The sequence below is a fragment of the Oncorhynchus tshawytscha genome, linkage group LG31 (genome assembly GCF_018296145.1).
Source record: "Oncorhynchus tshawytscha isolate Ot180627B linkage group LG31, Otsh_v2.0, whole genome shotgun sequence".
NCBI lineage: Eukaryota > Metazoa > Chordata > Actinopteri > Salmoniformes > Salmonidae > Oncorhynchus > Oncorhynchus tshawytscha.
The window spans coordinates 15,211,405-15,283,493 of record NC_056459.1 but is presented as its reverse complement, the minus strand read 5'-3'; the positions used below and the strand labels follow the sequence as shown (position 1 = coordinate 15,283,493).

The 72,089-nt window shown below is 43.0% G+C and overlaps 1 protein-coding gene across 1 annotated transcript; it reads right to left on the bottom strand.

Annotated features, from left to right (window-relative positions):
- Positions 1-21,127: 21,127 nt before the first annotated feature.
- LOC112229647 (delta-type opioid receptor-like) lies at positions 21,128-50,043 on the bottom strand. Its single transcript, XM_024395590.2, has 5 exons — positions 49,661-50,043; positions 25,890-26,122; positions 25,601-25,723; positions 25,011-25,305; positions 21,128-24,884 (listed from the first exon to the last, which is right to left on the bottom strand). The coding sequence occupies exons 1-5, from the start codon at positions 49,858-49,860 to the stop codon at positions 24,644-24,646; spliced, it is 1,092 nt and encodes a 363-aa protein (XP_024251358.1). The 5' UTR covers positions 49,861-50,043; the 3' UTR covers positions 21,128-24,643.
- Positions 50,044-72,089: the final 22,046 nt, after the last annotated feature.

The following is a 72,089-nucleotide window of genomic DNA, read 5'->3' as shown; positions in this document are numbered from 1 at the left end:
GTCTGTCTCGTGGATGAAACTGAATCCATACCCTTTCCTACTCTTGAGTCCCTGGCTGCTGTTGCATGAACAGTGTAAGAATATTAAGAAGATAAATACACAACTCAGAGGACTAAAGGTCAAGAGGGAATTAATGATCAATGGAAATAGTTGTTTTTCTGTAATGGGGAACTGAAGATTAATGGGTTAGGGACACGGGAGGAATTTCCGTCTAGGACTTATAGCTACATGTGGCAAGTTTTCATTGGTTCGAATTGTTTATACATTGAGCCTGAAACGGGATACTTGTTATTTGGCCATCGGCCCAATTTCACTGCAAGGAATTCTAATTGGTCAACCACAGGCTAGGGTTGGGGTATAAACTACATCTTGTCTCTTTGTTCAGGGGAGAAAACATTGAGGACAGGGAATAATAAACATCTACCATCTACTTCCCATCATAACAACTATGATTTGTTCTCTTTGAATAAATATCATTTTCTCCCCCTGATTTGCTTTGGGGTCTGTGTTATTGAAGAATAAGATCAACTGCTAACAACATTGAACAGTCTCTGTGGAAGAAGACAAATGCCAGATAAAATGGATAATTTTCTAACATCATCATGAATATTCAATGTCCATGTGGATCGATGCAGTAAGTAGAGCAACTGTGTTCTGTTAAGAAACTGTTGGAACTTTACCACAGACAACAGAAAATCCCTCTTGTTTCCTCAAGCTGTTTCCCATCTTGAAAAACTCAGGTCAAATATTCACTTTCTCCTTGTTAGTGACTTTTCTGTGAACACTTGTTCTAAGATCAGAGTTAGACACTACAGGGGGCTAATGAACCGTTTTCCATTAACCTCGATCCTCCACTTCAAATCAGCCTCCTCTAGCTTCACGCTAAATGCTTTTTATGATTTCCCCCCTTTATCCTATTTAAAAACAATGTTTACCATGAACCCCCCTGTGTCTGCTAACTGCTAGCCCCTGCTAACTAGCACTCCTTAGCCATTGTGTGTGTCCCCTATTCCCTCTGGGCCATGGTCAAAAGTAGTGCACTATATAGGGAATAGGGTGCCATTTGAGACACATCCATTGTTGACAGCTCCCTCAATCCCCTGGGTCCACCGGCTCTCCCTTCTGGTTTGTAAGTGGATCTTCAGAGGAGTGCTACCCTCCTCCTCCTCGCTCTAGCAGCCTCCACTGTGAATGTGGCTGTAATTAACAAAATGCTGCTTGGCAGTCTAAGGCTAATTAACTAGTAGAGCTTTGTTGAGTTCCTTATCCATTCCACTAGGAGTTTATAATGAAACAAATGAATAAATAAAACTTAAACATATTATTAAAACAACAGAATAGAATTTAGACCCATTCTCTGGAAATACTTATGCTTGATTTGTTTTCTCATATCATAGCTTTTCTTCTTTGTGGTTTAAAGGTAATTATATGCCCTCTTCATGTTGTCCATCATGACACTGCTTTGGTGACGTCAGTAGGCTTCTGATACCTGACCTGACCTTTGACACACATCAATAATCAATCCATTAACACCTTTTCATCAATAATTTAACAAGACCAATCTAATGTGTGTATCGGCATAGCTATGTGCTTTTAGTCCTCAAAACATGATTCAATCTTTATTTTGTCTCCTCGTGCTAAAAACGAAATTAGGAATGGATCATGCTAAAGCTATTTAAGGAGATATGCGGGTTAATTATTTAAGAGGGAATGTATCAGCGTCATGCAGAACCTGCCACTGCTGGTTTTGGAAGGACCTCTGAAAACCAAGGACTATGAAGATGGTTTGTTTATGATTATGTCTGGAGTCTATGAAATATATATCATTCAGATATGTTAACATATATTTAGCTCAATCATCCACAGTGATTATGTTATCAGAGCAGACAAAACTCTCAAGATGAGCCCTTTATATCTGAGTCATTTTCTACAGGTAATTGCAGCAGACAAATTGGACATTCAATGATAAAAGCATAATTGGTTATGACTTCATGCGTTATTACAATATGTTATTGTCTATTTATTTCCCCTCTTTTAACCCCTAGTTTAGAATGGGAACAGTGCGTCCCAGATGGTATCCTATTACCTATATAACGTACTACTTTTGACCAGAGCCTGGTCAAAAATTAGTGTAATATATCGGGAATAGTGTGCATTTTGTTACATAGCTTAAGATGCTTAAGATGACTTGAAGTTAAACGGTAGCAGGGAGAAGAGTCACCACTTATGAGCACTCAAGCAGTAAGAGAAAGAGGCCTTCATTGCCACCCGAAAAATTGACTGAAGAAAAAACGTTCAGGTTACTTTCTAAATGTAATCAGTTACAGTTACTAGAGAAGTCCATCAGGTCTTTGTATAGTAAAGTGTATTTACGATGCAGCAAGGTTATCAAAAATTATAATCAGTAATGTAACTTTTGGATTACCCAAACTCAGTAACGTAATCTGATTACTTTCAGTAACTTTGGATTACTTTCCCTTTAAGAGGCATTAATAGAAGACAAAAATGACCCATCAAATGCATTTGGTGTGTCATAATAGTGGTCTCTGACTTGTGGTCATACTTGCTCAGGTGGAACAAATTTAAACTTGTGCTTTTTGTCAATGCTGAATTGAATGTCATTGACAAAAACAGAAAGGTGTCAATGTATTTTTTCATAAACATCCTTTCTGAATTTAAAAGTAATCCAAGAAGTAATAATCTAGTTTTTCAAAAGTATCTGTAATCTGATTACAATATTTTTGCTAGTAATAAAACTGATCACAGTTACAGTTTTTTTGTAATCAGATTAAATCTATTTTTTACCCAGTACCCTTGGAATGTAAAAGAAGGCACCAAAGCTATTGTTAAGACGTTTCGAGGTTTATTGCTTCCTCTATCATGCAGAGAAGTCCATCAGGTCTTTGTATAGTAAAGTGTATTTACGATGCAGCAAGGTTATCAATAACTTCTGCTACTCAGAGAATGGCCATGCAGATGGCCATCAGCTCTTTGTATAGTAGAGTGTGTTTACGAAGCAGCCAGTGGGTTTGAATCGTGACTAGAACTGGTTTGGCCTTGCTTTTTGTCTGGGTTGGTGTTTGGGTTGGTGGGTGGCCATGAATAATTCTGTATGATACTTTGGGCTGTTCTTGTGTGAGCTTTGTGTTTTCAGTTTTGTGTTCTTTTACAGTCTATAACATGTTCACTTCTGAGCTCATCTTGCATAGCTAAATAACTCACATTGAAAGACATGAATAACCACATTCTACAAAGCATTGATTCGTAAAATGTGCTGTTGTGTAGACTTCTCTGTGAGTTGATGGGGAGACTTGGTGTGTAGACGGCTGTTGGGACACAGCGTGACATCCCTCACAGACTGTGGAGGCGGGGGACTGGCGGGACTGACATGAACAGGTGGAGGCATGGTGTGCATGTTTGTCTCGGTCACAGCGGAGTGCAAGCACACACAGTGTTATCTCAGCACCCATAAATCGATTGATGCTTTGGCTCGACCACACAATATGCCACTCGGCCTGTCAATCCTTATTATCAATCCTCTTCTATCACACAGTCTCTCTGGCAGGAGACGTCACCGGGGCTAGACAGCCCAACGCCAGACATCTGACAGGTTCAAGCTTATTAAGGGCCCAATGCAGCAATTTTTATATCAATATCAAATCATGTCTGGGGAAAAACTAAGTACTTCATTGCAATTGTTTTCCATTTAAATGGTCAAAAAGAAGCAAATATAGCTTTTTAGCAAGAAACTTTTTCTCAAGCAGGAACTTTGCTAAGACTGTCTGAGAGTGGTCTGAGTGGGGAGGGAGAGGGCACCTTAAAACTAATAGAGAGGTTTAGAACTCTCTTTGTTATTGGTTGATTTACCACCAAAACTCCACCCATGCAAAACCTTAGGTCCTGTGATTAGAAGGTCCTGTGAAGGTAATATTTTCAACAAGCGTCTATCAGGAAATAACACTGTTATATTTTGTTCACACTTTTAAACAGACTTTTGACTGCATTGGTCCATGAAAGTATAGAACTGGCTGACAAGAATACATCAGCCATGGGAGACCCAAATATTAAGACAGTTAATTCAACTAAGCTCCTAGGCCATTTATAAGTGATATTCTTTAAGAATCAGTGGGTACATTATAAACATTTTATAGAAACAATCATAAATGCCTTTAAATATCACATAGTGGGCCTCTAAAATATATAAATGACAGACAAGAATCCATTAGCCATATGAATCCTTATGTTACAGGAGAAGCCCTCTCTCTATAACTTCTGTTCAGTATAATGAGGACTGTGGGAAGACACATTTCTTTCTCATTCTTTATCTCCTCTGGCTAAATAACAATGTGTTAGCTGCTGTTGGCAGTTATTGCTGAGGCAGAATATTGACCGTCCAGAGGAGGGAGGAGGGGGAGAGAGCGAGCGAGAGACAGAGAGAGAGAGGCACCCTGGGTACCACTCGATTTTAAGTATGCTTGTCGATTTGCTCTGTCCTGAGGGCGATTTGGGCTGGGGAAAAAAAGTGGGGGGGTATTGAAATTAAGCCAGAGATAGAGTGAGAAATATGTGTTTATTAGGCAGAGAGCCAGGTCACTTTGCCATTTGCCCTTCCTTCTGTCAACTCCATTTTCTGTCATCTCTGCTACCACATGGCAAGCGGTACCGGAGCTCCAAGTCTAGGTACAAAAGGCTCCTTAACAGCCTCTACCCCCAAGCCATAAGACTGCTGAACAATTAATCAAATGGCCACCCAGACTATTTACATTGACCCCCCAAACAGTCTTTTAGCAGTTCCCACATATGCTGAGCACTTGTTGGATGCTTTTCCGTCACTCTGCGGACCAACTCATAGTAAACCATTTCAATTGGGTTGAGGTAGGGTGATTGTGGAGGCCAGATCATCTGATGCAGTACTCAATCACACTCCTTCTTGGTTAAATAGCTCTTACACAGCCTGGAGGTGTGTTGGGTCATTGTACTGTTGAAAAACTAATTATAGTCCCACTAAGTGCAAACCAGATGGGATGCGTGTCACTGCAGAATGATGTGGTAGCCATGCTGGTTAAGTGTGCCTTGAATTCTGAATAAATCACTGACACCAGCAAAGCACCCCCACACCATCACACCTCCACCTCCGTGCTTCATGTTGGGAACTACACGTGCAGAGATCATCCATTCACCTGTTCTGCGTCTCACAAAGACACGGCGATTGGAGCCAAAAATCTCAATGTCTCTTGGTCCAACAAATCTCTTCTTCTAGTTGGTGCCCTTTAGTAGTGGTTTCTTTGCAGAAATTTGACCATCGCCGATTCACACAGTCTCCTCTAAACAGTTGACGTTGAAATGTATCTGTTACTTGAACTCTGTGAAGGATTTATTTGGGCTGCAATTTCTGAGGCAGGTAGCTCTAATGAACTTATCCTCTGCAGTAGAGGTAACTCTGGGTCTTCCTTTCCTGTGGCGGTCCTCATGAGAGCTAGTTTCATCATAGAGCTTGATGGTTTTTGCGACAACAATTGAAGAAACATTTTTTGATTGACTGATCTTCTGATAGATTGACTGAAAGACTGTCGCTTCTCTTTGCTTATTTGAGCTGTTCTTGCCATAATATGGACTTAGTCTTTTACCAAATAGGGGTATATTCTGTATACCACCCCTACCTTGTCACAACACAACTGATTGGCTCAAAAGCATTAAGAAGGAAAGAAATTCCACAAATGAACTTTTATCAAGGCACACCTGTTAAAAATTTCTTAGGGCTGCAATCCCGTTAATGGGAACAATATGACAACAGCCAGTGAAAGTGCAGGGCGCCAAATTCAAAGCAACAGAAATCTCACAAATACAATTCCTCAAACATATACCGTTTTAAAGGTAATCTTGTTGTTAATCCCACCACAGTGTCCGATTTCAAATAGGCTTTACAGCGAAAGCACCACAATTGATTATGTTAGATCACCACCAAACTTCAGCCATTTTTCCAGCCAAAGAGAGGAGTCACAAAAAGCACAAATAGAGATAAAATTAATCACTTCATCAGATGACACTCATAGGACGTCATGTTACACAATACATGTATGTTTTGTTTGATAAAGTTCATATTTATATTAAAAAATCTCAGTATACATTGGCGCGTTACGTTCACTAGTTCCAAAAACATCCGGTGATATTGCAGAGAGCTACATCATTTTACAGAAATACTAATTATAAATGTCGATAAATATAATTGTTAGACAAGGAAATATAGATATACCTCTCCTTAATGCAACCACTGTGTCAGATTTCAAAAAAACTTTACGGAAAAAGCAAACCACGCAATAATCTGAGACGGCGCTCAGAAAATAAATAAAATGATCCGCCATGTTGGAGTCAACAGAAATCAGAAATCACATTATAAATATTCCCTTACCTTTGACGATCTTCATCAGAATGCACTCCCAGGAATCACAGTTCCACAATAAATGCTTGATTTGTTCGATAATGTCCATTATTTATGTCCAAGTAGCTACTTTTGTTAGCGCGTTTAGTACACAAATCCAAACGCTCATGCAGGTCCAGCCGAACGTCGGACGAAAACTTCAAAAAGTTATATTACAGGTCGAAGAAACTTGTCAAACTAAGTATAGAATCAATCTTTAGGATGTTGTTGTCATAAATCTTCAATAAAGTTCCAACCGGAGAATTCCTATGTCTGTAGAGAAGCCATGGAACGCAGGTCGCTATCTTGTGAAATGCGCATGACCAGGACTCAAAGAGCTCCCATCCGTCTTCACAACACAGTAGAAGCCTCATTCAAGTTTCTAAAGACGGTTGACATCTATTGGAAGCCCTAGGAAGTGCAACTTTATCCATATCCCACTGTGTGTTCAATAGGGGCTGGGTTGAAAATCGACCACCCTCAGATTTCCCACTTCCTGATTGGATTTCTTCTCAGGTTTTTGCCTGCCATGTGAGTTCTGTTATACTCACAGACATCATTCAAACAGTTTTAGAAACTTCAGAGTGTTTTCTATCCGATACTAATAATAATATGCATATATTAGCAACTGGGACTGAGGAGCAGGCCGTTTACTCTGGGCACCTCTGGGCACCTTTCATCCAAGCTACTCAATACTGCCCCTGCAGCCATAAGAAGTTAATGGAAAAGCATTCCAGGTGACTACCTCATGAAGCTGGTTGAGAGAATACCAAAAGTGTACAAAGCTGTCATCAATGCAAAGGGTGGCTACTTTGAAGAATCTCAAATATAACATCTATTTTGATTTGATTAACACTTTTTTGGTTACTACGTGATTCCATATGTGTTATTTCATAATGTTGATGTCTTCACTATTATTCTATAATGTAGAAAATAGTACAAATAAAGAAAAACCCTTGAATAAGTAGGTGTGTCCAAACTTTTGACTGGTACTGTAAGTACTCAGACCCTTTGCTATGAGACTCGAACTTGAGCTGAGGTACGTCCTTGAGATGTTTCTACAACTTGATTGGATTCCACCTGTGGTAAATTCAATTGATTGGACATGATTTGGAAAGGCACACACCTGTCTATATTAGGTCCCTCAGTTGACAGTGCATGTCAGAGCAAAAACCAAGCCACGAGGTCGAAGGAATTGTCCGTAGAGCTCCGAGATAGGATTGTGTCGAGGCACAAGGGTACTAAAAAATGTCTGCAGCATTGAAGGTCCCAAAGAACACAGTGGCCTCCATCATTCTTAAATGGAAGAAGTGGTCTGGAACCACCAAGACTCTTCATAGAGCTGGCCGCCCGGCCAAACTGGGCAATTGGGGGAGAAGGGCCTTGGTCAGGGTGGTGGCCAAGAACCCGATGGTCACTCTGAAAGAGCTCCAGAGTTCCTGGAACTCTGGAGCACCATCTCTGCAGCACTCCACCAATCAGGCCATTATGGTAGTGGCCAGACGGAAGCCACTTCTCAGTAAAAGGCACATGACAGCCCGCTTGGAGTTTGCCAAAAGGCACCTAAAGGACTCTCTGACCAAGAGAAACAAGATTCTCTGGTCTGATGAAACCAAGATTGAATGCCAAGCATCATGTCTGGAGGAAACCTGGCACCATCTCTACGGTGAAGCATGGTGGTTGCAGCATCATGCTGTGGGGATGTTCTATCAGTGGTAGGGACTGGGAGACTAGTCAGGATCTAGGGAAAGATGAACGGAGAAAAGTACAGAGAGGTCCTTGATGAAAGATGTTCCAGAGCGCTCAGGACCTCAGACTGGGGTAGAGGTTCACCTTCCAACAGGACAACAACCCTAAGCACACAGCCAAGACAACGCAGGAGTGGCTTCGGGTCAAGTCTCAATGTCCTTGAGTGGACCAGCCAGAGCCAAGACTTGAACATTTCTGGAGAGACCTGAAAATAGCTGTGCAGCGATGCTCCCCATCCAACCTGACAGCACTTGAGAGGATCTGCAGAGAAGAATGGGTGAAACTCCCCAAATACAGGTGTGCCAAGCTTGTAACATCATACCCAAGAAGACTCTGGGCTGTAATCGCTGCCAAAGCTTCTTCAACAAAGTACTGAGTAAAGTGTTTGAATACTTATGTAAATGTGATATTTCTTACATTTGCAAAAATGTCTAACAACCTGTTTTTGCTTTGTCATTATGGGGTATTGTGTGTAGATTGATGAGGGATAAAAAAAATCAATTGAATCCATTTTAGAATAAGGCTGTAACGTAACAAAATATAGAAAAAGTTAAGGGGCCGGAATACTTTCCGAATGCGCTGTACTTTCCCTAGAAACTAAAGGACCACAAGCAACACCTTTCAATTACCGAACCCAGGCTGTTAGCTAGGAGCAATCAAGGTCTCAGTTTCTTCAACTGTGCGTGTGTGTCCCTCAACTATATTGTCCGTTCTAAATTACAGCACCAGCCTTTTCCTTTATAGTGTTGAGTCAGTGAATGTAATGGGTCATAAAATGTGTCCTACACTGCATAAAACAGCCCGGTCCAGACTGAAAATCATGTTTAAGTGTCTTTGGCTGCATCCGAAATGGCACCCTATTACCTACTGCACTGCTTTTGAACAGACCCGTGGTCAAAAGTAGTGCACTATGTAGGGAATAGGATGCCATTTCGGATCTCCTGTTTTAAAGCCCCATCCGGAAGTGGATGTCAATGAGATGAGTTGATCACCTTCAGCTCCATCTGTGCTGGGAAGAGGAGGGACAGATGTCCCTGATGTGTTTGCACATAGCCTCATTATCTAGGTGACCCATCTGTTAATGCAAAGCGTTCTGCCATGGCAAAGTTATAGGACATCAACAGGCAATCTGTCCTTCAGTAAATGATAGCAACCATCAATCGCTGTTGCGGTATATCTTGATCGTTATTTCCAACTCTTTGCTGAGAGATGTTCGTGGTTGAGGCCAGAGAAGATTTGGGGATTGGAAAGTGGACAAATGATGTATACTCTTGTGTTCCTGGAATAGATGAAAGATGTTGTCTCCCTACAAGAGTTGAGAGCAAAAACAATTATAAGTGGTTGTTCAAGATGTCTTTTGAGTTACTCCAGGAAGTGGTCACCATGGCGTAGTCTGCATCCCTAGATGGTCCCTGGTCAAAAGTAGTGCTTTTTTATAGGGAAAAGTTGCCATTTTGAGACGCAACCACAGTATTTTCTGCACCTAAACACTCTAGAAGCAGCAACAGAATGTACTGCAATGTCCCGTAATCTATTGTAATGGCTGTTATACCCACACAGCTAGAATAAGATTATATTTGCATGTTTATCTGTTTATATTTCTGCTAGAAGGTAGTTATAGTGTTTGTAGGTACCAGTCATAATAATGGCTGGAATGGAGCGAATGGAATGGCATCAAACACAGGTATTAAATACATGTGTTTGATGTATTTGATACCATTCCACCTACTCCGCTCCAGCCATTACCAGGAGCCGATGTGGTACTCCACATCTAATCTGTTGACAGTTTCCAGGCATCTATTTGCCTAATGGGTTTTGGGGACAATAGTTTTGTCTGTTTGGTCAGATTGTCTAGCATTCTTTTCCATCTCTGTTTCTTCTGAATTCACTCTTGTATTCATTAGAAATGTCACAGAAAATGGATTAACGTTTCAAACCCATAGATGAAAATTCTGCACAAAACTATCATCCCATTTTTAAGATTTTAATTGAACCTGATGTGGGTATACAATACTGTTCCCTGTCTTCTTATCTCCTACCTGTACAATAGGACCTCTTGAAAATAGCCATCAATCGGTCGTAAGAGAAGGCTCAGCAGGACTGAAAGCCCGGACAGAGTGCTTTCAGTATGATCTATAATATAATATTCCTTAATAATACTCTCTCTCACTCCTACCACAGGTCATCCACGAGGCTTACGCACGAACGCACGCACGAACGCACGTACACACACGTACACACACATACACGCACGCACACACACACACACGCACACACACACGCACGCACACACACACACACACACACACACAGACACGTCAACATAATGCTCTAAGCCCGGAGGCTGGTGTTTTCAGTTCATTAGTTGCATTATTTGTTTGGACAGCCACCTTAACAAGTGCTGACAGCCATTAACAGTGAGGATGAGGAGAAGCAGCCGTGTCAATTCAGTCACATATGCAGTAGGGCAGAAGGTTAGTCGGGAAAAATATAAACAGGCTGCACCCCACTGAAATATCAAGTTCCAGGAACAGAAGAGACTTAACAGCCCATAAATCAAATGCTGCCCATAAATCAAATTGACATCAATGCAACATGACTAAGTGAAAATTCGACTGATGTTGAAGTTAGGATAAAAAGTTTGAATGAATACACCTTCATGTCGACCAAACTTCTCAGAATAACTGCTATATACACTGAGTGTACAAAACATTAAGAACAACTACTCATTCCATGATACAGACTGACCAGGTGACTCCAGCTGAAAGCTATGATCTCTTATTGATTAGTCTTCAAGTTTATTCTTCCCTGCTCACTTTACGTTCTGAGTTCCTGTTCAAAGTATTAAAACTCCCTGAGCTGGCAGCTAAACTCTAGTCAGGACTTTTGTTGTATTCGTGTTACATGTTCACCAAACTCCTTGGTGCTTGGTCTCTTTATTAAAAGTCCCTGCTTTGGTATAAACTCTTGATAGTGTCTTTGTATTCAGGATGAGCAGCATTGTCTCACCAGACTAGCTGCGAGAGAGAGAGAGAGAGAGAGAGAGACCCTTTAGTCTGTGTTTGAGTTATCATGTCCTTACTTCTGACAAATGGATGTTCTGCTTTGAAACTCCCAACATCCACTATCTAGTTTGGGTTCTACAGTGTTGAGCGTGGGCTTTGGCATTTCAACTCTTCTATTGACTGTCTCCCCATCATCATCATCGTCTCTGAGCTTTCATTTATGATATCAATGTTTTGAGGCTTTGTTGGATACTTAGACATATTGGCTTTGTGCTAAACTGTCACTACGTTGACAGCTGTCAATTAGAGAAAGCGATGCCCTCAGAGAAAGGAGTCTGAAAGTGGGTTGAGTAATACACTACACATGCATGGCTGCACTGAGATAAAATAGCCATAAAAGTGATTCAGGATAGCAAATAGGGACATTTTTATTTCATGTTTGGATGTTGGAGGCTGTTTTGTAGCTGTTGTTTTTTTTTGTCTACCTCTGAGTCACAATCCTTCAACCAAGATAGACATGGTCACAATCCTTGAAATGTATCTTAAAAAGACGGATGTGGGTCAAAAGGTTTAATAGAATAGTAATACAATGTCATAATAGAAACTGCATGAAAATGTTTGAACGTACCCAACCATGAAAAACTTTGAAATGTACCATGAAGAAGAGGATTGTGATGGAAAGGAACGAGGGGGACGGTCATTCAAACAGTTGAACACACACAGGGTGAACTTGACATGACACCAACATGAACCTGACAATCTAAAAAGTTACATTTGTCAAGACCATTGAGAAGAATTGAGATAGAAAGGAAAAAAACTAAGGTCTTGTTGTGTTTTCACAAATCATTTTACTGTAGCTGTAATGAATCAAAATCTGCATTACCATTTCTGTTGAATTTCTTTTGAATGACCTTAAAAGGGTATTGAAGGAGAGATTAGGATACCCACAGACTCATTCCTCATCTTGACAATCCCATTCCATGTTTCTGGTCCACACCAGTTAAACACAAACAACTCTGCAGGTCCTCCAACATCGAACTATTCACATTCATTGCAGGTGTGAGGACAAATAGGAATGTTATTGAACTTTGATTTATTCAGGGGAGTCCATTGAGACCAGGGTCTCATTTACAATGGTTCTCCGAGGACAACAATCCAATACAACACATTCAAAATGATCAATAAAAATAAAATCAACTACAAATGACAGAATCAACACTACAGCTTCAAACGATACAAATACAATACATTCATTCAACATTGTTTTATATATTAAGGGTATGTGAGACAAGGGAGATGTACCTGTCCATAGTTGTTTATTAGGAAAGGGAATTGTACTAATTATCTCATGTTATGAATCAAACAACAACTTTGTCTGTCTTTGTCTGTTGCAACTACTATTGCTGCTTAACCTTGTTGCATTTCCCCTCCCCCTCCGTCTTCCCTCTTCAAAAGGACCACAATGGAAATAAGCTTTATTGTGTTATCCTTGATGATTTTCTTAAATTGTATGTAGAGGCTTCTGCATTCCAATAAATGGTGTCATCATAGTAAAGAACTGGCAGGGAAGTTGACTGTACAATCTGCTTCCTGCTGTTTATGTCACGCCCGCTCCCGCTCTCCCTCTCTGGGCCACGAGGACGCCAGGCTGCCCTTCATTACGCACACCTGTCACATCAGCGCAATATTGGACTCACCTGGACTCCGTTACTTTATTGATTACCCCCTCTACATCTGTCTGCTCCTCACTTTGTTCCTTATGTCAGCGATGATGTCATTGTTTTTCCCCTGTCCAGACGCTGTTCCTGTTCTGTTTCATGCACATTGGTTATTAAATGTTCACTCTGTGTACCTGCTTCTCATCTCCAGTGTCGATCCTCACAGTTTAGGGAGAGGCATGATGTATTTCTATAAAAGAAGACAACTTTAAATCACAGCTTCCTAACAAGCTAATGTCAAATTATTGTCAATCCAAAAGCCCAGATATTTATAGATGGAAACCTGCTCAATGAAAGAACCATCCAAAGCATACAGTGGGGCAAGAAAGTATTTAGTCAGCCACCAATTGTGCAAGTTCTCCCACTTAAAAAGATGAGAGAGGCCTGTAATTTTCATCATAGGTACACTTCAACTATGACAGACAAAATGAGGGAAAAAAATCCAGATAATCACATTGTAGGATATTTTATGAATTTATTTGCAAATTATGGTGGAAAGCCATCTATAATATTTCGGAGTGTGACTGAATTAGAAAACAGTATACATTTAGTTTTTCCCTCATTAAGTACCAGTTTTAAAGCAACAAGGACTTTCTGCAAGGTGACAAAATCAGATTGCAGCTCCATCATAGCCTGGTCAACCATAGTATACATAACAGTGTCATCTACATACAGATCAATGTTACAGGTGGCTCATAGACCAATATTATTTATATAAATAGTAAAGAGGACATGTTCCAAAATCAATCCCCGCAGGACACCTTTAGTAATATTGAGTTAACTCAACTTGACACCGTAAGAAAGCACACATTGTGTCCCAAACCATAGTGTTGCTCATAGTATTCCCACTGGCAGATGGGGTGAGTGCTGTGTGTGTGTGTGTGTGTGTGTGTGTGTGTGTGTGTGTGTGTGTGTGTGTGTGTGTGTGTGTGTGTGTGTGTGTGTGTGTGTGTGCGTGCGTGCGTGCGTGCGTGCGTGCGTGCGTGCGTGCGTGCGTGCGTGCGTGCGTGCGTGCGTGCGTGCGTGCGTGCGTGCGTGCGTGCGTGCGTGCGTGCGTGCGTGCGTGCGTGCGTGCGTGCGTGCGTGCGTGAGTGTTTGTGCGTGTGTGTATGAATGTTTGTGCGTGTGTGTATGAATGTTTGTGCGTGTGTGCGCGTGTGCATGTGTGCGTGTGGAGATGCAGGGAGGCATTCATTGTCTCTCCATGCCCACTGGGCACCTCACACCGTCTCACCTGGCCTCCCCGTTCTATCAGTACCACCAGACACTCAGGTCTATGAATCCTAACCATGCACACGCACTTACACACACACACACACTGTCTGAGGCTGATAACAACACAGGCAGTCCGCTTGCCAGTTAAAACAGATTAAGACCAATATCTTCATCCCACATCCTCATGCAGACAGCTTTATGCCTAGCCTCAATGTGACACCCCATGCTTTTCTTTCTGGACAATTGTTATAGTCACATAGTGTACAATCAAAATTGCACCCTAATGCTTATATACTGATGTCGGATCTTAATTTGATCACTTTTTTGTTGCTGAGAATTTTCCTGCACCACAGATGAGCTTTGTGATTTACAAATTCACTGAAAAACCAAACTAACACACAGTTATATTAACAGTATTGTACTTTTCATGTAGCCTCCTTCTGACCAGCTAATAGCCTAACCACTGATCAAACAATATCATGGACTAAACGTTCAAATGCTGTTGATGCAGGATTATTTTGACCTGGTCAAAAGTAGTGCACTATATAGTGAATCAGCCAGGTCACCTGTAATACAAGTCAGTATTCGACATCCATCCATGTCTGAGGATGCCAGGTGATGACATGGAAACCAACCTATAGGGGCAATAGTGAGTGCTGTTTCCTTCAAATAGGTTTAGTTTTTGTAGGGCGTTGTGGACAAGGACGGCGGATGGTCGTAAGCATCTGCCTCTGATTCCAAAACTGCCAAAGAGAAGGAACCAGACGAAGGAAGGTTGCAAGTTCAAATCCAGTGATTAAAAGTTGTTTTGAGATTTTTTAAAAAACATTTCTGGAAAACTTTGAAATTTGCCGTGAGACTGTGAGAGCTAGTTGAGTGAATGGGGTGTCATTTCAGCCATAGCCTTATCCTTGACCTCACTGTGACTCCCCATGCTTCAGCATAATGATAACATCACTCGTTCCTCTCTGTCAACTCAGCTCCAGTCTGAAGATCAATATGATCATCCATTATTGTCATTGGAGAGTTTGTGATCTGAATATCATTCTCATCCAACCATTTTGCATAAGATCATGTTACTGAAGATATTCATTACTAGAACCAGTGTCAGTCACGGTAATCGGATGAGACTGGGGTTGCGTCTGAAATGGCATCCTATTCAGAGAGATCAGTCACACTAATCAGATTGGAACTTGGAGGAAAAATAATGTGTCCTTTACAAAACTCACTGGTTTTCCAGAAATCCTGGTTGGAAGATTCCGGATTTCCTTATTATTCCCTTCTAATTACAGGAATCTTCCAACTAGGATTTCTGGAAAACCTGGGAATTTTGACAAAGTTGCCTTCATTTTACAACCCCAGTTCTTGTTAAAAACCTGTAGCCTTTCCTACTGTATCTGACACTATATTTTCCCTAGTATGATCATTATACAGAGTTAAGATAGCCTTTAGGCAATGTTTTACAAGCATATTGAATTGGATGATTCATTTTACGTTGAGACAAACAACATCCTTTTGAGGGATGCTTTAGCATTCAGAGAGCCTACTACAGTTGTATCTGATAACAAAAGTCTGCGAGGGGAATGATAACCTTGGGAGTGCAGCTCTCGGGACGAACGATGCTTAATGGAGCATGCCAATTAGCCAATGATAGGCATTCTAGGCCTTCTTCCATCTAATAAAATATTATACGATCCAATATAATCTATTGCATGTTGTAAGATTCTATAGCCAGATTCTGTCCCCATTGGTCCTTTAGGCCATGAGAAATGGTGAGCTATAAAGCTATAAGGCTATGGAGTTGTTGAACCCCTTTGTATTCCTCATATGAATAATTCTCTTTCTCCTTGTTTTAGTCTTTCATCACGCCCACAACCCTAGTTCCCTTTCTCTCTCATCCTCTTCTTCTTTTTCAAGTATAAACTTAAAAGATTAAGATCAAAGTATAGTCTATATTTTATGGCGATAGCCTCTTGTTCACGACTTCTGTTCCACAACATTAATGCAACACTCTTCTGATCAAAGAGTGATGTACATCAGAGGCAACAGACCACGTAGTTTAACAGAACTAAGCATTCTTACTGAGAGGTTGTATGTGTTTCAGATTGACTGTTGCGTTCGGAAACTACAGACAAACTGATTGACAAATCCCCTTGCATCCTAAATAACTACTCATTATTTTTTGTAGCTCAGTCCTTTTTCTCTGTGATCAGCGACTGAGCAAAATTGATCATCTCAAACACGGCCATAGTCTGCTCTTGTTTAACCAGTGCCCTGATTAGTATGGATTCAATTCACTAGTTCGAAGTGAGAAACAACAATTCTGTATTGCCCTCTGAAAGGGGGCACATGAGGATCATGAACTACATTTTCGTATTATTGCTGAGAATTGCCGAAAATATGTACATCTGAACCAACATACAGAGCTACGGTGTCCTTAAATATGGCCTGCCCTCCATTGTAGTTAAGTTCATGTAAATATCTTTCCTCACTTTGTTTCAATCCAACACCTCACTAAGGGTAATTAATATGACGCTGGTAGAAAGAAAACTCCCATTAATTAAACAGAAACACTTCAGATGCTTCAGTGAAGCGAACACTATGTCTCTGTGGTTAGTGTGGTTGGTACCCTGGTTTCCATGGTGACTGCAGTGGATGATGTCGCTGGCTGGATCTGCAGAGAAGGCAAACAGAGTGGGAACTTTCATTTTCTGATAGTGAGCGGCTCGATGCGATGGGACTTGCACGCTAGAGCTCACTGACGGAGGCCTTGGGGCCATCTTTGTGACGCATTCATATTGAAGGGATCTGTTTAATTTCATGACTGACTTTTTTTATTTAAAGACTTCGGCAGAACTTTAAAATGGATTTCTGGTCATGGATGAATTGATGGGTTATTTTAAAGGGGCAATGATTTATGTGACATGGAAAATGCCAGTAGATAGTTTCTCAGATGTTGTTTTAGTTTTTGAAGTTGAAGAAAGCCTCCATTAAGCTTGCTTGCATTAAAAATGCCATGCTGTCATTTTCATTTATTTTTAAAAATCATTACTGTGTGTCCAAAAATCACTGTAGGTGTTTATTTTATGAACATTTTTACATTTAAAAAAAAAGGTTAATTTATTTCCCTGAGCCTCCCTTTGCCATTAAAATGTTCAGTCTGGTTGTGTGGGCGATTTGATACAAATGTAAATATATTTACATACACAACCCTGATTGGCGAATAGAATCGTCTAGACTAGGGGTGTCAAACTCATTCCATGGAGGGCCAAGTGTCTGCGGGTTTTGTTTTTTTCCTTTCAATTAAGACCTAGACCACCAGGTGAGGGGAGTTCCTAGTGACATTAATTCATCCATCAATTCATCCATGCATGTTGTAAGATTCTATAGCCAGATTCTGTCCCCATTGGTCCTTTAGGCCATGAGAAATGGTGAGCTATAAAGCTATAAGGCTATGGAGTTGTTGAACCCCTTTGTATTCCTCATATGAATAATTCTCTTTCTCCTTGTTTTAGTCTTTCATCACGCCCACAACCCTAGTTCCCTTTCTCTCTCATCCTCTTCTTCTTTTTCAAGTATAAACTTAAAAGATTAAGATCAAAGTATAGTCTATATTTTATGGCGATAGCCTCTTGTTCACGACTTCTGTTCCACAACATTAATGCAACACTCTTCTGATCAAAGAGTGATGTACATCAGAGGCAACAGACCACGTAGTTTAACAGAACTAAGCATTCTTACTGAGAGGTTGTATGTGTTTCAGATTGACTGTTGCGTTCGGAAACTACAGACAAACTGATTGACAAATCCCCTTGCATCCTAAATAACTACTCATTATTTTTTGTAGCTCAGTCCTTTTTCTCTGTGATCAGCGACTGAGCAAAATTGATCATCTCAAACACGGCCATAGTCTGCTCTTGTTTAACCAGTGCCCTGATTAGTATGGATTCAATTCACTAGTTCGAAGTGAGAAACAACAATTCTGTATTGCCCTCTGAAAGGGGGCACATGAGGATCATGAACTACATTTTCGTATTATTGCTGAGAATTGCCGAAAATATGTACATCTGAACCAACATACAGAGCTACGGTGTCCTTAAATATGGCCTGCCCTCCATTGTAGTTAAGTTCATGTAAATATCTTTCCTCACTTTGTTTCAATCCAACACCTCACTAAGGGTAATTAATATGACGCTGGTAGAAAGAAAACTCCCATTAATTAAACAGAAACACTTCAGATGCTTCAGTGAAGCGAACACTATGTCTCTGTGGTTAGTGTGGTTGGTACCCTGGTTTCCATGGTGACTGCAGTGGATGATGTCGCTGGCTGGATCTGCAGAGAAGGCAAACAGAGTGGGAACTTTCATTTTCTGATAGTGAGCGGCTCGATGCGATGGGACTTGCACGCTAGAGCTCACTGACGGAGGCCTTGGGGCCATCTTTGTGACGCATTCATATTGAAGGGATCTGTTTAATTTCATGACTGACTTTTTTATTTAAAGACTTCGGCAGAACTTTAAAATGGATTTCTGGTCATGGATGAATTGATGGGTTATTTTAAAGGGGCAATGATTTATGTGACATGGAAAATGCCAGTAGATAGTTTCTCAGATGTTGTTTTAGTTTTTGAAGTTGAAGAAAGCCTCCATTAAGCTTGCTTGCATTAAAAATGCCATGCTGTCATTTTCATTTATTTTTAAAAATCATTACTGTGTGTCCAAAAATCACTGTAGGTGTTTATTTTATGAACATTTTTACATTTAAAAAAAAAGGTTAATTTATTTCCCTGAGCCTCCCTTTGCCATTAAAATGTTCAGTCTGGTTGTGTGGGCGATTTGATACAAATGTAAATATATTTACATACACAACCCTGATTGGCGAATAGAATCGTCTAGACTAGGGGTGTCAAACTCATTCCATGGAGGGCCAAGTGTCTGCGGGTTTTGTTTTTTTCCTTTCAATTAAGACCTAGACCACCAGGTGAGGGGAGTTCCTAGTGACATTAATTCATCCATCAAATCGAGGGTAGAGTGAAAACCTGCAGACACACGGCCCTCCGTGGAATGAATTTGATTACGCGGTCTAGACTAGAGAGCCTACCCCGCTTACCCCTTCAAAGTAGGAGGATACATATGCAAATAAAATATGACCGGTCAGAATAATCAGATCAGATTGTGATGTCATGCTGTGGGTCACAAAATTCATCCCATCTGAACAGGCTGAAATTCCAGGTTTTTCTCCAAAAAAACTGTTACACTAAAAGGGCATTATCAGAATGTTCCTAATTTCAGAGTGTTATTGTGACATCATAGTATGGAAATATCATTTGAAAAACAGGAAATCATGTTTTTGACTACACTAGACGTATTGGTTCAAAATTGATTCTATAGGGAAGGTCACATTTTTTTGATTATCCAAGTAAAGTGCTGCTACTTTGTTTTTCTGTTTTCTGTTTTTGAATGTTTTAATGTACTGTGAAGACAATAACTAATAGTTTAGCTATCCATCCACAGTTCCTCAACTAGACATAGAACACACCTAACCCCTAGCCCAGCTATCGTTAGCCACAAATGCTAACGCAACAAGACACATGATAATGTAAGACCGCTAAAACGTATGATACTATACGACCGATATTCCACCACCAGACCATTTGTAACATATCATACAAATTGGAGGACGTAACATATCATATGAAATGGAGAACGTACATATCATATGAAATGGAGAACGTACATATCATATGAAATGGAGAACGTACATATCATATGAAATGGAGAACGTACATATCATATGAAATGGAGAACGTACATATCATATGAAATGGAGGACGTAACATATTATACGAAATGGAGAACGTACATATCATATGAAATGGAGAACGTACATATCATATGAAATGGAGAACGTACATATCATATGAAATGGAGAACGTACATATCATATGAAATGGAGAACGTACATATCATATGAAATGGAGAACGTACATATCATATGAAATGGAGAACATACATGTCATACAAAATGGAGGACGTAACATATTATACGAAATGGAGGGCCACAAAAACACCACAACATTATGTGAATGGGTGTGAGACAGTGTTGGTTCTACAAATCATTCCATGGTTTTTACAAATTGGGAAACATCATTTGCCACCGTGTTCATTTTATTGATTTTTGTTGTTGTTTTAATCAACAATCCGAGAAGCTTCTGGTAAAACATCTTGGCTTGCTGTTAATTCATCAATGCCTTTTACAATAGATACTCATCTAGCTAGCGTAAGTTATAAACTATAAACTATAAGGGTCACTGCATGAGCACTGTAAAGTTAATCATGATGGGTTCAAGTGTGACTTGCACAAATACCTTACAGTCTCTGGCAATACATTGAATATAAGCAAACATACAGCTTTTTGTATACATTTTACAGAAATGTTCCAGTATTCAATAGTCTTTAAAGGAGTTACTTATAAATGTATATTAATTCATAAAAATGACAAAATTCCCTAACTGCAATATCCAAAGCAGGGCAGAAGAACAGTGCTAGAAAAAACAGAGGTAAAGCTATATTTGGATTAAATAGTGAATCTGTAGGCTAAAAAAATACTGTTGATATCCTGCTGATAGTCTACAGCTAGTTTGTTGAACGTCTGCACATTGACTATTTATATAAAGCTTTACCAAAATACACTGGGTGTACAAAACATTAAGGACACCTGCACTTTCCATGACATATTGTAGACTGACCAGGTGACACCAGTTGAAAGCTATGATCCCTTATTGATATCACTTGTTAAATCCAATTCAATCAATGTCAATGAATGGAGGAGACAGGTTAAAGAAGGATTTTCAAGCCTTCAGACAATTAAGACACGCATGGTGTATGTGTGCCATTAGGATGGTGAATGTGCAAGACAAAATATTTAAGTGCCTTTGAATGGGGAATGGTAGTAAGTGCCAGGCACACATGGTTTGTGTCAAGAACTGCAATGCTGCTGGGTTTTCCATCCTTAACAGTTTCCTGTGTGTATCAATAACGGTCCACCACCCAAAGAACATCAAGCCAAATTGACACAACTGTGGGAAGCAGTGGAGTCAATACAGGCCAGCACGGGCCTTGGGGTCAACAAGGGAGGGGAGGGGTGGGGTGGGTGGGGGGGGTTTGCAACTCAATATTAGGAAGGTGTCCTTAATGTTTTGTACACGGTGTATAAGTATAAAAACCATGAATGATAGATTGTTAAATAATGAAATTAGATTTTCAACACAAAGTGTGACTCACATGACAAGAGAAAGGAAAGTTACAATTGTATTGCAGTATTGTAGCTATTGACAGCGGTTCCGAGAAATACTATGTGGGAGTTAGCCTTGATCAATATAAAATCCATCGTTCTATAACAGACACTCAGAGGCAAAAAGGTTATAGTAGGCTATTAGCAACTGTTTCTCTAGTAAAAAATGGGTGGCTAAGTGGTCATTTTCTATTTTGTGACATTTGCACGCATTTGTCAGTTTGATGTACTGTACTGTACCTTTCACCATTATGGTCCTACTGTGTATTAAAGGGTGGTAAAACCATATTTAGATGTACAATTCATTTACAGAAGTGAGCATTGTTACACTGGAGTACAGTACTTAAATATCTCTACCCTGTCGATTTGAGCTTGTTTGCAAAGCTAATGCATGTAATCAATATCACATCTGTTATACATAATAATGTGTAGGCTGTTCCACATTTCAATAGACTTTCTCTCTTTGTAGAAGCCATGTAAATACATAGTTTTAGATCCACATAATAATATAAAGTGTGTCTGTCAGGAATACTGACAAAAGCAAAGAGAACATAAAGCAGAAACGGATTCGGCTGTAAATAATTCAGCAGTCTGTGTTATTAGACCTGAAGCATTTTCACTCACTGCCAGGACATATACTGAAGATACGGGATGAAAATAATCTCATTCTATAAATGGGACTTAATCTGTTTCTCTCTTATTTTCTTTTTTAAATGTAAGACTAGCCTCAGCAGTTATGCAGTACAGTAGCTAATAAAGCATACAGCTATTTGATCAAATATCACTGTGAAAATGGAGCGATAGTCATCATCAAAACAGCATACAGAATCACATACACAAACGGAAGCCAGTTAGTTTCACCTGTCACTGAAAAAGTTAGCCAACTACGTAAATAATATGTCGGAGTGCTGAGAATATCTATATCTACAAAGTCACGTTAAGTGATTTTAGTTTGGAACTGATTTTGGTTCCCTTACCTTCAGCAAACTACAATGTTGTGGTACATGTTGCATCCTTCTGACTTCAGTATTTCCACAGACATGCACATTCATCTTATTAGAAATATGCCAAAATGTTGACATCTAACCATTAATAGTTAGACTATGTCATCTAAACTGACATCGACATAAACAGTAATTAATTATATTCTCTTTTCATCTGTAGTCTGTGCTAGCTAGTATCATTATGCAAAACCATTCACAAACCTCTCGTCCACATTTTTGGGCTTGTCATCGTGGTTCATGACATAGCATCATGCCCAAGGTCAGTAAAAAATATAGCTACTTCTGAAATGGTACCCTATTCCCTACATAGTGCACTACTTGGTCAAATGTAATGCACTATATAGGGAATAGGGTGCCATGTGGGTTGCAGTCTATGGAACGATTTACAGGCTTGATCTTTCATCAGCATTGATGTTTTGCAAGGTTACCGGGAGAATTTATACCCTATAATAAAGTCATAAATTATAGCCTACAGCCTATGAAATATGAAGGGTCATTTTAATCTTAATCACTATAATTAGTTGATGCCCTCAAGGTAAAATTGAGCGCTGTCATCATCTTTCTTAGGAATCTTATCATGACTTAATGCCATAGTTAAGTCTCTCTAATCTGCCATCGATTTAATTTGTCAGATGACACAATGTTTTTCTCCAATTACACAGTAAAACAGATAGTAAAAGTCCTTTCCAAATCTCACTTGGTTCAGCTATGTACATGCTCAGTGATTCTCAAGAGGTTTGTTGTCTTGGTCTCACAAGCCGCCATACTCTTCAGGCTTGTCAGTTTTAAAGTTGTTTTGCTGTTGTTTCATTTTTACATTCATCAGAGTAGTAATGCATTCACGCAGAGTATAGATCTAGATTAGGCTGTTCTGCTCCTCCACCCTCAGTGTTCTATGATTGTTTAGTTATTCCTTTCAGTGGTCCCTTCTACCTCTCTGCTCCGATCTATGAAAGTCTATTAGGTTTGTAGCCGAGGTGTCTGGGAGGAAATTCTATGGTACAGCAGTGGAGCACAGGCAGGCACAAAGCTCTGTGGTAGATTTCCATTGTTTGCAGATTCATGTAGCTATCAGCCCCATTTTCCCATTTTGTTTCAGTGTCTCGTGCCCCGGTGCTTTGCACTAAAGTATGTTTTCATCCATCATCCAACCTGTCACAATGGATTTGTAGTTTCTTCTTCCTCTGTGGCGCGTGCAATGTATTTGTTTTGCCTTTTCTAGATGGAAAGTGGAAAATAACTATTTTTCTCTCCATTATACAGTACCTTAGTCAAGTGTGATGGAATATGCGTCAGCAATCTTTGAAAATTCATCATCGATGTTAGTTTACAGGTGCTTGCTTCCCAGAGAATAGAAAGAAGGTCTGATAAACAAAGGTTGGACATCCATGCTTCTCCACTTTCTCAGTTTGTCAAAGCACAAGGCTACTGTAGCCTGGAGAAGCATTGACATCCCACTCACAGTGTACTGTACCCATGCTACAGCCTGTCTTGTCTATTCACACTACTTCAAGATGGATGATGCAGTCTCTGGTACATGAGATAAAAAATAGACCACTGCTTAGCATTTGGAATATTTGCGAAGTCCGTCAGCTGTAACAACTGTCATTGTCACTGAACAGTGTTGGGTGTTTTCTCCAACCCCTCCTGGGTCAAACGTCTCCATTTCAGATGTCTACATATCTACTCATTCAGTGGTTTCCCTTACCCTGTTGTCTTATTTTCAAAACAACCCCAGTCCCATATTCGTGCAGCTTGTCATCAGTCACAAACAGGGATGAGTTGTTGACAAAACCATGTCGTATACTTTGGACCACTGTCCTTGACAACATCCTGTGTATTCGCTCTGCAGCCAGACATCCATTTATCATAAACCAGAAATTCACTACTCAAAAAGGCCTGGCACCTTCGCAGATTGTCTCTAGATAGAACCTTTACAGAGATGTGTGTAGAGTTTTATTGAAAACGATTTATGATGAAGAATTGAATCTCTCTACTTCTGAGCTACATACAATAACGAAAGTTCCTAAATCTCACTGGTAAGGAATGTCGATGATGAGGTCTAAAAAAAAAAAGTATGGTGTGTTTTGGAACCTCCTTTACTGACACCTCTGTGTGAGTCTGAATAAATCATTGTTTGTCCTGTCAGAATTCCGTTGTGGAGATCTGGGTGATCTCAGACTGCAGGTCTTGCTGGGCCCTCCTGGATCGAGAACCATGAGGGATCTGGTCCATGCCTAGTCATACGGGCTTCTTTTCCGTCCCAGCTTCAGTCGGAGCGCAGACGGACACGGGTTCCCGGTTGGCGTTCCGACCCCTGTTGAGGGAGTTGCGTTCCACGCGGGTCCGGCATGGCAGGCAGAAGTCCCGGAAGCACCTCTTGAAGTTCTCGTCCAGGAAAGCGTAGAGAACAGGGTTGAGACTACTGTTCATGTAGCCCAGTGCAATGCAGAGGTGCCAGCTGGCTTTCACGTAGGGGTTCCTGTTAATAATGAATCATAATAAGTTATGCATCATTTCATTTGATGCCCTTTTCCAACACACCCAAAGGAATTTGAACGAAAAAAATTGACAAGAAAATAAAAGTACACAAAACATAACGACTAACCCAGAGTCGATCTCCACCAGAGTCTTGATGATGATGAAGATGTGGATGGGCGTCCAGCAGACAATGAAGGCCGCGACAATCACGAGGACCATGCGGGTGATGCGGCGCATGTTGCGGTCCTTCTCCTTAGAGCCGGAGAGCAGGCGGACACTGCGCAAACGCAGTATCATCAGACCATAGCAGATGGTGATGACCATGACAGGGATGATGAAGGCAAAGATGAAAACGCAGATCTTAGTGACTGTATCCCAGTACCAGTCAGGGTCGGGGAACTTCAGTGTACACATAGTCTGACCTAGGAGTAGAGAGGGGTGGAGGAGAGAAGAGGGGGGGGGGTGGAGGAGAGAAGGAGAGGAGTCAGACACATTTAAAGAGAGTGGGGGTGAGACAGAGACTGTAGGACAGAGACTGAGGAGACTGTAGGAAGTTTATGTTATAGAGATAATTGATATTTGACCAAAGATGTAATAAACTGTACTATACATTTGCAGGAATAGTGACTTATTATCTTATTTAATGGGATAATATACAAGAAAGCCATTGAAAGAAGTGTCAAAAACGTGCTAGCTAGTTTAACGTTACTTTCTCACCACTGTCTGTTGTTTTGGTCACCGCCATGACCATGATGGGCACTCCGATGGCAGAGGACAGAACCCAGATCAGAACGTTGATGATCTTACCCTTGGCGGGCGTCCTGAACTCCAGGGCTCTCACTGGGTGACACACAGAAGATTACGTTTCAGTTGCAACTTATATTACAGTGAGTGTTATTGGCTCTAGGCACCCTTTCATTTCTATTTGCGAGAGGATACGCTCTGGTTAAAAGTAGTGCACCATAACGTGTATAGGGTGCCATGTGGATTGCTTCTCTCCCTTTACCTGGGTGGCACACAGCAATGTAGCGGTCCACAGACATCATGGTCAGGGTAAAGATGCTTGTGAACATGTTGTAGTAGTCGATGGCGATGACCACCTTACAGAGGACCTCTCCGAAGGCCCAGGTCCCCATCAGATACTTGGCGCTCTGGAAGGGCAGTGTGCTGGTGGCTAGGGCATCAGCTAGAGCCAGGTTAAAGATGTAGATGTTGGTGGATGTCTTCATCTTGGTGTATCTGTGGACGGAGACATTTGTTAAATAGATGTTGCTGTCAAACCGTATGTTGTATTCTGTGATGATTTTGACGTGAATGAATTGAATTTCAATTCACCTACAAAATTGACTTTTGAATTTATCTCAACCTTGGTGAAAGATAATTAAGTTAAAAATATTTTGCAGTCAGTAATGACAGCGGTTGGTGCGGATGGTAGGATTTTATGTTATACACTTTGGGTTGAGAAAGCTACAGTTGAAGTCAGAAGTTTACATACACTTAGTTTGGAGTCATTGAAACAAATTTTTCAACCACTCCACAAATTTCTTGTTAACAAACTATAGTTTTGGCAAGTCAGTTATGACATCTACTTTGTGGATGACACAAGTAATTTTTCCAACAATTGTTTACAGACAGATTATTTAACTTATAATTCACTGTATCACAATTCCAATGGATCAGAAGTTTACATACACTAAGTTGACTGTGCCTTTAAACAGCTTGGAAAATTCCCAGAAAATGATGTCATGGCTTTAGAAGCTTCTGATAGGTAATTAACATACACAATTGACATACTTTGAGTCAATTGGAGGTGTACCTATGCATGTATTTCAAGGCCTACCGAAACTCAGTGCCTCTTTGCTAAGACATCATGGGAAAATCAAAAGAAATCAGCCAAGACCTCAGAAAATAATTGTAGACGTCCACAAGTCTGGTTCATCCTTGGGAGCAATTTCCAAACGCCTGAAGGTACCACGTTCATCTGTACAAACAATAGTACGCAAATATAAACACAGTGGGACCACGCAGCCGTCAAACCACTCAGGAGGTGTTCTGTCTCCTAGAGATGAACGTATTTTGGTGCGAAAAGTGCAAATCAATCACAGATCTACAGCAAAGGACCTTGTGAAGATGCTGGAGAAAACCGGTACCAAAGTATCTATATCCACAGTAAAACGAGTCCTATATCGACATAACCTGAAAGGCAGCACAGCAAGGAAGAAGCCACTGCTCCAAAACTGCCATAAATAAGCCAGACTATGGTTTGCAACTGCACATGGGGACAAAGATTGTACTTTTTGGAGAAATGTTCTCTGGTCTGATGAAACAAAAATAGAACTGTTTGGCCATAATGACCATTGTTATGTTTGGAGGAAAAAGGGAAGCACCGTGAAGCACAGGGGTGGCAGCATCATGTTGTGGGAGTGCTTTGCTGCAGGAGGGACTCGTGCACTTCACAAAATAGATGGCATCATGAGGCAGGAAAATTATGTGGAGATATTGAAGCAACATCTCAAGACATCAATCAGGAAGTTAAAGCTTGGTCACAAATGGGTCTTCCAAATGGACCCAAGCATACTTCCAAAGTTGTGGCAAAATGGCTTAAGGACAACAAAGTCAAGGTATTGGAGTGGCCATCACAAAGCCCTGACCTCAATCCTGTAGAAATGTTGTGGGTAAAACTAAAAAAAAGCTTGTGCGAGAAAGGAGGCCTACAAACCTGACTCAGTTACACAAGCTCTGTGAGGAGGAATGGGCCAAAATTCACCCAACTTATTGTGGGAAGCTTGTGGAAGGCTACCCGAAACGTTTGACTCAAGTTAAACAATTTAAAGGCAATGCTACCAAATACTAATTAAGTGGATGTAAACTTCTGACCCACTGGGAATGTGATGAAAGAAATAAAAGCTGAAATAAATAATTTTCTCTACTATTATTCTGACATTTCACAAGTGGTAATCCTACCTGACCTAAAACAGGGAATTTTTATTAGGATTAAATGTCAGGAATTGTGAAACTGAGTTTAAATGTACTTGGCTAAGGTGTACTGTATGTACATTTCCGACTTCAACTGTATATTCTGTAGAGTTTTGTCCCTGTGTTTTCACTCACGTCCAAGATGCTCAAACTACTTGCCTCTTGCTGTATATGTTGAGCAGAGAAACATTTGGAACATGTCATTCCAATTCTCTTTGCACATTGTTCTATTTCTCTGTGAACAAGTGATTCAAGATATTTATACAACGGGTTGGTCTAATCCTGTATGCTAATTGGTTAAAAGCGCATTCCAACCGGTGTCTATTCCACAAGTTCTAAATATATGATGTTAAAATGCCTATTTAGTCTGTTCCATCTGACTGTGCAATCCACTGTCTCATCAGCCAGGCAGGGAAGTTATCAACTTGATCTCCACTATAAAAAGCATCTAGACATTATCTCACATTTCTTTTAGACTAACATTTAGTCTTCAACAATGGAGATTTGTATAAAATTTGCTGTCTTTCTCTCCGACATTTGCAACATTGTTTCAATTTTCAAATTCGATCTCCAACTGTCCCATAGTAATGAACGTGTTGGGGTCAGGAGTTGGGACAAGAGAGAGAGAAAGAGAAAGGCAGTGTTTCAGTTCGCATAATTTTTATGGATATACACAAAGAAATGTCCATTTCCAGTTTCAGTTTGAAGTTATTGTGTTAGTTGTATTATTGGCTACCTTCTCTGACCAACAGTGTCCTAACGACAGAGGACATTTTTTATGCCAGGCAAAATCGTGCCTCATTAGCTCATTGTTATGGATGTATCCAAATAAATGTCACAAGAAAACAGCTTAAGCAAATGCAGCTACTGTTGTTTTTCTGTATGCACTGTTTGACGTGACTGTAAGTTAGCCGTAGTTGGCTAGCTAGCAAGCAAGGGATAAGAACATTGCCAGCCAGTATGGCAATGGAACATTTAGAATGAACGACTTGGTCGCGTCCATAGAAACAGAACAAAAAGTCTGAACGCCCGGGTCGCGTCTCTGGTGACCAAACCAATAGAACGAACGACCAGCCGGCTTGGGTAGCAACCCTAAGTTTGTTTCAGGACTATATCTTGTGGAAGGTTGAAATGGTATGAATAAATTAATCCAAATAACATTTCATGAAAATATGTCATCATAATTTGAATATGTTGGTAACCCGTTGTGTAAAAGTGATAATGCCTTCAAAGCCGGTGTTTGGGGCCTAACAACACCCATACCGATATCCCCCAAACACCAGCTTCTCGGGCATGATCACTTCATCGATCTCTTGAACATGCGTGGAACAGCAAAACACGTTATTCTAATTCTCTTCATACGCGGTTCTATTTCTTTCTGAATGAGTGATTAAAGATAATTGATATACTTCAGGCTTGTTAGTGTCTGATCAAGCACTTTGAGGACCGCTTAGGATTATTTGCTGCATTAAGATATGTTCTATTCCTCTAAAAAACTCCTGCAAAGAAGATTTTCTTTACTTTTTTGTAATTAGACCCAAGACCCACTGGGCAGAGACATCAGTTCAACGTCCAGTTTTTTTAAATTTAAATTTTGTTGAGTTGTCAAATAACATGAAAAAAAATACATTACATTGATGTCTTTTTGCAAATCCAATTAGTTTTCCACATTTGTTTAACTAGGCAAGTTAGTTAAGAACAAATTCTTATATACAATGACAGCCTAGGAGCAGTGGGTTAACTGTTTTGTACAGAGCAGAACAAAAGGTTTTTACCTTGGCAGCTCAGGGATTCAATCCAGCAACCTTTTGGTTACTAGTCCAACACTCTAACCACTAGGCTACCTTTCACCCCTAGGTGACCTGCTGACCCAAAACATTGATTCAACATCACCACGTTGATTTTTGGGATTTAAATTATGTGGCAACAATGTTGATTCAACCAGTTTTTGCCCAGTGGGGAGCATGTTGGCTGAGTCACTAGAGTAGTTAGAGATATTGGCCTAATGGGGTCAGAATCTCTCTGAAGGCACAATATAAATGTGTTCATAGAGATATATTATATCTTAACCTACTTTGCCTTCAAAAACAGTATTATATTAGTCATAGCCCATTGGTCTGTCTGTAAAATGCTCTAAGAGTTACAGAATATGCTGTGTTGAAATTGGTGTGCCTAAGTGAGAACGGTACTTCAATAGATTTTTGCACTGTGGCTCTGTGGATACATTAAGTGAATATTTTGTACAGTCCATTTAGTTAATGGTCCAGATGTGTGTGTTCACCATAAAAGCTATTGATGTTCAAAAGTCAAAAGGACAACAAAATCAAACCAAACAACACTCAGAATGAAGTAAACAACATTTACTGGAAAATGGAAATCAGCTTTGGGCGTTGGTCAGTCTTTGACAGGGACTGTAACCTCCTAATCCTAACTCCCTGTTGGGTCGTTCCATGTCATTTCAGCAAGCCGTTACACCCACTATCTCAGATTGATTAAGAAATAATTTTTGTAGTTAGAAAAATATAAAATTAGCATTCCTGCTAAATCCTATTGCTGAAATATAATTTGATCTCTGAGAAATTAAGCTGCTTGATTGCACCCAAATTCATATAATATTCAATATGTCCTGGTAGTCCATCTGGCCACATGGCCTTGTGACTGTTGAATGTTTAAAGGTCTTGCTCATATCGACTACGGAGAGCGTGATCACACAGTCTTCCGGAACAGCTGGTGCTCTCATGCATGCTTCAGTGTTGCTTGCCTCGAAGTGAGCATAAAAGGCATGTAGCTCGTCTGGTAGACTTGTGTCACTGGGCAGCTCGCTGCGTTTCCCTTTGTTGTCCATAATAGTTCACAAGCCCTGCCTCATCAGACGAGCGTCAGAGCCGGTGTAGTAGGATTCAATCTTAGTCCTGTATTGACGCTTTGCTTGTTCGTCTGAGGGCATAGCGGGATTTCTTATAAGCGTCCGGATTAGTGTCCCGCCACTTGAAAGCGGAAGCCCTTTCCTTTAGCTTGGTGCGGACATTGCCTGTGATCCATGGCTTCTGGTTTGGATATGTACGTACAGTCACTGTGGGGACGACGTTGTCGATGCACTTTTTGATGAAGCTGGTGACTGAGTAAGAAATTAGGACTGTTGCAGGAATGCTTATCTTGTCTGTTTCTAACAACAGAAACGATTTCAGAACAATCTGACATGTCAAAATCCTCATACTTTTTGAGGTGGAATAAACCCTGATCCCTGTCGCTCAGTAATAAATAAATTATAAATCAAATCAAATCAAATTTTATTTGTCACATACACATGGTTAGCAGATGTTAATGCGAGTGTAGCGAAATGCTTGTGCTTCTAGTTCCGACAATGCAGTAATAACCAACAAGTAATCTAACTAACAATTCCAAAACTACTGTCTTATACACAGTGTAAGGGGATAAAGAATATGTACATAAGGATATATGAATGAGTGATGGTACAGAGCAGCATAGGCAAGATACAGTAGCTGATATCGAGTACAGTATATACATATGAGATGAGTATGTAAACAAAGTGGCATAGTTAAAGTGGCTAGTGATACATGTATTACATAAGGATGCAGTCGATGATATAGAGTACAGTATATACGTATGCATATGAGATAATAATGTAGGGTATGTAAACATTATATAAGGTAGCATTGTTTAAAGTGGCTAGTGATATATTTACATCATTTCCCTTCAATTCCCATTATTAAAGTGGCTGGAGTTGAGTCAGTGTCAGTGTGTTGGCAGCAGCCACTCAATGTTAGTGGTGGCTGTTTAACAGTCTGATGGCCTTGAGATAGAAGCTGTTTTTCAGTCTCTCGGTCCCAGCTTTGATGCACCTGTACTGACCTCGCCTTCTGGATGATAGCGGGGTGAACAGGCAGTTGCTCGGGTGGTTGATGTCCTTGATGATCTTTATGGCCTTCCTGTAACATCGGGTCGTGTAGGTGTCCTGGAGGGCAGGTAGTTTTCCCCCGGTGATGCGTTGTGCAGACCTCACTACCCTCTGGAGAGCCTTACGGTTGAGGGCGGAGCAGTTGCCGTACCAGGCGGTGATACAGCCCGCCAGGATGCTCTCGATTGTGCATCTGTAGAAGTTTGTGAGTGCTTTTGGTGACAAGCTGAATTTCTTCAGCCTCCTGAGGTTGAAGAGGCGCTGCTGCGCCTTCTTCACGATGCTGTCTGTGTGAGTGGACCAATTCAGTTTGTCTGTGATGTGTATGCCGAGGAACTTAAAACTTGCTACCCTCTCCACTACTGTTCCATCGATGTGGATAGGGGGTGTTCCCTCTGCTGTTTCCTGAAGTCCACAATCATCTCCTTAGTTTTGTTGACGTTGAGTGTGAGGTTATTTTCCTGACACCACACTCCGAGGGCCCTCACCTCCTCCCTGTAGGCCGTCTCGTCGTTGTTGGTAATCAAGCCTACCACTGTTGTGTCGTCCGCAAACTTGATGATTGAGTTGGAGGCGTGCGTGGCCACGCAGTCGTGGGTGAACAGGGAGTACAGGAGAGGGCTCAGAACGCACCCTTGTGGGGCCCCAGTGTTGAGGATCAGCGGGGAGGTGATGTTGTTGCCTACCCTCACCACCTGGGGGCGGCCCGTCAGGAAGTCCAGTACCCAGTTGCACAGGGCGGGGTCGAGACCCAGGGTCTCGAGCTTGATGACGAGCTTGGAGGGTACTATGGTGTTGAATGCCGAGCTGTAGTCGATGAACAGCATTCTCACATAGGTATTCCTCTTGTCCAGATGGGTTAGGGCAGTGTGCAGTGTGGTTGAGATTGCATCGTCTGTGGACCTATTTGGGCGGTAAGCAAATTGGAGTGGGTCTAGGGTGTCAAGTAGGGTGGAGGTGATATGGTCCTTGACTAGTCTCTCAAAGCACTTCATGATGACGGATGTGAGTGCTACGGGGCGGTAGTCGTTTAGCTCAGTTACCGTAGCTTTCTTGGGAACAGGAACAATGGTGGCTCTCTTGAAGCATGTGGGAACAGCAGACTGGTATAGGGATTGATTGAATATGTCCGTAAACACACCGGCCAGCTGGTCTGTGCATGCTCTGAGGGCGCGGCTGGGGATGCCGTCTGGGCCTGCAGCCTTGCGAGGTTTAACGTTTAACACGTTTAAATGTCTTACTCACCTCGGCTGCAGTGAAGGAGAGACCGCATGTTTTCATTGCAGGCCGTGTCAGTGGCACTGTATTGTCCTCAAAGCGGGCAAAAAAGTTATTTAGTCTGCCTGGGAGCAAGACATCCTGGTCCGTGACTGGGCTGGATTTCTTCCTGTAGTCCGTGATTGACTGTAGACCCTGCCACATGCCTCTTGTGTCTGAGCCGTTGAATTGAGATTCTACTTTGTCTCTGTACTGACGCTTAGCTTGTTTAATAGCCTTGCGGAGGGAATAGCTGCACTGTTTGTATTCAGTCATGTTACCAGACACCTTGCCCTGATTAAAAGCAGTGGTTCGCGCTTTCAGTTTCACACGAATGCTGCCATCAATCCACGGTTTCTGGTTAGGGAATGTTTTAATCGTTGCTATGGGAACGACATCTTCAACGCACGTTCTAATGAACTCGCACACCGAATCAGCGTAATCGTCAATGTTGTTATCTGACGCAATACGAAACATCTCCCAGTCCACGTGATGGAAGCAGTCTTGGAGTGTGGAGTCAGCTTGGTCAGACCAGCGTTGAACAGACCTCAGCGTGGGAGCCTCTTGTTTTAGTTTCTGTCTGTAGGCAGGGATCAACAAAATGGAGTCATGGTCAGCTTTTCCGAAAGGGGGGCGGGGCAGGGCCTTATATGCGTCGCGGAAGTTAGAGTAACAATGATCCAAGGTCTTTCCACCCCTGGTTGCGCAATCGATATGCTGATAAAATTTAGGGAGTCTTGTTTTCAGATTAGCCTTGTTAAAATCCCCAGCTACAATGAATGCAGCCTCCGGATAAATCGTTTCCAGTTTGCAGAGAGTTAAATAAAGTTCGTTCAGAGCCATCGATGTGTCTGCTTGGGGGGGGATATATACGGCTGTGATTATAATCGAAGCGAATTCTCTTGGTAGATAATGCGGTCTACATTTGATTGTGAGGAATTCTAAATCAGATGAACAGAAGGATTTGAGTTCCTGTATGTTTCTTTCATCACACCATGTCACGTTAGTCATAAGGCATACGCCCCCGCCCCTCTTCTTACCAGAAAGATGTTTGTTTCTGTCGGCGCGATGCGTGGAGAAACCCGCTGGCTGCACCGCCTCGGATAGCGTCTCTCCAGTGAGCCATGTTTCCGTGAAGCAAAGAACGTTACAGTCTCTGATGTCCCTCTGGAATGCTACCCTTGCTCGGATTTCATCAATCTTGTTGTCAAGAGACTGGACATTGGCAAGAAGAATGCTAGGGAGTGGTGCATGGTGTGCCCGTCTCCGGAGTCTGACCAGAAGACCGCCTCGTTTCCCTCTTTTTCGGAGTAGTTTTTTTGGGTCGCTGCATGGAATCCACTCCGTTGTCCTGTTTGTAAGGCAGAACACAGGATCCGCGTCGCGAAAAACATATTCTTGGTCGTACTGATGGTGAGTTGACGCTGATCTTATATTCAGTAGTTCTTCTCGACTGTATGTAATGAAACCTAAGATGACCTGGGGTACTTATGTAAGAAATAACACGTAAAAAAAACAAAAAACTGCATAGTTTCCTAGGAACGCGAAGCGAGGCGGCCATCTCTGTCGGCGCCGGAAGTAGCCTATTGATTTCCCATTCCCTTTCTCCCTCTTTAAGATATGGTCGATAACATGTACTAATTTACAGCTCTTAGTGCATAAACACTACCCGCCAAATCATTCTGGAGACTGGGGCTATAACCTAGGTCTGTGGAGTGTATGTGTATCTATGTTGGTGTCTGTGCTTGTGTGCGTGCATGTGTGTGCTATAATGTAATATAATATATATATGCCATTTAGCAGACACTTTTATCTGAAGCGACTTAAAGTCATGCGTGCATACATTTTACTTATAGGTAGTCTGGGAATGCTCTACAAAATGAGCTACAAAGGATCACCCATATGCAAAATGTCTCTTTGCTGTAAGTCAGCAAAGAGGCCTTGAGCCAGGACCGTGATGACCATTCCATGTTTAGGCATCCCATCTGCCTATGAGACTGATGGTGGGTTAGGGGTGAGAGGGGACAGGACTGTTGAGTATGTGGACTGAGAGCTGCTGGTGATTTGCTGATTTCTCTTCTGCTTCAACGGCTCCCACAGGAGGGTTAGACCCTCCCGACTGAAATAGTCCATGAAAGCCACCTTCTTGATTGTTCATCTGACAGATGTGTTGTGATCCCTGTCAAGTCAAGTCAACTGGCCGACATTGAACAGACTTTACAACAAAAGTGCGTGTGTGTGCATGTGTGTGCGTGTATGTGCGTGTGTGTGTGAAGAGTCATGACAGGCATTGTGATATGGGCCAACTCATGGACAAACGCTTTAAATTAAAACAAGGTCAGGTCAGTGGATCTAAATATTGTCTATTCAATGTATTTCTGTTTTAATTGCACCTGTCTCTATTCAAACAAAAGGTTAACTAGATTAATTGTTGGTTATCTCCCTCTCACGCCATCTCTGTCTGTATTGGGTCTTGGTGTCAGTCAGTGTATAAACGGGGGCCCTCACCGAGGGCCCTCACCTCCTCCCTGTAGGCCGTCTCGTCGTTGTTGTCTCGTCGGCCGTCTCGTCTACCACTGTTGTGTCGTCCGCAAACTTGATGTGTTATAAATAAACACGATGGGTTCGACCGGGGAGAAGACACAGGACGAAATCGGGAGGTCATCATCCTCGAGCAACTTCTACAAGTTCTACCACACGACATTCGAACCTGGGTCCGAGAGCACGAGCCCAAGGACGGGCTTATGGCGGCCAAGCTTGCACTGCAGTATCTTAATGCACGTAAAGGGGGCCCCACCACAACCTGCAGCACCCGCTCCAAGGAGTCTGAGACACAAGGGACATCAGAAACGCCAGAGATGGTGGAGGTAACTCTGGGGGTTATGTGTCTGGGAGGGAGGTAAGGGATCATGCAGTTCGCTCTGATGGGGGGGGTCTGACCTGTTTTTACTGCCGGCAGCAGGGGCACAAAGCTTCAATGTGTCCGCTACGTAAATCCAAGCTCTCAGGTTACTGTTATGTACCCAGAGAGGGGGATGGTGTTCAGAATAGACAGACTTGGGAAGGGTCATGCTTGGTACCTGTAAAAGTGAATGGTAAAAGTCTTACTGCAATGATTGACACCGGCAGTTCCCTGTCATTGATCAGAAAAGGTAATGTACCTGTTAATGACATTGATTATGGTCATCAGACACTGATCCAATGTGTCCATGGTGACCAGTCACAGCAGCCCACAGCTGAGCTCACAGTTGAGATTCAGGGTCAGAAATACCTCCTCAAAGTTGGGGTAATGGAGAAGCTACCTTTTGAGATGATTTTGGGGAGGGATGTGCCTGTACTCTCTGATCTGTTGGGAAGTGTGTGGGGTCAGCTATATGAGCAGTCAGTTTGCCAGTCTGATGTTCAGATGGCATGTTCAGTTGTCACTCGTGCCCAGACCAAAGCTGGTTTACAACCTCTGCCTGACTTGTGTGATAGTCTTTGCGAGGGGGGAACCAAAGGGCCCAGAAAGTCACGCCGCCAGCGGCATCTTGAGAAGTATGTGGGAACCCCTGTACCTGTTGCTGATGTGTCTGGGTTAGAGGTGCAATGGGATGTTCCACAAAATTTTGCTACACTGCAGAAGTCTGACGCAACCTTGAAATGTTTGTTTGACAAGGCCTTAGCTGGGGACAGTCAATCTTTATGTGGGGGGATTTACACAGTAGACAACCACATACTCTACCTTGGGTCAGAGGCAGATAGCAGGAAGTTGGTGGTGCCATCTACCTGTAGACCACTTGTTCTCAACCTTGCACATACAGTTCCATGGGCGGGCCATCTAGGGCAACATAAGACCTATCTTAGGCTAGGCTCCCGTTTCTTTTGGCCCTCCATGTATACTGATGTACAAAAATACTGCAAATCATGCCCCACGTGCCAGAAAACCAGTGCTGTCCGTAGGTCTGAACGGGCTCCTCTATGTTCACTGCCAGTTATCTCTACCCCATTCAAGAGAATTGCAATGGACATTGTTGGACCCTTGGAGAAGAGTAGTGCAGGTTACAAGTATATATTGGTGATCTGTGACTATGCCACCCGGTTCCCAGAAGCCTTCCCACTCCGTTCCATAACCACTCCAAAGATAATCAGTGCTCTTGTTCAGCTCTTCTCTCGTGTAGGAATCCCAGATGAAATCCTGACGGACCAAGGGACAAACTTCACCTCGCGACTGATGGTTCAACTCCACCGACAGCTGGGCATTAAAGGCTTGAGGACTACTCCCTACCATCCCCAAACGGATGGGCTCGTAGAGAGATTCAATCAAACGCTCAAGAACATGCTGAGGAAGTTTGTGGCTGACACTGGTAAAGACTGGGATAAGTGGTTACCCTTTCTGCTTTTTGCTTACAGGGAGGTGCCTCAGGCATCGACAGGTTTCTCGCCATTCGAACTCCTCTATGGAGGAGAAAGAGGAACTCTCCAAAGGAAAGTCCTTTCTGGTCCGCAGAGTAGAAGAGGATGAGTCGGAGGGAGTCACAGAGGCATGGAAAGAACGAGCAGAAGTCATACTGGCTCACCTGGAAGAAGACAAGCAAGATGAGCTGAAGCAGCTGTTTGGCAAGTATCCGGCCCTCTTCAGTCAGAGACCAGGAAGAACCAAAGTCCTGGAACACGTCATTCGTTTGAAACCTGGCCAGAACCCTGTCCGCCAGCATCCTTACCGTGTGCCTGAGAGGCTGGTGGTAGCCCTCAAGGAAGAGGTCCACACCATGATAGAGATGGATGTTGTCGAGCCATCTTCAAGTGAATGGAGCAGCCCTATTGTCATTGTCCCAAAGAAGGATGGCTCTTTGCGCGTCTGCATGGACTTCCGTAAGGTGAATGCCATCTCCCAGTTTGATGCCTATCCCATGCCCCGCATTGACGACTTACTGGAGAGAATAGGTAGAGCTCATTACATCACCACATTGGATCTCTGCAAAGGGTACTGGCAGGTGCCCCTGGATGAACAATCCAAGGCCTACACTGCATTCCGGACGCCAATGAGCCTGTTCCAGTTCAAGGTCATGCCGTTTGGCCTTCATGGGGCACCTGCGACTTTCCAGAGGCTGATGGACAAGGTCCTCCAGGACTGTGACGATTACTGTGCTGCTTACTTGGACGACGTGGTGATCTACAGCCACTCCTGGGAGGAGCACATACAGCATCTTAGCAGCGTCCTGGGGAAGATCCATGAAGCAGGCCTCACGCTTAACCTCCTGAAGTGTGAGTGGGCGAAACAGGAGACAAAGTACCTGGGTTACCAGCTGGGTAAGGGTGAAGTTCAGCCTCAGGTGGAGAAAGTGGAGTCCATCAGGAATAGCCCTCAACCCAGAACCAAGACACAGGTGAAGTCCTTCCTAGGTCTGGCAGGGTGGTACCGGAGATTCATTCCACAGTTTTCGACCATCGCTGTCCCTCTGACCAACCTCACTTCGAAGGGGGCCAGCAACCCTGTGAAGTGGACTGAGGAGTGTGAGGAAGCCTTCATGACACTGAAAAAACGACTGTGCTCATTCCCTGTTCTCCAGACCCCTGATTTTAAGAAGAGATTTCTCGTGCAGGTCGACGCTTCGGCTGTAGGAATTGGAGCTGTACTGGCCCAAGGGGAGCCAAGAGAAGAGCTTCCTGTGCTGTACCTGAGTCGGAAGCTGTTGCCCAGGGAAACCAGGTATTCTACAATCGAAAAGGAGTGCCTGGCTATAAAGTGGGCCCTAGATAGCCTCCGTTACTACCTTCTTGGGAGGGAATTTGACCTGCACACGGACCACAGAGCACTGACCTGGATCCAGACCATGAAGGACCGGAATTCTCGTGTGACCAGGTGGTATCTGGAGCTCCAGCCCTTCAGGTTCTGTGTCCGTCACAAGGCAGGAAAAGAGAACGTTACTGCGGACTACCTATCAAGGCTCCCGAACATGGTCGCTTCAGGAGAGGAGGAAGGTAATGTGACGTAGAAGTCCGTCACTGGCCGCGGGCAGCATTTGGTTCTTTAACGCACACACATATTCATCACTCCTCCCTGCGCCATTATACCATAAGTTAACAATGTGGGTCGACACACAATTTAACTTCTGTCTTGGTGCATGCATTTCACACTTGTCAATGTTCATATTTGAGAGATACAATAATTATTATACTTATCAATGTTGTGGATGAGCGCATTGTTTGTTTGTTCTGTTCCTCTCTCTCCATCTCTGTAGCTTCTGGGTATGCTGGAAAAGGACCCGAGCTAAGGGAATTGGGTTGGCTTTATAGTGCCTGTCCCAAATGGCTCATTAATGCATATGGGCATATTGAAAGATATTGTCAGTAATGATGTAATGTTGTAAATGTTATGTTGTGATATTGTTTAAAACCGTGTTGCAATGTATATCCTTTAGTATGTTTAGTTCATGGAAAATGTAGGTTTGTATTGTTAATTGATTAATTAATTAGGGTTAATTGTTCTGAGGGGAGGGGCTAGCCCTACAAAAGGAACCTCTCTCCAGTCTCTAAGGGGATTTTTTGGATTGAGCTGTGGATGGGGCAGCATTGTTGTTAAGCTGTCCCATAAGGTAGACGTTGATGGCAGTACTGTTATTTTCTGTTCCGGAATCACTTGTAAATAAACACCTTTGCACAGAAGAACTTTTGCGGTTCCGCCATCTTTTTATTTTTATAGAGGTTAGGTTATCCAGTTTAGCCATCTGGCCTACTCTACGTGACAGTCAGTAAGATGGTCATTGATCTACTGGCTCTGCCTCTCCAGGGTATCAGTCACTCTCTACACCATAAACGCAGCCCTGGCATTTAAACAAACCCACTGTTAAAAGTAGAGACAGGCTAGGTGGAGGGATTGATGAACGCAAAACAAATCTGTCAAGAATCATTCCAATGAACAGCATCCTGTACCTGACTTATACAATATGCTTTTCCAGCTTTTTAGCTCCATTCCTATGCTGTATACATTGGATTTTATTGTCACATTTAATAATATCAGTACTGTATACAGCAGTAGGATCTTAATTTGATCACCCTGTTACAGGATAACTTTCATTCAATGCAGGACAATTAAAATGTGTTGTTTATTTGAGGTGTAAAAAGGCTTCTGAAGTTTGTAATTTCCACTTAGAAATTTCAGACTTGATTTTCCCTTGCGCAAAACGTATAAACCCCTACATAAATGTCCGTTAATTATTATTCACACAATCATTCACATTTCCTGTTGCTGCAGGATTCTTTTCCTGGCTCAAACTGGCTCAAATTAAGATCCTACATCTATAATGCATCCCATCTGTGGTTTCTAAATGGGTCTCTGTTGTACAAACACATCACTTGTCCATTGCTGTGAACCTGCTCATAGTGTATCACAACTATATCTCAATGTGGCAAGGAAGATATGTTTTAGGAAATATTGCTTGAGTCATGTACTGGGGTGCCAGAGACAGAGTAAATCTATTGTCTGAAGTTTCCGGTGCTCAGATGAGTCAGACTACAGCAGGTTACAGACTCTTTTACCGATAGGGAAGATTGTTCTTGATGGGAGATTTCTTTCTCTGTCTGTTAGAACCCTTTGATTCAGCATAACTTCATCTATGAATCCGTCTGTGCTCCCTAGCGCCACTGTCAGCAGGAGAGAATTAGATATTACATGTTATATTTTTCATATTTATAAGATGACGGTGAATCACAGGCAGTCATTATTGGATGGGTTTGCTCTCTGCGTATGTAGAATCCTTATCGCTAGCCCTGATCTGAGCTGGCGTGGTCAGGGCACACCCACCCTCACCTCTCCTCCACCACCAAGACCCATGCTGGGACCATGTCCCTTCTTGTCTTTCCTGCCCTAACCATGGCCCACTCCCCTCTGCCTTGAAACAATGTTACAGGAGCCAGGGCTTACACATGATAGACACACACACAGAGACACGCACACACACACACGGAGACGGAGATGCAACGAAAGACGCATCGAGTGGGTGGCCTCTGGGCTCTGTTTGTGTGGATGGATGTTGATGAAGTGGCTAGAGAAGGGGAGAGGAGGCGGGTGGGCGGTGGGGGAAGAGACATGATGTCACATGTGCACGATGTTACACATACAGGAGCTGAGATCACACAAGTGGCCAGATACTGGCAAGATGTTGAAAGGATACGGTGTTCTGTACAGCACTGTACGGTACAGTCGTTCCAAGGAACTGGCTAAGATAGGCGGTCCCTCCCTGCTATCTTTAAAGGGGGTGTAGCTGACAACCTGAAGCATCTTCTCATCAGGTTACAGCACCAAGGCAGGTTTCACCACAACATGCTATGTTCCATTTCCCTTTGAGTATGACACCTGTGCATGGATGAATCATAGAAGAGGAGGGAGAAGATGAGCTTTTGATATTTTCCCACGGTGCCCACTCTGTTCATGCCATCCGTTTAACTGGTTCTGGACCTGTAGTAGTTAGCTAATGCCACAGGTTCATAGGGGTGGTCCATTCTCCTTGTTTGGAAGCCTGAAAAGCTTGAAAACAGTGGGATATTTTCTTCCAATGTCATGTTAAATCATTCTGTTCAAAATGAGAACCATGATCTGTAACTGTGATAGTATCATAGATGTCAGTCTAGTTGGGGATTGTAGCTGTGGAGCTGTCATTGCTGTCCTGCCCTGTCATCTCGTGTCCCTAGAGCAGTGGTTCACCACCATTTCCATTCAGTGGACCACCAAATCACTGTCAAAACCTCTTGAGGACCATTATTTGTGGAGTCACTAAATGTTTTAACATTAAATATCTTGCCGGACAAATTTTGAGTCCGTTTTATCCATGAATGTAACAGTTAAAAGGCCTATTATTATTATTATGAACAATTTGTATTTTTTAAAGAAATTAACATTTCTTATAATATAATTAATAACCCCAACTGTTTTTATTTTTGAAGGAAAATAAATTGCACCAAAAAAAAAAAACTACCACAGACCACAGGTTGAAAACTACTGCCTTAGAGGTTAATCAACATATGGAGGAGGCAGATCCTTGTTAGAATCACTGCTGCAGGCTACAGAGGGTCGTGTCTGTATGTGTATTTGTGTGTGCGTTTGTTAAATTCACAGAAGCAGGGAACAGAGGGTCATTTTAAAAACGTCAGTCAGTGGCCTTGGTTCCAGGACAAACCAGATGGAAATTGAATACTTCCTTCTCCTGACGCTGGTGAATATTGATTATTGTCTTATTGATCACAGCTTCATCAGACCACAGGCAACATTTGTATATTGGGTACGTACACCCAGAGCCATTGATCATAGTCTGTCACCACAAGTTAATCACTCGGTCCAGTATTAACCATGTTCACTGGGCTCCAGTCCGATATGTGTCCATTTCAGCCAAAGGCAGCACACCATGAAAAGATGAACTATATATACAAAAGTATGTCAACACGCTTTCTAATTAGTGGATTCGGCTATTTCAGCCACACCCGTTGCTGACAGGTGTATAAAAATTGAGCACACAGCCATGCAATCACCATAGACAAACATTGGCAGTAGAATGGCCTTAATGAAGAACTCAGTGACATTCAACAAGTCAGTTCATCAAATTTCTGCCCTACTAGAGCTTCCCTGGTCTGCTGTTATTGTGAACTAGATATGTCTAGGAGCAACAACAGCTCAGCCACGAAGTGGTAGGCCACACCAGTTCACATAACGGGACCACCGGGTGCTGATAAAAATTGTCTGTTCTCGGTTCCAACGCTCACTACTGAGTTCCAAACTGCCTCTGGAACCAACATCAGCACAAAAACTGTTCATCGGGAGCCTAAGATCACCATGTGCAATGCCAAGCGTCGGCTGGAGTGGTGTAAAGCTTGCCACCATTGGACTCTGGAGCAGTGGAAACGCGTTCTCCGGATTGAGGAATCATGCTTGGAGGAGGAATAATGGTCTGGGGCTGTTTTTCATGGTTCGGGCTAGGCCTCTTAGTTACAGTAAAGGAAAATCTTAACGCTACAACATACAATGACATTATAGATGATTATGTGCTTCAAACCTTGTGGTAACAGTTTAGGGAAGGCCCTTTCCTGTTTCAGCATGACAATGCCACCGTGTATAAAGTGAAGTCCATACAGATATGGATTGTAGAGATCGGTGTGGAAGAACTAGACTGGTCGGCACAGAGCCCTGACCTCAACCCCATCGAACACATTTGGGATGAATTAGAACGCTGACTGCGAGCCAGGCCTAATCGGCCAACATCAGTGCCTGACCTCACTAATGCTCTTGTTGCTGAATGGAAGCAAGTCCCTGCAGCAATGTTCCAACATCTAGTGGGAAGCCTTCCCAGAAGAGTGGAGGCTGTTATAGCAGCAAAAGGGGGGCCAACTCCATATTAATGCCCATGATTTTGGAATGAGTTGTTCGACAAGCAGGTGTCCACATACTTTTGGCCATGTAGTGTGTCTTGCTGCTGTAACGGAGGTGGTTTGGTAAACCATGCTTGCTTGATAGCTAACCTTGCCTCAGACCTGAAAAGTTGTGTTTGCTCTATGAGTTATTACCTAGGCTTTAGCTCAGAGGGCTGACACAACCATGTGGCGCGTGGGAGACACAGACTCAAACATCAGTTTGTCACACTGCTTGGAGACAGTCAAAAGAGTACTCACTCTTTTATGAGGGTCCTTCATTCAGTAAGTTTACTGTGAATTGGAGGCAGTGTTCAAACTTTTGGGCTTGGTGGGCCAGAATAACATCTGAGTGGTGCCCAACTAGACATGATGTATTTAGAAATAGGACAGGTAAACAATAGCTTTTTAGTAAGCAACTGTAAAATCACACTTCACACCAAACTCACACTTAAGAACACATTCTAATTACCATTAATGATGTATACATTTTTTAACAGTTGTGGCACAGAAACAGCAACCAAGTTTCTATGTTCACGAGGCTAATAACTTGAATATGTTTAAAATGTCTTGAATATGGGAAAGATGTAAACATGTGTATTTGCAGCTCTGATCTGTCATCATTTCTACCCCACTGTTTCCTCCATACTCCGCGGAAGTGCCCTCGACCCCTCTTCGCTTCCCACCACTTCCCTGACCAAACACACACGACTCCTTCCAGAGCTCTCTCTCACACACACACGCACATGCACGCACATGCGCACGCACACACACACACTTCACACACACACTGCTGAGTAAGAGAGTAGACATGCAGCGAGACACGGGAGCCGGTGTTGACTCACACCCGTCCTAAAAAACACCCAATTAAAGCTTCCACTCCACTGGGTACAATATGTCAGGCAGGAATTGCTGCTCTTTGTTTGTTTGGGTAAACCCTGATGTATTTCAGCAAAGAAAGGATTTCGACCTGATCAGAGTTATAAGATGTTAGCTTATGGTGTATACCAGAGTTCATCTTATTCAAGCTCATTGGATGATTCTCCCCCGTTTGGGACTTTTCCTCCTAAGACAGCTCTGCTTATGCCCTGCGTATGAATAAACCAAGTACACCACCTAGTACATCAGCTATACCACTCAAAGAAGTCATTTTATCAACTGCACACCCTCATTCATAACATTAGCCATTTAAATGTAGGTCATAGCACAGTACATTGGGTACAATCATCTCTACACTATTACTGATTCTGTGTGTGTGTGTGTGTGTGTGTGTGTGTGTGTGTGTGTGTGTGTGTGTGTGTGTGTGTGTGTGTGTGTGTGTGTGTGTGTGTGTGTGTGTGTGTGTGTGTGTGTGTGTGTGTGTGTGTGTGTGTGTGTGGTGGCTGGCTGGCTGTCTAGCAGAGCGAATGCTTCTGACCTGGGCTATCTTACAGAGGGATGTGCCACAATATTGGTGGTGTTAGCCCCAGCTCTCCCCTCAGTCCCCTCAGTCAGTAATCACAGAAGAGTCTTCTTTGGCTCTGTTCCAATATCCACACTAGCATACCACTCAAAATGAAGCAATGTATTGGGCATGTATTATAAGTGATGCTATTGTGGATACTAAAACATAGCCTTCATATCTACCCAGGCAGCTCTCCCTCTGAAGCAGCCGACACATGGGTTCGAATAGTATTCATTTTCTTTCAAATACATTGAGTGTTTGATTTACCCTGCCTGGAATGCCAGATGGATCCAGTCAACAGCTCTCTAGAACAGAGGGAGGGGAGATACTGTAGATGGCTCCTAAATAGCTTAATTACTCACTGTGCTGTGTTTTCAAAATGAATATCCAATGCCGAACACGATTCACAGTGAATGAACAATAGCGACTGACTGTGGATGCTAAAACACTCATTTTACTCCACTAGTCAATGTTTTCTTTCCTGCTTCTTTCCTGTGTAAGGCTGATTACTCCATGCCTAGCACACAGTTTCAGAGAATCAGAAAGCATCGAACCCAACTCAACCTCACCACTTTCTCCGCACTTCATATCTCCCTGTCTCTTCCAATAAATGTGTGCAATTCAGTCCTTGAGCTGTTCTTGTCTATTGATGTTCTGTATTATGTCATGTATTTTGTTTTGTGTGGACCCCAGGAAGAGGATCTGCTGCTTCAGCAACGGCTAATGGGAATCCTAATAAAATAATAAAATACTAAATCCGGCTGTTTCTCTCCCTGTCTCTCTCTGTTTCTCTCCCTCTCACACACCCACTCTCTCTGTCTGTCTCTGTTTTTGTCACTGCCTCTCTCTCTCTCTCTCTCTCTGTCTCTCTCTGTCTGTCTCTCTCTCTTTCTCCCCCTCTCTCTCTGTCTTTTTTTTCACTCTCTCTCCTTAAATTTTGGGGTGGTAGTCATGGTAATGGCAGGTCATGTGCAAAGAAAACCCCACTTTAGAGCAAAGAATCTGATCTGTGCGTCCAGACAGAGGTCGCATATGGAGGATTCGGTTTGCATCAGAATTCAGATCCATATATGGAGGTGGTATAAATCTGGAGTCAAAAGATCAGATTCCATGTTTCTTTTTGCTGTTTACACTGAAGGGAACACATATCATACTGTATCAGCAGGTTAGGAGAGCCTTTTAGCTAACCTAACCTTAACCCTTTTCGTAACCTTAATCCAACTCTCCTAACCTGTTACGTTCATTCTCCTAACCTGCTGCGTAAATTCTCCTAACCTGCTACGAAAAGTAACTTCCGTCCGTAGCTGTATAGGCCTACCATCTAGTAAAACCCCTTTAATGCACCTCCACAGGGAGAAACCAGAGTCCTATATTTTGAGAGTTGGGCCAAAGCGGTTTCTCTCTGAATGATCTGAGAGTACCACTTTCTCCTCCACAGCTGTTGCTAAGTGATAATTGACACTTCCATATTGTGCTGTTTATTTCTGATAGTTTTCAAAACCCATGAAGATGTCAAGTGAAAGCAGATATGTCGTTTTTTGAGACCATAACACAGTGCCGACTTGGATACACATTATCCCGAATGCTAATAAAAAAAACGTCTGTTAAATTAACTGCTCTGTTTTGCTTGTTGACAGCGAGTAATTTTATAGGGAATTGTCGGAGGCACTCTCATATTGTACATCACTAACATTTTGAGAATAAAGGAGCTAACATGGCATCCGTTCTAATACCTGGACGAACTCTCTTAAATATATGGCTCTCGGAAAACCAACTAATGTCCATTGTCATGACAACCCCTTTCATTATCTGACAGGAAACAGCAGAAGAGGCCACTATACGTATCTTTTCCCTGAAAACCAGAGAGGAGAGTTCATACTGATAGTAGCCTCCTGGCTCTTACTGTCAAGAGTTACAGCCTTATTCTAAATGTGATTAAGTAAATAAAATTCCTTGGCAATCTACACACAATACCCCATAATGACAAAGCGAAAAATACATATTTTTTACATTATTTTTTACTATTTTACATAAATATTCAGACCCTTTACTATGAGATTCGAAATTGAGCTCAGGTGCATCCTGTTTCCATTGATCATCCTTGAGATGTTTCTACAACTTGATTGGAGTCCACCTGTGGTAAATTCAATTGATTGGACATTATTTGGAAAGGCACACACCTGTCTATATATGTCAGAGCAAAAACCAAGCCATGAGGATGAAGGAATTGTACATAGAGCTCTGAGACAGGATTGTGTCTAGGCACAGATCTGGGGAAGGGTACCATATTTTTTTCAGCATTGAATGTCTCCAAGAACACAGTGGCCTCCATCATTCTTAAATGGGAGACGTTTGGAACCACCAAGACTCTTCCTAGAGCTGGCCGCTTGGCTAAACTGAGCCATCGGGGGATAAAGGCCTTGCTCAGGTAGGTGACCAAGAACCCGATGGTCACTCTGACAGCACTCCAGAGTTCCTCTGTGGAGATGTGAGAACCTTCTAGAAGGACAACCATCTCTGCAGCACTTCAACAAGCAGGCCTTTATGGTAGAGTGGCCAGATGGAAGCCACTCCTCAGTAAAAGGTACATGACAGCCCACTTGGACTTTGTCAAAAGGCACCTAAAGACTCTCAGACCATGAGAAACAAGATGCGCTGGTCTGATGAAACCAAGATTGAACTCTTTGGCCTGAATGCCAAGCGTTACGTCTGGAGGAAACCTGGCACCATCCCTACGGTGAAGTATGGTGGTGGCAGCATCATTCTGTGGGAAGGTTTTTCAGCGGAAGGGACTGGGAGACTAGTCAGGATCGAGGCAAAGATGAACAGAATGTCCTTGAGTGGCTCAGCCAGAACCCAGACTTGAACACTATCAAACATCTCTGTAATATTTCAGTTTATTTTGAATAAATCAGCAAAAATGTCTAAACCCGTTTTTGCTTTGTCATTATGGGGTATTGTGTGTAGATTGGTGACAGGGAAAAAAACAACTTAATACATTTTAGAATAAGGCTGTAATGTAACAAAATGTGGAAAAAGTCAAGGGGTCTGAATTCTTTCCGAAGGCACTGTATATAACAGGATTGGGGTCAAGTATGAATAGAGACACGAATTGCTCTTTAATTATGTTCAATTCATGAATTTGAATTGTATTTCAATTGGACATACCCCACAGGAAGCAGAATTTGAATGAAAGGAAGTGGAATTTATTTAAAATAAATGTAATTAAATTCAAATGACTTATTTATTCTACACATCCCCATAATTTTGGTTACAATAGCATAAGGTTGAAACATTTCATTTTCTAAACTCATTCTCTTGAAACAATTGTAAATTATTATAGTGGTCTGGAAATATTCTAAAACCATGTTGTGGGTTGTCTATAATAATCCATAATTCCCTTAATGTTCAAAATATCAGAAATAAAAAAATCCCAGAATGCATTAGATCAAACACTTCCTTATGGAGACATGCCAAAGCGAAATACTGCTTCACATCTGAGTTATAATCAAATTAAGATTTGAAATGGTGTGCATATTATTTGCATTAATAAGTGGCATTGATAAAATATTTGTGAAATGAAAGAGACTCATGTTTCACTTCTCAATTGAAATGGTTTCAATTGGTTTTAATTCAATTCTCCTTTCTTCAATTAAATTCACATTCTGCTTCCTGTGGGGTGAGGCCAATTCAAATTCAATTCTAATTCAATTCAGACATTCCAACCCTAAAGCTATAATTAGATTCCGAGCAACTAGACTGGACATTGTTTTATAATGTCTGACTGCAGTGGGCAATAAAGCAATTAGTGGATTCAGAGCTACTAGACTGGATACGGTTTTATAATGTCTGACAGCAGTGGGCAGTAACAGAAGTAAGTGCACTAGACTGGACATCCAGTTTACTAGACTGGATACTCACTGTCTTATAATGCCAGACAGTTTAGTACTGTCAAGGGTTCAGTTTAGTACACTGCTAGGGTTTAGTTTAGTACACATTGTGTGGGTTCAGTCCTCCAAGTTTGGCCATGGCCTGCCATGCCTATGAACATGTCAGAGGGGGGTTGTTAGAGCATTTTTGTGGTGTGGGCAAAATTATTATCCTTAAAAATACACTCAGCATGGTAATGTCATCATAAACAATAAACCCATCACTGACATCAGTACTATTTAAATTAAGGGAGGGTGCAGATTGGGAATAGCCAATATTGAATCCTGTTGATCCTAATTATTGTCTGTAAAATGGGAGCATTTGATAATAAAACGTTTTTTTAAGATAGCCCAATTTGAGTACTCTTTTGAGTGCTGTGTAGTAGGCACACACACACCACACACTCTCCACCAGACTCTCTCTTTCCTTTGGTCCTCACGCGCGAGTACACACTGATTTACTGTTTCGCCAGCAAAAATGTTTCCTTGTTGAACAAAAGCAACAACAACAAAAAAGTATTATAGAGTGTAGCATCTTCAAATCACAGAAAATCATTCATTTTATCATTGATTTGCGCCCTGTGGTTGCTTTTGACAAATACACGGTTTGCTTAACTAACACAAAGAGATGCACACATGAGATATTGGTCTATAAAAAAAACGCGATTTCTATACGAAATACACGATTACCCTATAGCCTAAAACCTTCTTGAGAAAAGTACATTTTCAGTCACGCATATCCCCACGAATATATGCATTCACATGCTTTCTTACAGACAATAATAAGGCATATAATCTCAAAAGCAAGTTCCCACCAATGATAGTAGGCTAAATATAATATGCCACCGGTGGTTCCAGTAGAAAAGCCTTACCTCACCACCCCGTACATCACAAGGACATTCCCGAGCAATCCCACCACGCAGATAACCGAGTAGAGCGCGGTGATGGAGATGGCTACTATAATATTGGAGGCGCTCTGAACCGGGAGCTGCTGGGTGTAGTTTTCCCCGTTGGGCACGAACCCCATCTCGTCGTCCGGGTAGGTGACATTGAACGGAATCACCGAGTACATGTCGAAATCAGCCGGTTCAGCACCAGGGGCAGTGGACGGCTCCGGCTCTAGGACTGTCGCGCGCCTGTGACTGTTACTGTTCTCTGGTCTGTGGTGCTGAAAAGTTATCCAAGCACTACTGGTCGGCTGGTCGGACACGGCTCGCGCTTTTGTTTCGCCTGCTCGGCGTTTTATTGGCTGGAAGGTGTGTACTGATCCTCACGCGCCAAAGGGCAAGGTGCACAGTTTACAGTTGGTCTGTCTCACCAAGGGGTCGAACATGAAAAACAGAACGATGACAGACTTCCCAACCCCCTAAAATAAGAATAGAAAAGCAAAAATTATTTCACTTCTGTTTAGAGTTCACAGAACATTAGGATGATTCAAGAATTGTTCGGTCTTGTGTCTGGTTGAAAGAGAGGAGTCCTGTTCTCAGGAGGATCGGTCTGTGTAATGTTGACGGTAGCCTTTAGTGGGAAAGGTGCATGCGGTGATTTGGTCTCGCTCTCCAAACGTCTAATAATGTAAACACTCGCGCACTGCAAGTGTTTTTTTTTCATAGCCTAACACATCAAAGCTGTGCATAGTAGGCTGATAATTGTTTTAGCCTATTCCGCTGAGCTACAGATTCATCTTTACACGTATTGTAGGCTATGTGACAGAACATACACTATGTATACAAAAGTATGTGGACACACCTTCAAATTAGTGGATTCGGCAATTTCAGCCACACCAGTTTCTGACAAGGTGTATAGAATCGAGCACACTGCCATGCAATCTCCATAGACAAACATTGGCAGTATAATGGCCTTACTGAAGAACTCAGTGACTTTCAACATGACAGTATCATAGGATGCCACCTTTCCAACAAGTCAGTTTGTCAAATTTCTGCCCTGCTAGATTTTCTCCAGTCAACTGTAGGTGCTGTTATTGTGAAGTGGAAACGTCTAGGAGCAACAACGGCTCAGCCGCGAAGTGATAGGCCACACAAGCTCACAGAACAGGACCACCAAGTGCTAAAGTGCATAGCAGGTAAAAAATAATCTGTCCTCGGTTGAAACACTCACTACCGAGTTCCAAACTGCCTCTGCAAGCAACATCAGCACAAGAACTGTTCGTCTGGAGCTTCATGAAATGGGTTTCCATGGCCGAGCAGCCGCACGCACACAAGCCTAAGATCAGCATGCGCAATGCCAAGCGTCGGCTGGAGTGGTGTAAAGCTTGCCAGCATTGGACTCTGGAGCAGTGGAAATGAGTTCCCTGGAGTGATGAAAAGGGGGACCAACTCCATATTAATGCCCATGATTTTGCATTGCAATGTTTGATGAGCAGTTGTCCACATACTTTTGTTCACGTAGTGTATGATAAAAACATTGTTGGCGTACAAGAACATGATAATGCAATTTTATTTTCATAAATTCCCAAATGCAGGACTTCGAATGAAAGGAAATCATTCATATTTACTGGGCCTAGGCTTATTAGTGATACAATTACTGTGTGTCGACGTAGGTAGTTCTAGGCATAGTGCTTGGCAAGGCAAAAATAAAATATTCTAACAAGGAATTGAATGGTGCCTCAGGTGGTTTTGATGTGGCAATATTAATAATTTAATTGGAAATGTGGAAAATGTGGAATAGTACAGCAACACTCTACATATCGTGCCAATAGGGTTAACCCTTCTGGTGGGAATTGTAACGTGGTTCCACTCCTGGTGGTTTGTACGTCAAACCATAGGGACGTCCGCCGAGAACATGAAAGAGAACGTGTGTCGCGGCCACGGGGTCTATAAATGAGTTCTTGAAGGTACTGAGGTTCCACATGCTGTCCCTAGTCCGCGTGTTGCAGGCCATGTCCAGGGACCAGTGGTTTGTTATGCTGGACCTGAGGAATGCATACTTCCATGTTCCTGTTCACCCAGCTCATTGGCAGTACCTCCGATTCGCTTTCGAAGGGCGGTTTACGAATTGATGGTTCTTCCCTTCGGCCCCCCCCCCCTGGCACCCCGCACTTTCACAAAGTGCATGGACACTGTCCTGGCACCTCTCACGTACCAAGGATTGTTGATCCTCAATTAACTGGACGATTGGCTGATTTGTGCCCCGACCAGGACCCAGGTCCTGTCAGACAGAGACATGCTTCTGACCCACATCGGCGGGCTGGGCATTACTGTAAATGACAATAAGAGTCGTCCAATGCCCACCCAGAGGGGGCCTTCATTGGCATGGAACTGGACTCAGTCCTCATGAATGCACGCCTGCCCACCAGAAGGGTTCAGCAGGGGCGGGTGGTATCCGCCCTGACCTGCCAGCGCCTGTTGTGCTTGCTGATGGCGGCCTCGTTGCTGATTCCCCTGCTCCTGCGCCTGCTCCATGTCCAGCATCTTCAACGATGGTTCAACTCCCACCGGCTGCACCCGAAGCTCCACCATCACCGCCAGCTGCGGGTGACCGCACAGTGCCTCAGGGCAAGTTGCTCCTTTCTCTTAGGTGGGGTGGAGATGCTGAGAATGTCCTGCCGGGAGCTGGTCAGCACAGACTTCTCCCAGATCGGCTGGGGGGGGGCAAGGGCAGGTCGGCCAGCTCTCCTTGGAGCGGCGGGCGCTTCATTACACTAGAGCTCCGAGCTGTACTGCTGGCCCTGTGGTCTTTCCTTCCACATCTGAAGGGAAGACATGTCCTGGTGAGAATGGACAACACCACAGTGGTGGCTTACATCAACCATCAGGATGGATTGAGGTCACACCGCCTCCATCTTATGGCAGGGAAGCTCCTTCTCCTGTGACACAGTACACACAGCGGAGTGTTACCAATATATTGGAGTGATATAACTGTGAGCTATATAACCTTCGTTTTGGTTCCAGGAACCAAACACGTTTCTTCAAAGGGTTCTCTTAACACATGACAGCCAAAAAAACCTTTTGTGTTTACTGTAGATCGATTGAAATGATTCAAAGCTTTAGAGCTTTTACAGTATCAGACTGTATCAGATTGTCAGAAAGAGGCAGATTTTCATTTCTCTCTGTCTATAGTTTCTCTCTTTCTCCCTCCCTCTCACTCTCTCACTCACTTCTTCTCTCCTCCCACTCTCTCTCTCCCTCTCGCTTTCTTCATTTCATAATTTCATTGATTCCTCTCTTACTGTGTCGATGACTATATTCTGAATCCAGCTCCTCATTACTCTCCACTTTACCAGGCTCCATAATGGCCATTAATTTCCTGCTATGTAAAGTGGCTATACTAGCTCTTGTTCACACACCACTAAACCCTTCAGGAAATATACAACACTCTTCCACCCACAGGGCTTAGAGGACCAGTTCGTTATTAATAATATAAGCCTCATGTACCTCTGGAGTTCACACAGGTTGCATCCGACATGGCAACCTATTCCCTATATAGGGCCCTACTTTTGACCAGAGCCCTATGGGTAGTGCACTAAAGTATTCTGGAAACAGGAGACACAGGGTTGTGAGATATGGGTTTGATCCCATACACATGAAAAGTGGGATATATACGGAGGGTACAGGGCAACAGAAGACGAACAGCAGAGTAAGTATCTTGGAGATTGCGGGACTCCACCCGGAGGGGCAGATCTCGGGCGGCTTTGGAAAACCAGTCCTCTACTGTCAGGATGGTGTTGCCATCAGAGAGACATAAGAGAACAACATAGTGAGGCAGTAACACATAACACACAGCATGGTAGCAACACAACATGACAACAACATGGTAGCAACACAACATGACAACAACATGGTAGCAACACAACATGGTAGCAGCACAAAACATGGTACAAATATTTTTTGGCACATACAACAGCACAAAGAGCAAGGCGGTAGAGACAATAATACATCACGCAACGCAGCCACAACTGTCAGCAAGAGTGTCCATGATGAGTCTTTGAATGAAGAGATTGAGTGTTTGAGTGTTCGTAGGAGCTCGTTCCAGTCAGGGCAGGCAGAGTGGTCAAAACTGGGAAAGCTAGAAAACAATAACTAGAAAAAGACAGGAGCAAGGGGAAAACCACTGTTAGGCATGACCAACAAAACAAACTGGCAACAGACACACAGAGAACCCAGGTATGGGTATAATGGGGAAGATGATTGACACCTCTGACAGATCAGGGTGTGACAGATATCCCCTTAATCATCTCTGATCTAATGTGTCACAACCATATTTATTAATGGGGCAGAGAGAAATCCTTAACGTAGAACATTACATCAAAACAGCCTAGACATTTCCATCTCCTATCTCTTCTCTATCTCTGTCATGCGTACTCCTGCTCCCTCCCTCGGGCACTCGACGTCGCTATCTACTAACCACCGGTCCTGGATGCCACATTGCGCACAGCTGGCAACCATCATTGCACACACCTGCTCCCCATCATTACGCACACCTGGACTTCATCACTACCCTGATTACTGTCCCTCCATATAGCCCTCTGTAGCCTCAGGCATCAGGAAGTATTGGATTTGGTTACATTCAGTACGCGGCTCCTGTTTTGTATTTTAATCATGTTTATTATTATTATTATTATTATTATTAATCACCTGCTTCCTGATTCCCTGCATATACGTTACAATCTCCCGGTGTCTGTCTGACAACCACCTCCACCTCCATCGATCCAAATAGAAATGGATTCTCATTAAAACACAGAGAATAGAGCATGTTAGAAGGGTTTGTTCCTCTACCTTTCATGGTGACAGAGAGACAAACAGACAGACACATCTCGGAGGCCTCCTCCAGAGCAGCCTTCCATCTGGGCCTGGCTGAGAGGAGGGGAAAGGCTTCCCCATTAAAGAGAAAGGTACACAGTCCCACAACAGGTACAGAGACCACGACTAGGCAGGCCAATCCTTGAGTTAGGTAGAGACAGCCTGGCCACAGCAAGCCCAGCAGCATTTCTTGATGTAAATTGGTTCTAAGGACATCATTCTACCAATTAGAGAGAGAGAGTGAACGGGTGATTCATGCCACAGTCAAAGAAGTAAGCCTCCTCCTCACCATAATATATCAGGACAGCCTAGATCGCTGGTGACACCCTTTCCTTTTCCTCCTCCCTCCTTTCTTTCTCATCTCCCCTTTATACAACCCCCTGGTTTCACTATGTAATAACTTGGGGATGACTACAGGCTGCTGACACCTCACAAAGGGTGCTGAAGCGTTGATTGGTGGACAGCATTATTGAGGCATGAGCTGTGCTGTCACTGACTGTCAGCGAGCACCAAGTGACACAGTAATGTATGCTTGAACATGACTTCATACATGAATGGAGGAGTTGGTGTGAGACTTAATCTATGGATTGTAACATTAGTGTCAGAGAAATATAGGATCTCATGATTAAAATACCAGTGTCTGATTAGAGCAAAACATTAAGTGAAACATTAACTTACACAGTTAGTCCTAAAAGTCATCTTAACATTTTTTTAGCATCTTAGTTTGGATGAGAAAATATTGGTGTCGTACACCCAAGCTCAAAAGATCATTTAAAATAAAACCTTGATGTTTTTTATCGTCTTAATTTGAATAAGTAATCTTGACATTTTTTATCATCTTTGTTCGTTTGACTGAGGACGAACATGTTCTGCAGCTCAAAAGACCAAGCTGCAAAGAAGCAATTTCATGGCAGCGACAAAATCATTGAGCCAGCCCCACTTTGGAATGGAACAAACTATCTCTTTCACTTTGGTATTATTCTGACTGCCTTTCATCACTTTACCGTTGCAGACATGTAGAGCGAGAATCCATTTAGAATTGATCACCAATGCTCTTTGTTTCTCGATTGATGTAACTGTAGGCATAGGTGTTGCTCAGTCTTTGTTTGTGTAGGGCAGGGTTCCTCAACTGAATTTGGCCTGCGGATGGTTTAATTTGGCTACCCGCGGGCTCTATTCAATCCGTGTCATTCAGCGTTAAAAGCATGATTAGAATTGAAAGGCAATGTTCCCTTGTAAACAGAGAGTGCATTCACGGTAAACACTGCATATGTCTGCTCATTGGGAAATTACCTTAAAATGTGTGTGGCACAATCTGTGACACTTCAGCAATACAGATTGAATAGATGTTTGTCTTTATTTTGATAATCTTATATCCCAGTCTGTCACAAGAGACACGATCATGTTGATAGTGGCACTTTTAGGAGACACATGGCAATTATTGATGGTTGGCACGTACTGTATAAGTGTTCCTATGGTTCTTATTGTTCCTGTGCCAATGACTTACCCCCTTCACCCAATTCATAACAGTTGCTTTCTTCTTTGCTCAGTTGGTAACAGGTGATGTGCCAATCGTGTTCCCCCTATGCGCAGTTGCCCAGTTGGTAAAATGTGACAATGCCAATGGCTTCCCCCCTTCGCCCAGTTGGTAACAGGCGACTGGCAAGTGGCTTATTTGAAATCTATTAAATCTCCCTCTCAAACAGCCAAATGGGACGGTTTGTACCACACAGCCTCTTCATCATGGCCAGAGCAGATGGTGGTAGAGACGGGCAAGATGTCTTGTCCAGACACATTATCTAGACCCGTGAATCCTCACACTCTCCTGGATACAAATGTTATTTGTCACATGCGCTGAATACAACAGGTGTAGACCTCACCGTGAAATGCTTACTTAAAAGCCCAACAATGCAGTTCAAGAAATAGAGTTATGAAAATCTTTACTAAATAAACTAAAGTAAAACATGAAAAGAAGTAACAAGAAAAGTGCATAACAATAACGAGGCTATATACAGGGGGTACTGGTACGAGTCAATGTGTTGGGGTACAGGTTAGTCAAGGTCCTTTGTAAAGTGACTCTGCATAGATAATAAACAGCGATCAATGTAAATAGTCTGGGTGGCCAGTTGATTAATTGTTCATTAGTCTCATGGCTTGGGGGTAGAAGCTGTTAAGGAACCTTTTGGTCCTAGACTTGGCGCTCCTGAGAACAGTCTATGACTTGGGTGACTAGAGTCTTTGACAATTATTTGGGCTTTCCTCTGACACCGCCTAGTGTGTTGTTATGTCTTAATAACATTTAGACTAGGTTACCCAGCAGGCTATGCGGGCGGGGCAGGTGGTTGAAGAATGCCTTGCATGGCTAAACAAGGAGTATTCTAGCTGAAGTATAAGTTCAATAAAAGTAGTTAAACCGCCCCGGTGTGTCATTATTTAAGGAACAAACATACAATTGGTCGTCACTATGATGAGACAGAGAAAAGAAAGGAGTAACTCTGCAAATTTCCCCCCAAATTTCCCCCAATTGAACATTCTACCACAAGTCAAGTGACGTGAGTAGTCGAAGATGCTAGCTTGCAAGAGCGAGGACAACGAGCCGCAGCAGCGAGAGTGACAGCAGCGAGAGCGAGGCTACATTGGAATCTGTTGACGAGCAAGTTGATGAGCAACATACTGAAGTAAGAGAAATTGACACGGTTCCTGTTCTCCGTCATGGATAGGCTTAGTCCTCCTACTCCTATGCAGTTAACAGGCAATCTAGCTGACAATTGGAAACATTTCAAGCAGAGATTCAATATCTACCTAGCAGCCAGTGGAGCAGGGGGAGATGATGGCAAACTGAAAGCTTCCATTGTTCTGCATGTTCTTGGAGAGGATGCATTGGACATTTACAATAGCTTTCAGCAAGACGAGGCAAACTTGACATTGACTGTGCTAATGGCTAAATTTGAGGAGTACTTTGTACCAAGCCAGAATGTCACGTTTGAGAGATGCACGTTTTTCTCTCATGATCAGAAACAGTGAGTCAGTTTTGATCAGTATTTGGCTGAGCTGAACACACTGAGGAAAATGTGTGAATTTGAAAATCTGAAAGACTCACTAGTGAAAGACAGGATAGTCTGTGGCATACTTGATAATGGACTCAAGGAGAGATCGCTGTGTGAGCAAGATTTAACTTTGGATAAAGCAGTGAATATGTGTCGAGCAGCTGAAACCACCAGAGCACAAGCTAAAGAGCTGCGCAGGGATGAGACGTCAGTGCATGCAATAAAAAGAGAGGAGCACCACACACAATTCCTTACAAAACAAAAACAAGCAAAAGAGAGAAATCAAAACACTACATGTGGAAAATGTGGATTCATCCAACAAGCCCAAAAATTGCCCTGCATGTGGCAAATCATGTAACAACTGTGGGAAAAATAATAATTTTTCAAAATACTGCAAAGCTGAGGCTACAAAGAAAAAGGTTCACACAGTCAAGGAGAAGATTGAAGAAGTCTTTGTTGATTCTGTGGAAATATGCAGTAAATGCTGAATGGATTGTGCCATTGACTGTGAATGAAACTGTAATACCATTCAAGCTTGATCCTGGAGCACAGGTAAACCAGGTTACTGGTTATACTGGGGAGAACGTACCGGTCAAAGGAAGCTGCATAGTAACTTTACAGCACAAAGGAAAACAGTTCAGTGCACAACTGCTGATCGTGGAAAAGAGTGTACAGCCTATTCTAGGAATCAATGCATGTGAAAAGCTCAATTTGTTAAAAAGTAGTGACATCACAGACTGAAAATGACCAAGAATAGCTACTGGTTGAGTATGAGGAGGTGTTTGAGGGTCTTGGATGTTTACCAGGAGAACACAAAATATGTACTGATGACAAAATTACTCCAGTTGTGCATGCATGCAGAAAAGTTCCATTTGCACTGAGGAAAAAGCTCAAGGAGGAACTCGGACGCATGGAAAAGATGGACGTCATCACAAAAATGGATGAACCTACAGACTGGGTAAGCTCACTGGTTATTGTGGTGAAAAAGAACGGCGATCTCAGGATATGTCTAGACCTGAGAGATCTCAACAAAGCAATCAAGACAGAGCATTTCATTTCAGTTGCCGACCGGAGAATAGATAATGTCGCAGTTTGCTGGAGCAAAGTGGTTCAGTAAGCTTGATGCCTCATCAGGATTCTGGCAAATTAAGCTAGATGATGCAAGCTCAAGGCTATGCACATTCAACATACCTGAGGGCAGGTACAGATTTCTTCATCTACCATATGGAATTCCCTCAGCGCCAGAGGTCTACCACAAGACAATCCACATGATCTTCGAGCACATTCCTGGAGTGGAGACTATGATGGATAACACCATCGTCTGGGGGTCCACAAAAGAAAAACACGATGCGAGAGGGAGACAAGTGCTGGACCTGACACGGAAAGTCAACCTAAAACTAAACAAGGACAAATGCGAGTTTGGTGTGAAAGCACTTACCTTCGTGGGAGATGTACTTTCAGAGGATGGAGTCAAACCAGACCAGAGGAAAGCATCAGCCATCAACAACATGGAGCGCCCGAAGAACAAGGACGACGTGAGACGCTTCATGGGCATGATCACCTACCTTGCAAAGTTCATACCTCAACTGTCAGCACAGTCTGCTCCACTCAGATGTCTTCTGGAACAGAAAAAGGAATGGGAATGTTCCCATGAACAGGAAAACTGCTTCAAAAACCTGAAGAAGACAATCACAGAAGAGCCAATGCTCAGGTTCTATGATCCAGAGAACAGGATTTCTGCAGAAGGTTTGGCCTGGGAGCAGTTCTTCTGCGACAGCATGATGACACATGGCAACCCATCGCTTATGCATCCAGAGCCTTGACAGACACAGAGACAAGGTATGGACAAATAGAGAAAGAACTACTGGAGAGCACATACGCTTGCGAAAGATTTTACCAATATGTCTACAGATGAGACTTCGAAGTAGAAACCGACCACAAACCATTGGTGTCAATCATGTCTAAGCCACTGAATGATTATCCAATGAGAATCCAGAGAATGTTGATCAGACTGCAAAAGTATGATGTGAATATGATCTATACAACACTCCTTCCGTGGCCTCCAACTGCTCTTAAACGCTAGTAAAACCAAATGCATGCTTTTCAACCGTTCGCTGCCTGCACCCGCACGCCTGACCAGCATCAACACCCTGGATGGTTCCGACCTTGAATATGTGGACATCTATAAGTACCTAGGTGTCTGGCTAGACTGTAAACTCTCCTTCCAGACTCATATCAAACATCTCCAATCGAAAATCAAGTCAAGAGTCGGCTTTCTATTCCGCAACAAAGCCTCCTTGACTCACGCCGCCAAACTTACCCTAGTAAAACTGACTATCCTACCGATCCTCGACTTCGGCGATGTCATCTACAAACTTGCTTCCAACACTCTACTCAGCAAACTGGATGCAGTTTATCACAGTGCCATCCGTTTTGTCACTAAAGCACCTTATACCACCCACCACTGCGACTTGTATGCTCTAGTTGGCTGGCCCTCGCTACATATTCGTCGCCAGACCCACTGGCTCCAGGTCATCTACAAGTCCATGCTAGGTAAAGCTCTGCCTTATCTCAGTTCACTGGTCACGATGGCAACACCCATCCGTAGCACGCGCTCCAGCAGGTGTATCTCACTGATCATCCCTAAAGCCAACACCTCATTTGGCCACCTTTCGTTCCAGTTCTCTGCTGCCTGTGACTGGAACGAATTGCAAAAATCGCTGAAGTTGGAGACATTTATCTCCCTCACCAACTTCAAACATCTGCTATCTGAGCAGCTAACTGATCGCTGTAGCTGTACATAGTCTATCGGTAAATAGCCCACCCATTTTTACCTACCTCATCCCCATACTGTTTTTATTTATTTACTTTTCTGCTCTTTTGCACACCAATATCTCTACCTGTACATGACCATCTGATCATTTATCACTCCAGCGTTAATCTGCAAAATTGTAATTATTCGCCTACCTCCTCATGCCTTTTGCACACAATGTATATAGACTCCCCTTTTTTCTTACTGTGTTATTGACTTGTTAATTGTTTACCCCTTTTTTTAAAATTTACTGTGTTATTGACTTGTTAATTGTTTACTCCATGTGTAACTCTGTGTTGTCTGTTCACACTGCTATGACTTTATCTTGGCCAGGTCGGAGAATACAGTTGCAAATGAGAACTTGTTCTCAACTAGCCTACCTGGTTAAATAAAGGTGAAATAAAATTTCAATGTAAAAAAAAAAAAAATCAGCTCATGTTGTTTGACCTACGGGCCAAAGCAAAAGTCACATTGGCAAAAGTCACATTGTTGTTACCGACTACTACTCAAACTACCCTGAAGTAGCAACACTGCCAACTACCTCCAGCAAAGCTGCAATCACCTACCTGAAATCAGTCTTTGTAAGACATGGGTCTGAACTGTACTCGGACAATGGCCCGCAGTTCTCAAGTTCTGAATTCCAATCGTTCGCTAACGACTGGGGATTCTAACACAACACCTCCAGCCCCAACTACCCAAGGTCCAACGGCTTAGCAGAGAGTTCAGTCAAAATTATCAAAGGTCTGATGAAAAAGGCACACGATGGAAAGGAGGATTTCCTAAAATGTCTGATGATCTACCGCAGCTCTGCAGAACGGACTTTCACCTGCACGAATGTTGATGTGACGTCGTGTCAGAACCAACCTACCATCAGAACCAACCAACCCATCCATGAGGACTTGCTAACATCCAGAGGTGCTCACAAAGTCAAACTCGTGAAGGAACAACAGAAAGACAAACAAAAACAGCGACACGAAAAAAGTGCAAGACACTTACCTGAACTGAAACCTGGAGATCATGTACGACTCTGAGACATCACTACAGGAACCTGGATGCAGCAAGGGTGTGTGCAGAGAGAAGTTGCACCGCGATCCTATGGGATCCAAAACGGAGCATGGATCACAACTGAGACGAAACAGAGTGGATCTAAGGCTTCAGCCATACAACTCAAGGGACTGAGGATCATCAGGAGGATACTGCTGAAGCGTCAAATGCCTTTAGCAATGGACAATTCAGTCAGAACACCCTGACTGACAATGAACGCTGTCCAGCTGTTTCAGGAAGCACTTCAGCAGAACGACCAAAAAGGACTGTCAGAGCCCCCGAAAGGCTTATTGAGAATTGATTAAAAAAAAGAAGAAAAAAAAGGGGCACCTGGACTGAATGTTTTGTTTATGTGAAAAGAAATAGAGACACAATTGAGTATTGTTGGACAGACTATATTTAGTTTAAATTGCATGTTATGCAGGTTGAGTAAACAAATGTGATGTGACATGTAGTTACATAGAAAAGTAGTTTTCTTTTAAAGGAAAGAAGATCTGTTGTTACGTGTTAATAACATTTAGACTACATTACCCAGCAGGCTAGGCGGGGCAGGTTGTTGAAGAATGCCTTGCATGGCTAAACAAGGAGTTTTTTAGCTGAACTATATGTTCATTAAAAGTAGTTAAACCTACGCCCTGGTTTGTCATTATTTAAGGAATAAACATAACACCTAGTAATATAGGTCCTGGATGTCAGGAAGCTTGGCCCCAGTGATGTACATTTGCATCTGCCTTACGGTCAGATGCCGAGCAGTTGCTATACCAGGCAGTGATGCAACCAGTGCTCTCGATGGTGCAGCTGTAGAACTTTTTGAGGATCTGGGGACCCATACCAAATCTTTTCAGTCTCCTGAGGGGGAAAAGTTGTTGTCGTGCCCTCTTCACAACTGTCTTGGTGTGTTTGGACCATGATAGTTTGTTGATGATTTGGACACCAAGGAACTTGAAACTCTCGACCTGCTCCACTTCAGCCTTCGTCGATGTTAATGGGGGCCTGTTCGGCCCTCCTTTTCCTATAGTTCCCTATCAGCTCCAACCATATGGTTTCCCTGACCTTGGTTTGGTATTTTCCCTGCTTCAAAAACCAGGAGAAATGCTGCTGCTGGCAACATGATGAAGTTATTCTCTTTCTGTCTCCCTCCATTTCCTCTTGGTTAGATGCTAGAAATGAACATGTTATTCTTGAGGTCTTATTTATTTATTTTACATTTCACGGCATGGTTAGTGAATCTGCAGAACATGTTCAGTGTTATATCAGAATATGTTAAATAGCACCAGGCTCAGGCTGACTGGCAGAACACAGCAGCAGTTACAGAAAGACGTTAACTCACCTTTCCCCCTCTTGCGTGATCACAGCCGTTCTACTCCACAGATGCTCAATAGAATCAGTCATACCTCCTTTTTTTTACCTTTCTCTCTTTCCTCCCTGCCACTTCTCTACTTGGCGGTTTTTCTACCTTTTGTCTGTCCTCTCCATTCTTCTCTTCTGCCCGTTATCTAACATTGCACCTTTTCTGTTGAATCAGTGATATACTGTATCCTTTTTCTACCTTGGTTTTTCTTCCTATATTTAGAAAACGTTCTCCCTGCCTCACCTCCTTTCTCTTCTCTACTTGGCCGTCACTCTACTATGGCTGTGGCTGACAAGAATGGCATTCATTCCTTGATGTAAGGGACTAAACAGGATTTAATGACTGTTAGAGTTAAGGTGGTATATGATATGAACTGCAGCAAAGACTAACGATTGTGTGTAAGTGTGTGTGTGTGTGTGTGTGTGTGTGTGTGTGTGTGTGTGTGTGTGTGTGTGTGTGTGTGTGTGTGTGTGTGTGTGTGTGTGTGTGTGTGTGTGAACACCGTAGCGATTGCTTTGCATGCTCATTAAGGAACATCCATCAAATGGTAGTAACTGTGGCAAAGGCAGACTCTGCAGTAATAAACTCAGGAAAATGGCAAAGTTCTTTCAAACACACACACACTTCAGTGTGAAAGACTAATGCATGTTGTTGTTGCACCATAACTGCTTTGTACTATATATCACCCTACAGCTGCTCACAAATAATGGTTGTCTATATTTATATGAGAACGGTGTAAAGAAGAGAGATGATTGCCGGAAACAAGGAATGGCGGAGTAGTTCTACCAATTTTTTGGGGGGGAAGGAGGTGAAAGAAGCATTAATTGATGTGACATGCAGTATTTGTGGTTAGGGATGGAGACAGTGTTGTGAGGCAGGACGGGCTGCAGTTTGTGTGTGTGTGTGTGTGTGTAGTGGTGTGTGTGTGTGATCATGACTGATATTGGGAGCATGCACGTGCTGTTTTCGTGATTGTGTCTGTGTGTGTTTGTGCGTGTGTCCATGTGAGTCTGTGCATCTGTTTGTGCATGTGTGTGCTCGCTCGTGTGTTTAAGGCATGAGGACCCAACAGGTTGTGAACAGAAGGGAGGCAAGAACTGAAGGAAAAAAACAGCATATTGTTCCACCTCAGCTTGTTACTAGCCAAGCGTTCACTCTACTCTCCCTCTCCCTCCATGCTGCTCTCCTGATGCCTGGCAGAAGACAGGGGGAGGGGAAGGGGAAGGAGGGAGGAATAGAAGAAAGGAGTGTGAGAGAGAGGGAAAGAGAGAAAGAGGGAGAGCCACAGCGAGGGATTGAGAGAGGGAGAGAGTGAGAAAGCGAGTGTGAGGGATTGAGAGAGTGAGGAAGCGAAAGCGAAAGGAGTGAGTGAGGGAGGGAGAGAGTGAGAGAGAGAGGGAGAGGGTGAGGAAATGAGAGCAAGGGAGTGAAAGAGGGAGAGAGAGATGGAGGGAGGATGCATGCTGGAAAAAAGAAAGAAGAAAGAAAAAAGCACAAAGATACAAGGCTAGCCTATGGACTGGTCCAAGATCAGTTTGTGCTTTCTTGCCAACATCTGTGGTCATTGACATGACATTAATGTGACAGTGACCATAGGAGTTGGCAAGACGGCACAAACAGATCTGGGACCAGGCTAACAAAATCATGGATTGTTTGACAGAATTATATACTGTAGAGATCCTCACACCATACAACATATCACTTTATTGGGGGAAAAAGGTAAAGAGTTTTTAACAAATTAATTTCTTCAAAAATGAAGGAGAATCAAGAGAGAGATTTTGTACAATGTAAAATGCAGCTAGCTAGTTTAGCCTACTCAAACACCCTTCTCAAATAGAGGGATGCTATATTAGCTAGCTGGCTATGATGATCTAAAACAACACCAGAACTCTTCCAAGTCAAGGTAATTAATTGCCACCGGGGCCCACCAGTGTAACTGCTAAATCAATCAATCAAATGTATTTATAAAGCCCTTCTTACATCAGCTGATATCTCAAAGTGCTGTACAGAAACCCAGCCTAAAACTCCAAACAGCAAGCAATGCAGGTGTAGAAGCATGGTGGCTTGGAAAAACTACCGCACATGCTGTCTCTAGAGAGTTGAAAACAGCAGGTCTGGGACAAGGTAGCACGTCTGGTGAACAGGTCAGGGTTCCATAGCCGCAGGCCGCACAGTTGACACTGAAGGCATGTTGACACAGTTGACACCTGAGGCATGATTCTAAGGCTCAGGTCCTCCTCCTCCTCCTCCTCCGAGAGAGAGAGGGAGAGAGATAGAGATAGAGAGAGAGAGAGAGAGAGAGAGAGAGAGAGAGAGAGAGAGAGAGACTTATAGATGACCAGGAGCCCGTGAGTTTGAGGACGAATATGAAGCAAGGCCCAGCCAATGAGAGCATACAGGTCGCAGTGGTGGGTAGTATATGGGGCTTTGGTGACAAAACAGATGGCACTGTGATAGACTGCATCAATTTGCTGAGTAGAGAGTTGGAGAGAGAGAGAGTGAGAGAGAGAGCATACTTAAATTCACACAGGACACCGGATAAGACAGGGGAAAATATAACAGACTGACCATAGCCCCCCGACACAAAAATACTGGAGGCTGAGACAGGAGGGGTCGGGAAACATTGTGGCCCCGTCCAACGATACCCCCAGAGAGGGCCAAACAGGCAGGATATAACATCACCCACTTTGCCAAAGCACAGTCCCCACACCACTAGAGGGATATCTTCAACCACCAACTTACTATCCTGAGACAAGGCAGAGTATAGCGCACAAAGATCTCCCCATGGCACGAACACGAGGGAGGAGGGAGGGGGGGGACCCGGACAGGAAGACCACATTAGTGATTTAACCCACTCAATTGATGCCCCCTCCTAGGGACAGCATGGAAGAGCACCAGTAAGCAAGTGACTCAGCCCCCTCAGCCCCAACGCTCTAACCACTAGGCTAGTAATTTTGGAATAGAGATGCTTGATATGAGTCTGGAAGGAGAGTTTACAGTCTAACCAGACACCTAGGTATTTGTAGTTGTTCACATATTATAAGTCAGAACCGTCCAAAGTAGTGATGCTAGGCGGGCGGGCGGGCGGGTGCGGGCAGCGATTGGTTGAAGAGCATGCATTTAGTTTTACTTGCATTTAAGAGCAATTGGAAGCCCCGGAAGGAGAGTTGTATGTCATTGAAGCTCGTCTGGAGGTTAGTTCACACAGTGTCCAAAGAAGGGCCAGAAGTATACAGAATGGTGTCGTCTGCGTAGAGGTGGATCAGAGAATCACCAGCCACAAGAGCGACATCATTGATGTATACAGAGAAGACAGTCGGCCTGAGAATTGAACCCTGTGACACCCCCATAGAGACTGCCAGAGATCCGGACAACAGGCCCTCCGATTTGACATACTGATCTCTGTCTGAGAAGTAGTTGGTGAACCAGGCAAGGCAGTCCTTTGAGAAACCAAGGCTGTTGAGTTTGCCGATAAGAATGCGGTGATTGACAGAGTCGAAAAGCCTTGGCCAGGTCGATGAATACGGCTGCACAGTATTGGCTTTTGTCGATGGTGGTAATGATATCATTTAGGACCTTGAGCATGGCTGAGGTGCACCCATGACCAGCTCGGAAACCAGAATGCATAGCGGAGAAGGTACTGTGGGATTCAAAATGGTCGGTGATCTGTTTGTTAACTTGGCTTTCAAACACCTTAGAAAGGCAGGGTAGGATAGATATAGGTCTGTAATAGTTTGGGTCTAGAGTGTCTCCCCCTTTGAAGAGGGGGATGACTGTGGCAGCTTTCCAATCTTTGGGATCTCAGACGATACGAAAGAGAGGTTGAACAGGCTAGTAATAGGGGTTGCCACAATTGCGGCAGATCATTTTAGAAAGAGAGGGTCCAGATTGTCTAGCCCAGCTGATTTGTAGGGGTCCAGATTTTGCAGCTCTTTCAGAACATCAGCTATCTGGATTTTGGTGAAGGAGAAATGGGGGAGGCTTGGGCGTTGCTGTGGGGGGTGCAGAGCTGTTGACCGGGGTAGGGGTAGCCAGGTGAAAAACATGGCCAGCCGTAGAAAAATGCTTATTGAAAATCTCAATTATCGTAGATTTAGCGGGGGTGACAGTGTTTCCTAGCCCCAGTGCAGTGGGCATTTGGGAGGAGGTGCTCTTATTCGCCATGGACTTTACAGTGTCCCAGAACTTCTGGGATTTTGTACTACAGGATGCAAATTTCTGTTTGAAAAAGCTAGCCTTTGCTTTCCTAACTGCCTGTGTATATTGGTTCCCAACTTCCCTGAAAAGTTGCATACCGCGGCTATTTGATGCTACTGCAGTACGCCACAGGATGTTTTTTGTGCTAGTCAAGGGCAGTCAGGTCTGGAGTGAACCAAGGGCTATATCTGCTCCTGGTTCTACATTTTTTTAATGGGGCATGCTTATTTAAGATGGTGAGGAAAGCACTTTTAAAGAATAACCAGCCATCCTCTATTGACGGAATGAGGTCAATATCCTCCCAGGATACTCGGGCCAGGTCGGTTAGAAAGGCGTGCTTGCTGAAGTGTTTTAGGGAGCGTTTGACTGTGATGAGGGGTGGTCATTTGACCGCGAATCCATTACGGACGCAGGCAATGAGGCAGTGATTGCTGGGTTCCTGGTTGAAGTCAGCAGAGGTGTATTTAGAGGGCAGGTTGGTCAGGATGATATCTTTGAGGGTGCCCGAGTTTACGGATTTGGGGTTGTACCTGGTAGGTTCCATGATAATTTGGGTGAAATTGAGGGCATCTAGCTTAGATTGTAAGACGACCGGGGTGTTAAGCATATCCCAGTTTAGGTCACCTAACAGTACAAACTCTGAAGATAAATGGGGGGCAATTAATTCACATATGGTGTCCAGGGTGCAGCTGGGGGCTTAGGGGGGTCTGTAACAAGCGACAACAGTGAGAGACTTATTTCTGGAAAGGTTGATTTTAGAAGCTCGAACTGTTTGGGCACAGACCTGGATAGCATGACAGAACTCTGCAGAACTCTGCAGGCTGTCTCTGCAGTAGATTGCAACTCCACCAGTTCTATCTTGGCGCAAAATGTAATAGTTGGGGAAGGACATTTTAGTATTTTTGGTGGCTTTCCTAAGCCAGGATTCAGACACGGCCAGGACATCAGGGTTGGCGGAGGGAGGAACTTAGGGAGGAAGCTTCTGATGTTAACATGCATGAAACCAAGGCTTTTTGACTTTTTTACAGAAGTCGACAAATGATAGCGCCTGGGGAATAGGTGTGGAACTGGGGGCAACAGGGCCTGGGTTAACCTCATCACCATCACCAGAGGAACAGAGGAAGAGTAGGATAAGGGTACGGCTAAAGGCTATAAGAACTGGTCATCTAGTGCGTTGGGGACAGCGAATAAAAGGAGCAGATTTCTGGGTGTGGTAGAATAGATTCAAGGCACAAGACTGAGGGCTCTACAGTGAAATAAAATAAAAACTAGCCAAGACAGTAGTAGACAAGGCATATTGACATTAGAGAGAGGCATAAAGCAATCACAGGTGTTGATCAGGGGAGCTAAGACAACAACGGGTAAATGGCGAAGAAAGGGCAGAGCTGGTCAGTTAGATACATACAGGACCTGAGTTCGAGGCTGGGGCCGACAGGTAAACAAAATGAGGTACCGTGTTATTGAAACAGTCCAGGGGGCATCAGCTGTGTAGCCGAGTGATCATAGGGTGAAAAGAGTAATAGGTGAGACAGGGTGCTATACGGTATTCACTACTACACTGGGCGAGCAGGGGAACATACAGCTGATGTGTTGTGCATTGAAGTCCACAAATGAAGGGAAAAGTTGAGAGGGGGAGAGCGCATAGACGCAAGAAGGAACTGTGTATACACGCGATCAGGGGTGCATTCATTCTGCTGTGTTGTTAAACGTTTCTTAAATGGAGGCAAACAGAACAAAACGGGGGATAAACATACCTGAATTTGTCCAATAGAAACTTTTGTTTGCAACTGTTGGACTCATGATTACAGCCTACATTAGCTAGACGCATTGAAGAATGTGCAAGGCGGTATTGAATGTGTAACTGTCTGTCCATGTGTCACTGTCTGTCACCTCAAATTTTTCTCTCTACCTGTGTACGCCTACATTGTAAACTTTCATTTGTAGGCTCGGCTGCAGCAACCTCATGATGGTTATAGGGAAAATTAGAGTATCATGTAACCTATCGATGTTACATTGAACTGGGTGAATGGAATATGAATGACAAGCATCTAATATGCTATAATAGAAATGAGGCCATGTTCATTAAAAAAAACGTCCTCCCTCACCTTAAACGGCATCGACCGCCACTGAATGATATGGGAGTTATTTATATGCTTCGCCTATCCTCTATCCCTGTCTGGAAGTCCAATTAGCAGCACTGCCAACACTTTGACTTCGAAGGCTGTTGCACTCCTATAGAGACTTGATATACTTTATAATGTCAAGAGGCATATCAAGTCAGAACTAGATAGAGGGAGATCGAATGCTGCCTGTCAGCCGAATAATTTGAAAAAGCACAAAGTGTGATATGAAAATTGAAGTAATGACTCTCTGAGATTCTTTTCATTTCAAAGATGGATTGATTCATATTTTGAAAAAGATAGGTGTGCGTGTGTGTATGTGTGTCTGTTTGTGTGGGTGTCTATGTTTCTGCATGTGTGCCTGTGTCTGTGTGTGGGTGTGTGTTACGTTCCCCAGTTTGTGTGTTGTTGTGGGTTTGTATGTGTGTGTATTTCAGGAAATGGCTTCCTGGAATCCTAAAGCAGCTGATTGGCCGGCCCCCATCGCTGATTGGCACTCTGACTCCTCCCTCTCGTCAGGGGAAACAGTTGTCTCTTCAATTACCAACTCCTCCAGCTTGATAAAAAAAACAGTGTTCCTTTGTCAGAAGAGAGCTTATTTTTATGTCCTGTGTTGGTTAGTGAAAGTTTTGTTGATATGATTTTGAGGGCGCTCCTTCAGAGGTATGTGTATGCCAATAGGACTTAGTGTTTTTGGTTAATTGAAATTGTTCACGTAAATTATTGGTCAATTATTCTGTTTCATTTGTTCCCAGGGGGGGAAGGGGAACGCACCTTGGGAGTGTTGAGGCCTACGGGCATACATAACCCGTAGTATTTAATCTGTCTATGCACACTAGCTAAGACCTGGGCAGACGACCCCCTGTATTTTGTTAGTGCGCCAGGTTGTGCTAAAAGTTAGGTAAGTAGTGGGAAGGCAGGTAAGGTAGGAGAGGGGAGTCTTTAATTTTTACTTTCTTTTCTTTGGTTCCATCCAGCCCCTTTTCCCCATGTTAAGGAATAATAAAGTCCCTGTAAATGGTATTTTTCTCTGCCTCTGTCGTTCCCCGCACCTATGATCACATACTTTTTCACTCCACAGGGAGTTGAGATGTAGCAGTTGCGTTCCCTCCTCCAAGAGACGGACATAACAGTGTGTGCATGTGTTACTCTGAAGTCTTGGAAGCTGACCCCATTAACTACTCATAACCAACACAGATAGACGAGAGGAGATGAGCCCCCTCATGTAACAAATATGAGAAATTTGCTTTCATTACGATCACAAATAGCACCCTGTTCTATATTCAGTGCACTACTTTTGACCAGAACCCTATAGGCCCTGGTCAAAATTAGTAAACTAAATAGGGTATAGTGTGCCATTTAGGACGAAGACAACACTTTGGCTTGCATTTCTCAACAGGCCCAATCTGTCAGCAGCTCCACTGGGCTTTTTGAGCTAGCCATTGTGGGTGATGGAGGTGGCCTCTGGCAGAGTTAGACTGTATGTGTATATCTCTGCAGCACATTCGTCTGTCTGCCCGTCTGTCTCTCTGATGGACGAACCTCAAGGCAACATGGTTGGAACTAGCTGGCGTTTGCTCCTTTGTTTCCTCCTTTGTTTGTTTTCTTCTTGAGGGAAGTCTTGCACCAGCAGATGTCCACCTCAATATAAATAGGTATTGCATGCAGTACAGACATACAGTACAGACATATGACATGCCGTGTAGTTCTGGGCTGTTCCCTCACCTTCCTCATGATCATTGATGCCCCACGAGGTGAGATCTTGCATGGAGCCCCAGACTGAGGATGATTGACCTTCATCTTGAACTTCTTCCATTTTCTAATAATTGTGTCAACAGTTGTTGCCTTCTCACCAAGCTTCTTGTCCTATAGCCCATCCCAGCCTTGTGCAGGTCTACAATTTTATCCCGATGTCCTTACACAGCTCTCTGGTCTTGGCCATTGTGGAGAGGTTGGAGTCTGTTTGATTGAGTGTGTGGACAGCTGTCTTTTATACAGGTAATGAGTTCAAACAGGTGCAGTTAATACAGGTAATGAGTGGAGAACAGGAGGGCTTATTAAAGAAAAACTAACAGGTCTGTGAGAGCCAGAATTCTTACTGGTTGGTAGGTGATCAAATACTTATGTCATGCAATAAAATGCAAATGAATTACTTAAAAATCATACAATGTTATTTTCTGGATTTTTGTTTTAGATTCAGTCTCTCACAGTTGAAGTGTACCTATGATAAAAATTACAGACCTCTACATGATTTGTAAGTAGGAAAACCTGCACAATCGGCAGTGTATCAAATACTTGTTCTCCCCACTGTGTGTATATATATATATATATACACACACACACACACACACACACACACACACACACACACACACACACACACACACACACACACACACACACACACACACACACACACACAGACATACTTGTCTGTGTGTAGAACCTCCAAGAATAGGCTTCATACCCTGGTGGCATGGATATAACCAAAGGGATAACCTTGGCAAATCTCCTGGTATGCCAAGATGCCTTCTGGGCAGGACACCATTTGGTACTACTGTCATCTGGCTGTCTGCTTCAGTTCTGGCCCTAGAGGAGTTAACAACTTCTTATGGCTGGGGGATTATTAAATTAAAATATTGAGTAGCTTGGATGAATTAGTTGCCCAGAGTAAACTACCTGCTACTCAGTCCCAGTTGCTAATATATGCATATGATTTGGATAGAAAACCCCTGAAGTTTCTAAAACTGTTTGAATAATGTCTGTGAATATAACAGAACTCATACAGTGGGTACCTCATCATGCCGTATGGGTTGAAGAATGCTCCAGACGTTTTCCAATCTTTCGTAGATGAGATTCTCAGAGACCTGCACGGGCAGGGGGTGGTAGTGTATATCGATGACATACTGATCTATTCTGCCACAAGCGCCGCGCACGTGTCTCTGGTGTGTAAGTTACTTGGGCGACTGCT

Bases quoted from the DNA above. Each gene is read 5' to 3' on its own strand.
- LOC112229647 (XM_024395590.2), bottom strand. From the start codon at position 49,860: ATGTACTCGGTGATTCCGTTCAATGTCACCTACCCGGACGACGAGATG. The intron at 25,724-25,889 runs GTAAAGGGAGAG...TGTGTCACCCAG, and splicing joins CATTGCTGTGTGCCACCCAG to TGAGAGCCCTGGAGTTCAGG. The intron at 24,885-25,010 runs GTTAGTCGTTAT...CATTATTAACAG, and splicing joins CTGGTGGAGATCGACTCTGG to GAACCCCTACGTGAAAGCCA.